At 36.8% G+C, this 72089-nt stretch overlaps 1 protein-coding gene across 2 annotated transcripts; it reads right to left on the bottom strand.

Annotated features, from left to right (window-relative positions):
- Nucleotides 1–29427: 29427 nt before the first annotated feature.
- ATP6V1G3 (ATPase H+ transporting V1 subunit G3) lies at nt 29428–47635 on the bottom strand. 2 transcript variants are annotated; one of them, XM_032422089.1, is made up of 4 exons: nt 47554–47635; nt 38108–38125; nt 36032–36132; nt 29428–29601 (listed from the first exon to the last, which is right to left on the bottom strand). In XM_032422089.1, the coding sequence occupies exons 1-4, from the start codon at nt 47633–47635 to the stop codon at nt 29428–29430; spliced, it is 375 nt and encodes a 124-aa protein (XP_032277980.1). The 2 variants fall into 2 exon arrangements, with proteins under 2 accessions (XP_032277980.1, XP_032277981.1); XM_032422090.1 differs by lacking the exon at nt 38108–38125.
- Nucleotides 47636–72089: the final 24454 nt, after the last annotated feature.

Genomic DNA, 72089 nt, shown 5'->3' with positions numbered 1-72089 from the left:
TCTACTTATCTAACAATAGTACATGATAAAATAATGGATCTAATAGCTATATAGAAGACCATTTGTAGTTATTAACAACATGCGGATATATGAAGTAAAAACAGAGGGTACAATACCGTGTAGGCAATATGATCTCAATTTTGTTAAATACAGGCACTCATATTGAAAAAGGTTAATGAAATATGTCCAAATGAAAATAGCAGTTATCTTCAGTAATATCAACTAATTTTATTTCCTTTTTATGTTATTTCCCCCCCTCGCTTCTCTACAGTGGGTGTGTAAACATTTTATAATTTTAAATAGGAATATTATAAATTTAAGACACATATCTAGTGGCTCTTTGTGCTCTGTAATAAAATTTGGATCTCCTTGGTTGTCCTTCAAGGTCTTCTACAAATCTGACCCAGTTCACCTTATGTCCTACTCTATCTCAGGCAGAGATCTCTGTGCTTGAACCATAGCTGCGTTGACCTACAGGTACCCAATGCCTATTCCTGCCCAGTGTTTTCACTTTATTCTCTCCAGTTCACCTGATTCCTTTTGTATCCAAATCCCACCCATCTCTCAAGGCCCAGACCTGCGAAGACACTCTGAGATAGCCCTTCTTGATCTCTTTTCTTTCGAGTATCTTTGTGCCTTCTTCATCATTAATTGGGATAGCTGCAAATCCTATACCATCTCAGTACCGTAAGCTACCATTTTACATGTGTAAGTCCTAGCACTTTAAAGATCAAACTTCCTGAGAGTGGAATTGTATAGCCCCTATAGTCTTCCTAGGAGAGTTCGCAGTACATCAGAGATGTCTCAGGTAAACATTTTTAGGTTGTAAATAAGAGAAACCATACTCAAACCAGTTCTTAAAAAGGGGCATTTGTTGGTTATGTAAATGGAAATCCAGAGGTAGGGTGATCCTTATGGTGACCTTGACTTTCTCTGAGGGTTTCTAGGTTTTTCTCTCCACAGTGTGTTTGCTTCATTCTTAGGCAGACTTGCCTCATAGTAGCAAAGTGCTTGCTGTGATTCTAAGCACTATGTCTGCTGCAACATGCACTGTTCAACAATCCCCAGGTTCACTCTGATGGGGCAGGATTGGGTCACGTGACCACCTGGCACCAATATCTTTGACCAAGGACTAAACGTACTGGTTGGCTGACTTGTGTCAATTTCGTCATCCTTAGAGTTGTATCTGGAGGGTCTTTCGTCAACCACATAAATCTATAGAAATCAGGGATGATGGGAAGGCAAAGATGTCAGATAAGTTCCACTCTGGTAGGAATTCTATAAACACTGGCGGTGTGAACGATAGCACGCCTGAAAAACTGGTTAATGCCATCAGTTAATCTCTGCATGTTGCCACAAAATTTAATCAAAATGTGTCATTTACTCAAGGAAAGATTTTAAAGGACTGAGATGTTTCACATATCAAAGCGCTTAATGAGATATGTTTTCAGGACATTTGCTTCAACAGGAGTTTCAGAATGAATTATTTGCTAAACCAACTGACTACTTTCAGAGAATAATCCCACTGATGTGCTGCACATGAGATTATCATGACTTGTAAACTTTTGTTAACTACAACTTGACATATTGAGAAACAATCCTGTGCTCAGGACTGTTCTAAAATAATGATTTTTCAGAATCTTATCTTAAAAATTTATAAAGCCTTTGTATTTTAAAAAAATCTGCAAAAAGCACATGTAAAATAATTGTCAAAATTATGGTTCAAATTAGCTATAGTTTAAATCTTATGCAGTTCTAATGTCTTCAGTTCCTGTTGTCGTGTTTTAGATATGCTTCATCATTGCTGCTAGATTTAAAGGGACTTATGAAATGATAGGTACTAGAAAACTTTTTATGTTCAACTTTTGCTTTCTAATATGTAGTCTCTTTAATAAATTAGTTTATTAAAAAGTACTGTATTATCACTTACAGTTGTCACAGTATAATGGTGTACTTTGGGGTCACATTTATATCTTTGCGATTCACTGCAACATCAGGAAACATTTGGGATGACGTATCAAATCCAGCTTATTAGAAAGGAAATTCTCCCTCAGAAACAATAAAGATCCTTTTTAAGTAGAAAAAATTCAACTTCTGTCCTTCAATTTCTATGCTCATATCTTCTCTCCTTTCTTCGCCCTTCTATTAGAATGGTACTAGACACTCCATATTCGATGAGTCATAATTCTTGGTTCAGATGTTCCTCAATTCTTGTGCCAGCCAGGTCCTGAGGACTATGGGCGAGCAGACAAACAGAAGAGAGGAGCCTATGGATGGTGCAACATCACCGTCTGGCAGAGTATGGAAAGAGATAGGAAGCCCCAATGGGAAAGTGGGGTCTCTCGAAGATGGCAAAGCAATTCTCAACAGTTCTCGTTCTGGATGATTTGGCTAACCAGTTCCTCTTTTAGTCTTCTAAGCCATAAGGTTGATTAAATCCATTAATATGTAGCTGATAACAGCTACAACCTAGGAATGTGGGGGAAAAAATTGCAGTAGGAGTGCAAGTCTGAGGATACAGAAAAATTTCCACAGCCTTGTGTACTTGGTTTGTTGAGGACCTGGGAGAGAAAGCATCAAAGTAGCAGGAGATCTTCAGAAAGAGAGGGATAAATAAGTATCAAGAGCTAAGGGGCAGGAATTGGTACAGGCACCAAGCAGCTAATTGCAAGTAACTTTTCAGTTAAGTCAAGGGAAGTGTTCTGCCTTAAATAGGGTGAGTGAGGTTATTATCATTGGGTCGCTATGTTGTCAAGAAGTGATTTGGGTGTGGGGAGCAAGGACAGTGTAGAGTTCCTTGTTACAGTGATACTGTTTGTAACCTTCGTGGTGAAGAAGGACAAATCTCCCCATAACATGTTATAATAAAATAGATTCAGAAGCAGCTGTGCCCTCTTCAGGCTCTGGGATGAAAGGGTCTGAAAGAAAACACTGGAGCAAGTCACATTAACTCACCTGAATGGGGGGAGTTAGAGGGAAGGGGCAGTCAGAGGCAGTTAATGTGACTGGAGCAAGTCACATTAACTCACCTGAATGGGGGCAGTCAGAGGGAAGAGCCCATGGGAAGAGGCTTCTTGAAGTGAGAGAGAAAAATAAAGAACATAGGATTCTGGCTGTGGTGGGAAAACAAAGGAGATGGACACAATAGCTGAGGGTAAATAAGAGGTTGTTCTAGGAGAGCAGCAGAGAGAAGATGGTTCATGAAGATAGAGAGCACTTCATGAGAGAGGGCTTTGTCTGAGTCCTGGGATGAAAAGCAAAGAGGAGGGAAAGCATCACAGAATTGAATGCTGGGAAAAGCAAAGGAAACGAGAATAATAGGTCTTCTGTAGATGGGACCAGGCCCAAAACAGAGAGGGGGAGGGCTATCTAGCCTGAGCCGAAGGCAAAGCTTCATGCTCAAGGAGTGGAAAGAAAATGAGCCTTCAAACAACTGAACCTAAAATCCTACAAATATGGAGCTAGTGGAGCTTAGGGTAAAAATATATTCTCATACTTAAGAATATGGCAACTAGCCACGTATACACAACAATGAATCATGGAACAGTACATCAGAAACTAATGATGTAATGAATGGTGACTAACATAACATAATAAAATAAAATTAAAAAAAAAAAAGAATATGGCAACTAGCAATACAGTCTCCAAAATTCTGAAAGCAGAAAAACATGGTCTTCATATAATATGATTCAAAAGACTGGATACAAGGAATAAAATTTATTTTAGCCCTAGGTTCTGGATTTAATATTTCTAAGTGGCCCAAAATATAAGGCCCCTTCTGGGCAAGTTACCACCAGAATAAGGTGCATACATAAGGTGTTTAAAGAATAGTAGAATGGATATCTTAGCTCCTAGCATATTCAAGCACTGAATCTTCTCAACCGTAGGGTGGAGGAGGGAAGCTCCTTTAGTGGTGCCACTTTTCCAAGTGAGAAAAGTGAAATTGCAAGGTCACATAGCTAATGAAGCAATTTCAGTGATATTCTTTGGAATTACATGCACTCGGGTTCAAGTCCCTGTTTTACCGGGTTACTGGCTCTGTGACTTTGCACACATTATTTAACCTCTCTGGGCTTTACTTTTGTCATCTCTAAAATGGGGAGAAAGGCGATACAACAGATCTGGTCTGTAACGTGAAGGCTGTAGGCCAGTTACCAGCACCTTCTTTTGATTGTTCAGCAGATGACAGTGGAGAGGACTCATACTAAACTCCAGAGCCAAGGCCAACTGAGGACTTCTCTCCATCCACTCACAGAGCACATGAGGAAGAGTGGTGGCAGCTGGCTGAACACTGAAGGACCAACGTCTGTGTCTATGACCTCTATCTGGAAACAGTAAACTTTGACATCAACTACCTAGGTTGATATGAAGATTGAAAAAAGTAGTGCATTGGAAGAACTTTGTTCTGTGACTGGCAGATGGTAAGTGGTGGACATGAGGATGATGTTATTGTTGCTTTATGAGTATTGTTGAAACTGTGAGTCAGACCAGGACTGGAACAGACATCTACTCCAGGGTTCTTTCTACCAAATTGGGCAGCAAAGTAGGAGACCTGGATTGAAAATACATATATAGATGTGACTTAAAAGTGAGAGAATGTTAGACTCTGGAATGTAAGGAGTCATTTTTTGAAAGATATGGGGAGGTAGTTCAACTGGGCACAGGAAAAGTGATAGAAATAATAATAGTGATGAAAGTGGTCACAATGTCATCTGTGGATTTAACTGTTTAACTGTTTCCAGGGTTGATCACTACTTATTTACATGTGCATGTTAAAAGTTGGGAGCTATAATTATTCCAAACTGCTCAACTTATTTAATATTTGTGTTTATTAAAACAAGCCAAATGTTTGGGAGCTGTAGTGTGTGTGCGTATGTGTGCATGCGCTAGTGGGTACATTGCAAAATACAACATAAACTGTATGTTGTACATACAATTTACATTGTAAATTACATTGTAATTTGGATAAATTACATTGTAAATTTGGGCAAAATTACATTGTGTATACACAATGCCAAATTTTTAAGGACAAAGCAGAAGACAAACAATTACTATTTATAATATGAGCAGTTAGTTCACCTGGCTGGCTCAGTTGGTAGAGCATGCAACTCTTGGTCTCGGGGTTGTGAGTTCAAGCCCCAACTTGCGTAGAGAGATAACTTTAAAATCTTTAAGGGGCACCTGGGTGGCTCAGTCGGGTGGGTATTCCACTCTTGATTTCTGCTCAGATCATGATCTGGTCCTGGGATCTGGGCCCCACGTCAAGCTCTGTGGTCAGCGGGGAGTCTGCTTGAGATTCTCTCTCTCCCTGCTCATGCTCTCTCTCTCAAATAAATAAATAAATCTTTTTTTAAAAAATAAAATCTCTAAAAAAATTTAAAACAAAATGTGAGCAGTTATTACAGGATTAATGTAGATTCTTAACAGCTAAATACCTCCACTTATCAGAGTTAATAACATTCATTTCATTTTAACACTTGGAGCCTCCACCAAATTCATCTCAACGTTTTTCCTGATAAGCTTCACATTTTCAAAATGTGCTTTTTTAAAAAATTTTTTATTGTTATATTAATCCCCATACATTACATCATTAGTTTTAGATATAGTGTTCCATGATTCATTGTTTGTGCATAACACCCAGTGCTCCATGCAGAACGTGCCTTCCTCAATACCCATCACCAGGCTAACCCATCCTCCCACCTCCCTCCCCTCTAGAACCCTCAGTTTGTTTTTCAGAGTCCATCGTCTCTCATGGTTCGTCTACCCCTCTGATTTCCCCCCCTTCATTCTTCCCCTCCTGCTACATTCTTCTTCTTTTTTTTTCTTTCTTAACATATATTGCATTATTTGTTTCAGAGGTACAGATCTGAGATTCAACAGTCTTGCACAATTCACAGCGATTACCAGAGCACATACCCTCCCCAGTGTCCATCACCCAGTCACCCCATCCCTCCCACCCCACCCCCCACTCCAGCAACCCTCAGTTTGTTTCCTGAGATTAAGAATTCCTCATATCAGTGAGGTCATATGATACATGTCTTTCTCTGTTTGACTTATTTCGCTCAGCATAATACCCTCCAGTTCCATCCACATCGTTGCAAATGGCAAGATCTCATTCCTTTTGATGGCTGCATAATATTCCATTGTATATCTCTTCAACAAATGGTATTGGGAAAATTGGACAGCCACATGCAGAAGAATGAAACTGGACCATTTCCTTACACCACACACAAAAATAGACTCCAAATGGTTGAAAGACCTCAATGTGAGACAGGAGTCCATCAAAATCCTAAAGGAGAACACAGGCAGCAACCTATTCGACCTCAGCCGCAGCAACTTCTTCCTAGAAACATCGCCAAAGGCAAGGGAAGCAAGGGCAAAAATGAACTATTGGGACTTCATCAAGATAAAAAGCTTTTGCAAAGCAAAGGAAACAGTCAACAAAACCAAAAGACAACTGACAGAATGGGAGAAGATATTTGCAAATGACAAAATGTGCTTTTTAATCCTGAATCTAATCATCCCTAATTCATCTTTTTTAGTTATGTCTGTAGAAAGACATATAAAAGATAAGATAAGCACTGACAGTCCAGGTATCCCAGACCAGAGAAATCACAGTTGAACACCAGGAGCCAAATCTGTGATTCATTAGATATGCACAGTGCTGTCCATGTTACTAGTTTCACGATAATCTGCTAGAGACAGTAAGGGAATGTTTAGGTTGAGCTCTTGCACAAAAATGAAACTCAGTATTTTCAGAACATTTTGAATAAAACATTGCATTAAGGTGAAATGCACTGAATAAAGAAAAACTTGATATGACAGGAGTCCCAAAGAAAGAAATACTAACAATGAGTGTTACGATGCAAAGCTGAAACCTATTTTTCTTACCAAAAGTAAAGGAGACCGTGTAACTAATAAGAGTAGGAGTCCAGAGGTAGAGAGATAGTAAAAATAGTGGAATGTTCTTCCTTCCCTGAAGTTAATGTTTCAAAAACTTGGAAACATGGCAGAACTCTGTGGAAGGTGAGCACATTACTGTTAAAAGGGGAAGGCATCAAAAATAAATAATCCAGAGATGAGAAGTCTTGCTCATATTTTCATACCAGAGAATAGAGGTAGGAAATGCTAGGCTGTAAACAATGAAGATAGAAAACATTCTAGAAAGAAGAAAAGCTAATGACTATGATGAGCAAAATGAACTTGAATAGCTGCTGGAGTGATTACTAGGATGCACTGGTTGATACACACTCAATGCATGGATTGTATCAGAAATAGCAAAATGAGATAAATACTTGTAAGACAAAGTTAAAGTGACATATGGAGGTAAAGAGTTCAAGCAAGGATAGAGGCACAGACTGCAGGCATCCTGTAGTATTTGGGGTCGTCAGTTTATGGAATTAAAATGGACAGGCTAAGAAAGAGAAACTGTGAATAATGAAATTCTTTAGAGCCTTGCTCAAAAGCAAGATAAAAGCACTCAGGAAGAAGAGAGAATGTGGATTAATGTTACATCAAAGCAGGGAGGAGTAAGTGAATTAACAGAAGGCAGGGGTCAGGATGCCAGGGTTATGATAGGACTGATGGAGATGAGACGTTCTCTGGTCCAAAGTTATCACACTGGATTCTATGCACTTTTGAGCACCAATGGGGAAGCTTTCCTGGTTCCATTTTTCAGTGGCAGATAAATGGGGAAAAGGGGAAATGATTGGCACAAGTGATAGACAATGATGCCTTTAAAGGAAGAATAAAATTTGAATGTCAGTGACATGACAAAGTATTGATTTTTCGATTTTCTATTGGATCTTGCTTATAAAGTTTGTACGAAGTAGAGTTAACAGGATCTTGCTTATAAAGTTTGTACGAAGTAGAGTTAACATGATGACAAGGCCTACTGTCCCTCTGTTTGACATACCTTTCCTACTTAGAGCAGCAAATTCCTTCTTAATCTTTGAGGGCTGCTCAAACGCGGCCTTCCCTGAAATGTCTTTCCTTTCTTGCTGGGGCATCTCTACCTGTCCTCTGCTCTAGCAGTGTGCCCACAGTTCTCCTACATTTCAGGAGGCATGAGTTTAAATTCTAGCTCCAAAAGTTGAATAGCTATGTAATCTTCTGCAAGATATTTAACTTTTTGGAACCTTTATTTTTTTTCACCTGTGAAGTAGAGAGAATAATAATCTCATGAACAAAAATAACATTTCTTCAGCAAAATAAGAAATGAGGAGCAAACATGTAAAGCTGTTCAGGGGAATAAAGAAAATCTAGTAAAAGCATAAAGCTAAAATAATGAAAATATTATTCAAGCAATACTTGGCTATTAAAGTTATGTATTACACTATTAAAGCCACAAAAATGGGAAGACATGAAAATATTATGCTATTAAAGATATCAATGGAAGCTTTTAATCAGATATTTTACTCTTTGAATTAAGGAGCAATAACATGCAAAAGGAAGTTAGTAAGTTAAAATAAAGGAAGAACATTACTTCTGTAAACAGATTTAAAAACAATGTTAAGATGACTACAGTAAAAAAAAAGAAAAAAGAAAACAAGAATTTCATTTGTCATTATAGAAAATAAAAAGACTGCTCTTCTTTAAACAAAAATTAAGCAAAATTTCCTGTCCATTTCTTTGTGGCTGGCGTCTATGATCATTCTGTATGGAAGAGGGGGTACTGGAGACATTTTGGTCGTCCCACATAGCGATAAGAACATCTTAGCCAGAGGACACATCTGGCAGGAATGCTAAGCATAATTTACAATTGCTTTATAATATAATGCGAGTCACCTTTAAGAAAAGAGAGGATTCTAACAACCCAGGGTCAAATTTTGCATTCCATTTCCTAGGCAATATGACCAGTGGAAATAGAGCACTCTGTTGAAAAAGATATTTTGAAAAGAAAGGGGCATTTGGTGACCCAAGAAAAGGACACAGAGAAGAGGGACACAGAGTGGAGGATAAAAGTCAACAACTTGAAAAGGAAAACCTGGATAGCTACAAAGAACGATCAAAGAACTTCGTACTTTAAAATAAATGTACATAGAACTTGATAAGGACATTTAGAGGGTATTTGAAAGACTTATGGAAATAGAAATCAGAGAAAGCAAAGATGTCTTGGGGAATGTCTGAGCTCTGAGGTAGGAGAGATGCTGTCTTCTCAGCAGAAGGTGAAATCAGGAAAAGGAATACATCTTTTGAGCTGGTAGTATGCGCCAGGCTCTGTACTGGGCTCTTTATGTACTTTGTACTTTACCTAATGTTTACAGCAAATTTGTGAGTTAAGCGTTATGTGTTCTGCTTTTTTAAAATGGACAAACTGATTCTTGGAGAGGCGCTCTAACTTGCTGAGCGTGAACCTGTGCAGTTTGATGAGCCAGCATTTCAACTAAGAGATGTCCACCTCAAACATAGCTTTGCCTCCCACTTCTCTTCCATGACCCTTTAATGGTCTACGGCAAAGGCTTTTGGAACCACTGAGGGTGAAAAGAAAAATAGCTGGCAAATGTATCACAAAGAAAGAATGTAAAGGATATGTGAGGGGGAGAAAAACAACAAAGACAGAATATTAAGAATAAAGAAATAGTTACACACACACACACACACACACACACACACACACACACACACACACACAGAAATGGATAACAGACCAAAGGATAAAAACTTTATTGTGGAAGAAGAAGAGGAATTAAATAGTAGGCCAGTCTTGTGAAAATTTTATTGGTTTTGTTGGATGGTTTTATTTGTACCAATTGCTTTTATTCATACAAATCAGTATAAATCCTGGTAGGATTTTTTTAAAGCAAAAGTTCAAGCTCTAAAATATAAAACATGTGCTATTTATTTTATAATTAATAATTCAGCAGAATATAAATATACAGTGCCTTCTCAATTTCTTTCTTATTCAATTTTCTCTTCTCAGTGTCCCACATTTAACACGTTCACACTTGGCTTGCATCTCATGCACTTTTTTTTTTCTGTCTCTAAATTTATAAAAATATTATTCTTCACAAAAGTGTCTCATTGTGGTAAACATACACATAAGATGAAACCTACCCTCAATAAATTTTAAGTGTACAGTACAGTATTGTTACTTATATGTATATTGTTGTACACCAGATCTCTAGAACTTTTTCATCTTACAGACTAAAACCCCGCACCCATTGAATAGCAACTCTGCATTCTCCTGTCTCTGACCCCTGGCAAATGCTTTCTACTCTCTGCTTCTATAAATTTGACTATTTTAGATACCTCATATAAGTGAGATCATGTAGTATTTGTTTTTCTGTGACTGGCTTATTTCACTTAGCATAATTTCCTCAAGATTTATCTATGTGGTAGCATATGACAGAATTTCTGTCTTTTTAAAGGCTGAACAATATTTCATTGCACGTAGCTACTACACTTTCTTCATCCATTTATCTGTCAGTGGACACTGAGGTTGTTTCTACCTCTTGGCTATTTGAATAATGCTGCAATGAACATGGGAGTGCAAATATCTTTTTGAAATCCTGTTTTCAATTCTTTAGGATAAATACCCAGAAATGGGGTTGCTGATAATATGGTAATTCTATTTTTAATGTTTTGAGGAAACTCCATACTGTTTTCATATTATCGGCACCACTTTGCATTTCTACTAACAGTGCATAAAAGTTCTAATTTCTCCACATCCTTGTCAACACTTGTTTTCACCTCTTCTGTTGTTTTTTGTTTGTTTTTTGATAATGGCCTTCCTAACAGGTGTGAGGTGAAAAACTCACTGTGGTTTTAATTTGCATTTCCCTGAATGGTGATGTTGAGCATCTTTCCATATTCCTGTTGGCCATTTGTATATTTTCTTTGGAGAAATGTCTAATCAAGTTCTTTGCTCATTTTTAAATTGAGTTGTTCGGTTTTTTTGTTTTTGTTTTTTAGTTTTAGAAGTTTTCTATATATCCTGGTTATTACTCTATTATTACATATATGATTTACAAATATTTTCTCCCATTCTGTGGGTTGCCGTTTCACTTCATGGCTAGTGTCTTTTGATGCACAAGTTTCTAAAATTTTTATGAAAATCAATTTGCCTTTTTTCTTCTTCTTTTTTGGTAGGGAGAGTCCATATATTCCATTGGTGTATATGTATGTCTTTTTGCCAGTTCCACATTGTTTTGATTACTGTTTTGTTTTGAAATCAATAAGTTTTGAAATTAGGAATTGCAAGTCCACCAATATTTTTCTTTTTCAGTTTTGTTTTGGCTATTCAAGGTCCCTTGAGATTTCCTATGAATTTTAGGATGAATTTTTCTATTTTCAAAAAATGTCATTCGAATTTGGATAGGCATGTCATGAAATTTGCAGATCACCTTGGTTAGTATTGACATTTTAACAATACAAAGTCTTCCGGGACACCTGGGTGGCTCAGATGGTAAAGCATCTGCCTTCAGCTCAGGTCATGATCCCAGGGTCTTGGGATCGAGCCCCACATCGGGCTCCTGGCTTAGCATGGAGTTTGCTTCTCCTTCTCCCTCTGCCTCTCTCCCTGCTCATGCTCTCTCTCTCTCTGTATCTCTGTGTCTCAAATGAATAAATAAAATCTTAAAAAAAAAAAATATGAAGTCTTCCAATTCATAAACACAGGATGTATTTTCATTTATTTATGTCTTTTTAAATTGCTTTCATAAATTTTCCTGTTTCCATTGTACAAATATTTCACCTTATTAGTTAATTCCGAAGTATTTTATTATTTTTTAAAAATTTTTTATTGTTATGTTAATCCCCATACATTACATCATTAGTTTTTGATGTCGTGTTCCATGATTCATTGTTTGTTTATTATTTTTGATGCAACTGTACCTGGGTTTGTTTTCTTAATTTCCTTTTTGGATTGTTCATTATTAGTGGATAGAAATACAGTTGATGTGTCCTGCAACTTTACTAAATTCGTTTATTAGTTCTAAGTTATTTTGTGTGTAATCCTTGGGGTTTTTTACATATAAGATCATGTCATCTGTAAACAGAAAGTACCCACCTTTAGGATGAAACCCTCACGACAGCAGGTCAAGCAGAGGAAAATGAAGATCTTCATGTCAGGACTGGAAACCGGGTCCTTATGTCATCATTCGATCAAGCCTCATCTGAATTAAGTTCCATTGTTGGAAGTTTTAGTTATCTTAAGCCAAAAAAAATCTTCTTTATTGTTTGAACCAGTTTGAATGGAATTTACTGTAGCCAAAAGCAAAAGCATGATAACCCATAGTCTTCAACTCTATAACTATAATCAGGACCATATTATACTGCATAATTATAACCAAACCCAAACCCTGTGAGGTTCTTGTCCTCACAGAATTTGTAGTATGTTGAAGAAAAACAGACAAGTAAATAAGAAAAAAGGAATTGTACTAAAGACTAGGATTGGGAAAAAGCAAGATATATATATATATATATATATATATATATATATATAAGCACATTTATATTTTTATTAGCACAAGAAGAATGTTAAATGTTACATATAACTAGAAAGAATACTGGAGATTTTATAAATAACCTTGATGATTGAAGGAAAACTTTATTTCTTTTTTTTTTTTTAAAGATTTTATTTATTTATTTGACAGAGAGGGACACAGTGAGAGAGGGAACACAAGCAGGGGGAGTGGGAGAGGGAGAAGCAGGCTTCCCGCCGAGCAGGGAGCCCGATGTGGGGCTCGATCCCAGGACCCTGGGATCATGACCTGAGCCGAAGGCAGATGCTTAACGACTGAGCCACCCAGGCGCCCTGAAGGAAAACTTTATTTCAAGAAAAGGAAAACTATTAAATAAGTTTGGATTAGTGTACTTCAACTCTTTAGAATTTAAAATATCAAGAAAAAAACTTTAAAGCTTTATCTAAAATCCCTCTTCAGATTGGTATGTACATAATTTCATATTTAAGATTTCACACGCTGTCAAGAATGGGTTGCAGAGAAACTGGATAGCATGATTATCAGAATATTTGGAAACAGTCTTTTTTAATGAATAGAGTCTTTAAGCTTTAAATTTAGAAGTTGAATTCAAAAGGTTGCAAGGTTGGCTTTGTTGACTTTATGACTTTACTGTTAAGTAATTTTGTTGTAGAATGAAGGAAATTTTTTTCAGCTAAGCATTCTTTAACATTAACTATAACTTGAAATTTTTTTTCTGTCTAATGGCTAGTCATAATTTTTTTGAGACAAATTATGATCACAAATAAAATGCACCAAATGATTTTCTTACAAATATATAAGGAATCTCATCCTTTTTATTCTATTACATAAGTTTTAGTACTACATTTTATAATTAACAAAGAATCAAGTTAGTGTTGAGAAATATGTGTTGGTTTATTTTCAGTCAACTTTTGTAAAAAATACTAAATTTTTAAAGGTGAAATTCATTGAAGATGTCTATAGACATAAAATAAAGCTTCTCATTTTGATTAGGATTTTGGCTAAAATTAATACATTAAATGTGGTTATTCAGGGGCTTCTGGGTGGCTCAGTCCATTAAGCATATGCCTTCAGCTCAGGTCATGATCCCAGGGTCCTGGGATCCAACCCCACAACAGGATCCCTGCTCAGCAGGGAGTCTGCTTCTCCTTTTCCCTCTGCCCCTCTCCTGCTTGTTCTCTCTCTCTCTCAAATAAATAAATAAATAAATAAATAAAATCTTTAAAAAATAACAATATCTTTCACTTATTGTATTAAAGTGCATTTTTGTGTTCTAGGCACTATCTAAGCATTTTACATTAACTCATCACAACAGTCTTATAAGATGCATTATTATCAGCCTCATTTTATAAAGAAAGAAATGCAAAGCATTACATTTTCACAGATTTTAAGTATCGGATCTGGGAGTTGAACTCAGACTCCAGGTCAAGTCTACATGCTCAGCACTGTGTCATACTGCCTTTATACAGATATCATGTATTTAGATACTATGGAGAATTTTTCTTCTCCAGCTTAAACAAACTCAACAAACTTGATGTCTTTTCCAGTGCATTTTCATTAGATTTTGCATCTGATTTATGATATCCTTTTATTACTTACTCTGCCATCATGTGCCCTCTGTATTTACTTGAATTCTATTCATCTTCTTAAAATGACAACTTCTAGTGTGGTGAAGTAGAAAAATTAATCCCAGTAAACGTATTCTCTGAACTAAGAATGCTTGGTATATGGAAATCCTATGCATGGAAACCACCTCCCCTCCGCCTTCAGATTGAAGCTGTTTACTCCCTTTCTGTTGGTCCTTTCTAATGCCCATGCTTTCTTTTTTTTTTTCTTTTCTTTTTCTTTTTTTTCTCTGTTTTTTTTTTTTTAATTTTATTATGTTATGTTAGTCACCATACAATACATCATTGGTTTTTGATGTGGTGATCCACGATCCATTGTTTTCGTACAACACCCCCATGCTTTTAAATCTGAACCTTCCCCACTGAAATTAGAAATGTTTCTCGCTTTTTCCTTTCTTCCCCTCCTCCTTCTGATGCTCAGAAGTCCTACTGTTACCATAAGAAAAGGGAAGAAGTCATTGCTACACCTGGGGGCTGAATTTCCTCAGACTGCTCCTAGCATCTGGAGTTGAACTCAAATTTTTCACTTAAATGGTAATTAAACTATTGAATCTTACAACATTTCTCAAAGCAAAGAGTCCTGCATCAGAATCACCAACAGTATCTGTTAAGCAGATTCATGGACTTCACCTCAGACCTACTGACTCAAAATCTCTATGGTCCCAAATCCACATTTTTAAAAAGACAAATTTAAAACTCAGTCTTACCATTCCTTCCTGGAATTTAAAATTTGTTGCATCCTGCAAAAGGAGTGTTTTATGGATTATTCTGGAAACTTGTATAGTGTAACTAATTTAAGGTTAGGGGTTTTGTCATTTAAAATGCCCCCACTGCCTTAGTGGAGATTGGTTCCTGGTAGCTGGATGATTATTTGCTGAGGAAAGTGATGGGTGTGGGAATATTACCTTTGGAGATAGAAGCTGATGCTGTATTTAATTATGCTTGTTGTACAGGGAATATACAAGGGTGAGGGATGAGCAGGAAGCAGGGAAAGGAAGGCAATTTAAGAAAGGAAATTCCAGAAGGAAAGCTAGGTGGCTGGTCTCTGTGCTATTGAGGATGGCAGAGCATGACTTCTTGAAGGAATGGCCAGAGAGAATCAAGGGGAGAGGCAGGTAAAAAAGGAATTTTTCAAAGGAAATGTTGCATTTAAGGGCATGAAGGATCTCTTTGACTCCATCAATATTCAGGAAAAATATAAAACCCATAAGACGCTTAGAGCTGTGAGCTCTCTTGAGAAAGTGGATGATGGTGTGAGTTGCCTCCAGGTTATCACAGGTCAGAGCAGAGTCCACCCACATATATGAGAAGGCAGCTGGACATCCTTTGGAATGATGCATGTATAATACTTGCAAAGGTATTTCACATCTCCCAGGTCTCCAGACTACCTGTGCTGTTTTATATTGTTTGGGGGCTGGGAAAAGAGGCACTGACCTGGCCTGGGAGGTGTAAGGGGACTGAGATGGGGAAAGCTAGAGAAAAACTGGGAGTCAAGATTCTGGTGGGGAGATGGGGTGAGAGTCTAGAGTTGCTGCGGCTGAGGTTGAAGAGATTGCTGTCTGTTTCTCCTCTAGGATTTTGATGGATTCCTGTCTCACATTTAGGTCTTTCATCTATTTTGAGTCTCTTTTTGTGTATGGTATAAGAGAATGGTCCAGTTTCATTCTTCTGCATGTGGCTGTCCAATTTTCCCAACACCATTTGTTGAAGAGACTGTCTTTCTTCCATTGGATATTCTTTCCTGCTTTGACGAAGATGAGTTGACCATAGAGTTGAGGGTCCATTTCTGGGTTCTCTATTCTGTTTTGTGCCAGTAACATACTGTCTTGATGATTACAGATTTGTAATATAGCTTGAAGTCTGGAATTGTGATGCCACCAGCTTTTGTTTTCTTTCTCATCAGTCCTTTGGCTATTTGGGGTCTTTTCTTATTCCATACAAATTTTAGGATTATTTGTTCCAGCTCTGTGGAAAATGTTGATAGTGTTTTGATAGGGATTGCATTGAATGTATAGATTGCTCTAGGTGGCATAGACGTTTTAGGGCTAGTATCCCAAATCTATAAAGAACTTATCAAACTCAATACCCAAAGAACAAATAATCCAATCAAGAAATGGGCAGAAGACATGAACAGACATTTCTCCAAAGAAGACATCCAAATGGTCAACAGACACATGAAAAAGTTCTCCATATCCCTCGGCATCAGGGAAATTTAAATCAAAACCACAATGAGATACCATCTCACACCAGTCAGAATGGCTAAAATTAAGAAGTCAGGAAATGACAGATGTTGGCAAAGATGCAGAGAAAGGGGAACCCTCTCACATCATTGGTAGGAATGTAAATTGGTACAGCCAGTCTGGAAAACAGTATGGAGTTTCCTCAAAAAGTTGAAAATAGAGCTACCCTATGACTCAGCAATGCAGTACTAGGTATTTACCCCAACAATATAAAGGTAGTGATCTGAAGGGGCACTTGCACCCCGATGTTTATAGCAGCAATGTCCACAATAGCCAAACTATGGAAAGAGCACAGATGTCCATCAACAGATGAATGGATAAAGAAGATGTGGTATATATATACAATGGAATACTCCTCAGCCATCAAAATAAATGAAATCTTACCATTTGCAATGACATGGATGGAACTAGAGGGTATTATGTTAAGAGGGTATTATTCCACTCATATGTGGAATTTAAGAAACAAAACAGAGGAGCATAGGGAAAAGGAGGGAAAAATAAAACAAAACAAAATCCAAGAGGGAGACAAAGAGACTCTTAATCATAGGAAACAAATTGAGGGTTACTGGGGGAAGTGTGGGGAGGGAATGGAGTAATTGGGTGATGGGCACTAAGGAGGGCACAGGATGTAATGAGCACTGGGTGTTATATGCAACTGATGAATCACTAAACTCTACCTCTGAAACTTATAATACACTATATGTTAATTATTTAAATTTAAAGAAATTTTATGGTCCTTAGCATTCTGTCTGTTCTCTCTCCCTCTTTCTCTCTTTTTTTTTTTCATATCCAGCCAGTTCTTAGTCAGGTCAATCCTACCTCTTTATCCTCTTATGTCCATTCTACTATAGATAAGGACCTACTCATCAACCACTTGGATTCCTACAATAGCCTCTGAACAGATGCCTTGGTCTCCAGTCTTGTCCCTGTTTCCAATCCACTGGATGCACTCTGCTCAATAAATGTACAATTCTCATTATGTTACTCTGCTGTTCACAGCTGCTCGAAGGCTCCCCATCCATTTCAGGTAAAGAAACAAACTTTGCATAGCCTAAAAGACCCTTCAAAAGCCACTGCTCTAACCTCTTCAAATGCAATTTAAGTCTTCTTCTCCTTAAATGCTAGCTTTCTACATCTGCATCATATTCTCTCCACCTCTGGGCCTTGGCTCATGTTCTTCTCTCTAGTTGTAGTGCCCCCGCCCCCTGCACCACCCCACATTCACCAGGCTAGCTCATAATCAACCTCATGTTTTTGGCAGATCAATAGGAGATTCTGAAAACTGTTCTAATTCTGTGAGATTCCTGTCAGTGTTCATGAGAAGCTATTCTCACATCATAACAATACTGATTATATGAAAATTAAATGTGTTAGTTAAGACAATGTGCCAAGCATTGAGTCAGGCCTTAGGAGATAAAGGTGAGTAAGACATAGCTTCTGTACTTGAGGAATACACAGTCCAGGGAGGACAAATGTGACTAAATATCTTACAATATGGAAAAGTGTTCTAGTAGAACTATAAAATCACCAAGAAGGTCATGGCCCCCTTTCCTAGGGAAGTTGGGTAAGACTTCACAAGTTACACAAACCTTAAACCCTACTTAAGAAACAAAACAAAACAAGCAGGATTGGCCAGGTAGAGAAGGAAAGAAGAGAAACTCTAGGCAAAGGGAATACCATATTATTATAGTAACCAGCCTTAACATTATTATTTCATTTGCTAACACTTCTGCTAACACTGTTGCTTTGACTTTCTCACCATTTGCAAGGCCTTAAGTTGAGTTACAGAGAGTGGCACTGGGTAATTTTTACTAGACACATTTACTCATTTCACAGCTAGGGTAGGGAGTGGTATTGTGTTGATGTATATTTATTGTCTGAGAGTTCCTTGTTTCTTTCTGTGTGGTCACAGACAATTTTGGAAGTTCTTTCATAGATGGTGGCCTATGCAAGTTTCAATCACAGCTCTCTCAAAGCTTGCTGACTCCTGTATTTTCACCGTGGGAAAATTTTTGCCTCTTGTGTAGACTGAAATGTGTATTACATTCAGTGTTGGTGGTTTATTTGGGGTGTTTAGACATATTTACATTTTTGCTTAGGAAAGCATCTTTCCGAACTGTGACTAGAAACTGTGAATACCACTAGGAAACAGATCTTTATAATATTGGCAAGGTTCTCATGTTCACTGTAAGCTCTATTTAAATATCTTTGGGGTTTGTCTGTGGAACACATATGTTCTAATTAATTGATTACACATTAATAAAGATGATAACAAATTAACAGTTGTAGATAATTTTTCAATGGTAGTGCTAGCATGATAAAACAGGCTTTGTTAAACTTCTGTTCCATGAATTCTACTTACCCAAATAGAAATGGTTTAGACTTGCTCTACTTTAAAAATGAGGTAATGGTCTATTAAAACTGGCTGCAAAAGTAAGTTACGGTGATTTTCTGCCATTCCTCATCTCATCACCCCCTTCTACACTCATTCGATCCTTAAATAAGCTTATTTGCTGCAGTTCTTTTTTCAACTGCAGTAATAATAATTGACATTATTATTATAAACACGTATATCACTCATTGTGTGCCAGGTAACATTTGGAGCATTTTATGGATATCTAATTATTTAATACTTACAGTAACTCTGTGGTTACACTATTAGGATTCCATTTTACAGACAAGGAAATTAAAATGAGAGGTCAGTAATGTGCTCAAGTTCACAGAGTTAGTAACTGATGGTGCTGGAATATGAATCCAGACAGTCTAGTCCCAGGGATTGTGCCCTTAAATAAACTACCTCTTTTTATAGCAGTCATAGTAAATATGCTTTTATTCACATAGAAGGGGTTTAGTTGATTTAAACAATTAAACACAGGGAACCTTGAATACTCAAAGTTTACCTAGTCTTAAACTGGAAGTGAGAACTTGAGTCAAAGGAGATGGTAGGATCAAGTAGGAGTAAGAATATGGACTTGTCGATTATGGTAATACCCATGGTTGTGATATAGATTCAAAGTGTGATACATAATAGGATTCAACAATCTTAGTTGAATAAATGAAAGAGTGAATGAATGATTAATATTGTGCAGGATGTAAAATCTCCCAGTTATGTCATTGGTAAGTAGCTCCTTCAGGCTACTCTTTGGAGTGAGAAAAGAAACTCAATACACTAGCAACTCCCTGCAGGGCCAACATCCAGCAATCCCAAGAGAATGGAGGTAGGAGAATGGGATATGGGAGAACCATATAGAAATAGTAGCAGTTACATTTCTTCCCATTGATAAAACGGAATCGTTACATTTTTAATGACCCCTGTGCTTAGATTCTTATCTTTCTTTTTTCATGCTTTCTTTCCATTAATCTTGTTCTCTTTAAAGTTTGGAATACAGTATTCATTTTGAGGAGAAGGATTTATCCCAGTTCAGCTTTAGAGCTGAAAGAAGCAGGACAAGGGAGCTGATGTCAGGTCTCCATTACTGAGTTTAGAGGTGGAACCAGACTATCTTCCTGCCCCATGCCTGCACCTGAGCAGCTCACCAACATCGGAGAAAAGCACACAACTGACTTTATTTCATTTTACAATGGTGACAATATATCTCATTTGGACACTCAACATTGCCTGACAGTCTTATTACAGTTCCCTAGCATAGTCATCTTCTCACTTTATAAAACGACCATTCACTCCTTCTCTTGTCTTGATAAGTCTCCTAAAATTTCTGTTCATTCCCAGCCAAATCATTTCCCTCATTCCATTTATTTTCCATTTCTCTCATTCCACTTATTTTGAGAACACCAGTATATCATACAGGAAATTTCTCATCTTCCTACTGCTAAGTCTACCTACCCATTTGTCTGTCAACCCCACTGCCATCTTCCTGTTAATGTAAGTGTCCCTACTTTTATCTAAGCCTCTCTTTTACTCGGGATGGGAATCCTATGCTTCTTGCCCTTTCAAGGACTTTGCTTCTGCAATAGTTTTCTTCTATTCTTCATAGAAATATTTTCTTCTCTGATCGAACTTCAGTTGGCCTATGAATATGCTCTAACATTTCCTATTCCAAGCAAAAAAAAAAAAAAAAAAAAAAAGCGTTGGACACATATCTCCCTCACGTGGCAGCCTCATCTCTCTGACCATTTTCATAGTTTTATAGTTAACCTGTAGCTGCTATCTCTCATTTGCTCTCCATGCATTTCCTCCTCAAAGTCCTTCTTCACAGATCTGAGTTGAACATTCACATATCTGTCTGATTTCACTTGAACTCTCAGCAGCCTTCAAGACAGTTGTCACCCTCTCTTTTTTAAAGCAATAGCTAATGGGTGTATCAGTTAGCTATTGCTTCATAACACATCATCCTAAAACTCCGTGGCTTAGAATAATTTATGATTTGGGGTCTTTTCTGGTTCCATACAAACTCAAAATGGATAAAAGACCTCAATGTGAGACAGGAATCCATCAAATCCTAGAGAAGAACATAGGCAGTAACCTCTTCGACTTCGGCCACAGCAACTTCTTTCAAGACACGTCTCCAAAGGCAAGGGAAACAAAAGTGAAAATGAACTTTTGGGACTTCATCAAGATGAAAACTTTTGCATAGGAAAGGAAACAGTCAACAAAACAAAGAGGCAACCTACGGAATGGGAGAAGATGTTTGCAAATGACACTACAAAGGGCTGATTTCCAAGATCTATAAAGAACTTCTCAATCTCAACACCCAAAAAACAAATAATCAAGTCAAAAAATGGGCAGAAGACATGAACAGACACTTCTCAAAAGAAGACATACAAATGGCTAACAGACACATGAAAAAAATGTTCATCATCATTAGCCATCAGGGAAATTCAAATCAAAACCACACTGAGATACCACCTTACACCAGTTAGAATGGCAAAAATTGACAAGGCAAGAAACAACAAATGTTGGAGAGGTTGTGGAGAAAGGGGAAACCTCTTACACTGTTGGTGGGAATGCAAGTTGGTTTAGCCACTTTGGAAAACAGTGTGGAGGTTCCTCAAAAAATTAAAAATAGAGCTACCCTATGACCCAGCAATTGCATTACTGGGTATTTAAGCCAAAGATAGAGATGTAGTGAAAAGAAGGGTCATATGCATCTCAGTGTTCACAGCAGTAATGTCCACAATAGCCATACTGTGGAAAGAACTGAGATGTCCTTCAACAGACAGATGGATAAGGAAGATGTGGTCCATATATACAATGGAACATTACTCAGCCATCAGAAAGGATGAATAGCCAACTTTTGCATCAGCACGGATGGGAGGAGATTATGCTAAATGAAATAAGTCAAGCAGAGAAAGTCAATTATCATATGGTTTCACTTATTTGTGGAACATAAGGAATATGTTCCTAGTGTCCTCCTAATGGAGGACATTAGGAGAAGGAAGGGAAAACGAAGGGGGGGAAATCAAGAAGGGGAGATGAACCATGAGAGACTACGGACTCCGGGAAACAAACTGAGGATTTCAGAAGGGAGTGGGGGTGGGGAGATGGGTTAGCCCGGTGATGGGTATTAAGGAGGGAACGTACTGCATGGAGAACTGGGTGTTATATGCAAACAATGAATCATGGAACACTACATCAAAAACTAATGATGTACTGTATGGTGACTAACGTAACATAATAAAAAAATAATAATTTATGATTGCTCTGGAGTCTATGGGTCTTCTGGGTGGTTTATATGGTCTTCACTTTTCTCACTCACATGTTTATGGGCCGCTGCAGACAATGGATTCTTAACATGTTGAGGATTGACGGATTCTAAGGTGGCCTCATCTGGATATTTCAAAATTGGCAGGTTTTCATACTCTGGCCAACTCTCTTCTACTAGTTCTACTCATCTAGAAAGTAATAGTGCTGAATTATTGGTGGCAGTTCTCGACCTTATCTGTGTTTGTGTGCTAATATAGAGAAAAAAAATCAGAAACCTTTTTATTCCACTACATTTCTGTAAATTGCATGGCTTTGCTTTCAGGTACAATGGAAATGAGTAAGAAATTAATGGAGTCATTTTTCATTTTGCACTTTCTGATTGTGCCAAGGATAAAAACAAGGACACAGGAGGAGTAAACACATCCTTACTTTATTGCATTTCTGTGTGAAGACCTGTATGAACAGGAAAATTATTTTAGGATAAGTACATGTGCAAAAAAAGTCAACATTTTTTTGTGACTGACAAAGCTGTCATAGATAAGTGAGTTGTCTCTGAAATATGTAAAACCTTTTTCATATGTAAATAAAGTAAAACCTGGCAGCTCAGCCATCTGTGAGAGTGTGAGAGCTCTTGAAAAATGACTCATTCAGTTAGGCAAAGATATGAAACCATATCTGAATGCAAAACTATGTGAGCTACAGAGAATCTAGAATGCTGAAGATCAGCACATACTCTTGCCAATATAGTGTGTTGAGTTTTTCCATCCTTTTTGGTTCTAGGGCTGGTCTAATAATCGAATTAACATAGGACAGATTAATTACACACATATAGGAGACCTGTAAGAATATGAGACCCAGGGACAGTGGGACAATTGAAGCTTAAAGGCCATTTTTTTTTTTTCAAGTGGGCTCCACACTTTGTGGAGCCCAGCGCAGGGCTTGAACTGTTCATGACCCTGAGATGAAGACCTGAGGTGAGATCAAGAGGTGGACACTTACCTAACTGAGCCACCCAGGGGCCCCTTAAATGCCTTCTTGAACTAAGGAATGAGATAAGGACCTGGGGCGCAAAAGGAAGGACAGTGAGTCACAGGATATTAAAAAGAGCAGATGTTTGGTAATTAGATGTTTGTCCTGCCATACAGATAGGTTATTCAGATACAGAAGTTATCTCTTAGTAAAATTCTCTTCCTGGGCTAGGTCCCCTACCCAAATTCTTTTAGGTAGCTTAAAGGAGAGGTGAAAGTTTTTCTTGAGTCTGCTGGGTCTTGATTGCTCTCAGCTTAAAATAGTCCACATGCCGAAGTGGCATACTTTGGGGAGATGTTCTGACATTCTTCAAGAGTTTAGAACAGATGTGGGGTCATTAAGAAAAATTAACAAATACTACAGAAGTGCATGAAAAAAATACAAATCATGAGTACTGATATTTATAAATGGTCTGATGTAGTATGTAGAATTGAATATTAAAGGGCCCGTAGAGATCATTTACTTGAATGCCATCTTGTTTATTAAAACATTAAAGGGAATCTGAGGCTCAGAGAGATTGAAGAAGTTGCCAATGGGACATAGAGAGTGTGGGGCACAGCCGGGACCAGACACACAGGATATTGACCCCCAGTCTTCATCACTGACTTCTGGCCTTGGTAGCCACTTTACGCTGAGAAAAATCCCATACTGATTTTAGTGTATTTCTATTGCATTTAAGCCTAAAAAATCATCCTATCTCCTGTGTAGACTCAGGAATGTGTTCCAGATATATATTCAAGCTTTTCCTATCCAGAAATTGACATCTTGATGGTTTTCATGAGGTAAGATATTCAAGACATTTTTTACAAGATAAGATATCTAAGGCAAATCACAAGGCTGTTTTTTAGAATTACCTTTTCACAGGATAATTTTTCAAATGTGCAGTTTGCTCATTGTTTTACATATCTCACCTTTGTAGGAGTAATCAAATTCTCCAAATCCATGTTGAAGTGGATATCCTTCTTGGCTGTCCTTATTTTATTTTATTACTTTATTTTACTTTATTTCATTATTTCATTATTTTTTTTTCACTCTGTGCACCAGAAAACATTTATTTTCCCCCGATATTGTCACAAACTTAATTTAATGAGTTATTTCTTTGTTAAATTCCAAATAACCAAGATAGTCATTCTTTTAGTGTAAGTTGGTTGGCAACAAATTCTTTTAGTTTTCCTTCATTTTAGGCTGTCTTGATTTCCCCTTTATATTTTTCTTTTTCAAGTTTTTATTTAAATTCTAGTTAGTTAACATATAGTGTGATACTGGTTTCAGGAGTAGATTTTATTGATTCATCACTTACATATAATATCCAGTGCTCAACACAAGTGGATCCTTAATACCCATCACGCATTTAGCACGTCCCTCACTCATCTCCCCTCCATCAACCCTCAGTTTGTTCTCTATAGTAAAGAGTCTCTTATGGTTTGCATCCCTCTCTCTCTTTTTTTTCCCTTCCTCTATGTTCGTCTGTTTTGTTTCTTAAATTCCACATGTGAGTGAAATCATATGGTATTTGTCTTTCTCTTATTGACTTATTTCACTTAGCATAATACACTCTAGCTCTGTCCATGTCATTGTAAATGGCAAGATTTAATTCTTTTGGATGGCTGAGCAATATTCCACTGTATGGGTATATATCACCTCTTCTTAACCATTCATCAGTAGATGGACATTTGGGCTCATTCCATAATATGACTATTGTTGATAATGCTGCTATAAACATCAGGGTGCATGTATCCTTCAAATCAGTATTTTTGTCCTTATTTTAGGGAGGCAATTTTACTTGATGCCTTACCTCCCCCCATCCCCCAGGAAAAATTAAAGGACATTGTTCTAAAGAAAGGTTGATGGCTGCATAATATTCCATTGTATATATATATACCACATCTTCTTTATCCATTCATCTGTGGATGGACATCTTGGCTCTTTCCACAGTTTGGCTATTGTGGACATTGCTGCTATAAACATCAGGGTGCACATACCCCTTCGGGTCCCTACATTTGTATCTTTGGGGTATATACCCAGTAGTGCCTTTGCTGGATCGTATGGTATCTCTATTTTCAGCTTTTTGAGGAATCTCCATACTGTTTTCCAGAGTGGCTGCACCAGCTTGCATTCCAACCAATAATGTAGGAGGGTTCCCCTTTCTCCGCATCCCCGCCAACATCTGTCGTTTCCTGACTTGTTAATCTTAGCCATTCTGACTGGTGTGAGGTGATATCTCATTGAGGTTTTGATTTGGATTTCCCTGATGCCGAGCGATGTTGAGCACTTTTTCATGTGTCTGTTGGCCATATGACCTCACTGATATGAGGAATTCTTAATCTCAGGAAACAAACTGAGGTTGCTGGAGTGGTGGGGGGTGGGAGGGATGGGGTGGCTGGGTGATAGACATTGGGGAGGGTATGTGCTGTGGTGAGTGCTGTGAATTGTGCAAGACTGTTGAATCACAGATCTGTACCTCTGAAACAAATAATACATTATATGTTAAAAAAAAAAAAGAAGAAGATAACAGGAGGGGAAGAATGAAGGGGGGGAAATCGGAGGGGGAGACGAACCATGAGAGACGATGGACTCTGAAAAACAAACTGAGGGTTCTAGAGGGGAGGGGGTGGGAAGATGGGTTAGCCTGGTGATGGGTATTAAAGAGGGCACGTTCTGCATGGAGCACTGGGTGTTATACGCAAACAATGGATCATGGAACACTACATCAAAAACTAATGATGTAATGTATGGTGATTAACATAACATAATAATAATAATAAAAAAAGAAAGGTTGATACCCTTCTGGTCATTAACTGGGGAATCAGTTGTCTTTCTGGCAAATAGAAAAATCTATCACAAGAAATTAAAAAAACTAACCTGTTTGGTTTTCCTTGCTCAAAAAGTTGGGAAAAACAAATGAAATTAAATTTTTCTTCGGTTTGCCAAATGTCAATATAAAATTGAATATTTCTCAGATTTAAAACTATGTGGTAAAGTTTTAATTTTGTCTGGAGAGGGAAACCTAAATCTAATTTGGGGTAATCTAAAACAATGACCAATTAGAATAATTTCAGTTTATATTTGGAATTGAATATATGAATAGTTTGGTAACAATTAAAATTCACCAATTAAATTTTGTTTAGACTGGAATTAAAATTTGTCTGCATATACTATTGGAAAATCAGAGTACTCAGGATTCTTAATGATGTAAATATAGAAACTTTTCAGGGAGGTAGTATGGTAAGTAATGAAGGGTGGGAACATTGGAGTCATTGGCCAGACAGGAAGTCCCCTGTCACTGTTACACAAACAACTCCAAGCAAGTTCCTTAATTTTTATTTCCCATTTTGTAAAACAGGGATGCTGACACTACCCACCACAATGGGATCAGGATAATCATACATGTTACCTAAAGTGCCTGGTACTTAACAAGAATTTAGCTATTGCTGTTTAGATGGCTGGGCTAACAGCATAATGTCTGTATCACTTTGGGGGGCTGATATAACCAAGTGCCATACAGACTGGATGGCTTATAAATAACAGAAAATTTATTTTTTCTTAGTTCTAGAGGCTGGAAGTCTGAGATCAGGGTGCCAGAATGGTCAGGTTCTGGTGAGAACCCTCTTCCAGGTTGCAGACTGCCAACTTCTATCCTCACATGATAGAGTGAGTGAACTAGCTCTCTGGCCTCTTCTTATAGGGGCAGTAATTCCAATCATGAGGGCTCCACTCTCATGACTTAATTACCCACCAAAAGGCCCACCTCCAAATACCATGACCCTAGGGATTAGATTTCAACATATAAACTTTGGGGGGATACAAACATTCAATTCATAACATATAACACATAACATCTCCTGGGACAATTTTTTATTTGTTTTTAAACCTAAACATCTATGTGAGCACCTCATTTAATTATCATTTACTTTTTTCTTTTAAAGAATAATAGTTGAAAGAGAAGAATATCTGGTTAGTTGAAGTTAGGCAGAAAGGATGATTATATAACCAACCCATTTCTCTTTCTCTATCATCCCTATCATCTATCTATCTATTTATCTATCTATCTATCATCTATTTATCTATCTATCTATCTTTCTATCATCGAGAATCTCTCATTTCTCTATCTTTGACATTCTTAGTATTCTTATTTGAACTAGTGGTAGCATCTTACTGGTTTCCTCATTGATTAATGACAAATAAAATCTTTGACATCTGTTCATTTTATACCTGTATGAGGTACAAATCTTCCTTTAAAAATGATCTTTTAGAAATTAGAGAAACAATTCCATTTACAATAGCACCAAAAACCATAAGATACCTCGGAATAAACCTAACCAAAGAGGTAAAGGATCTATACTCTAGGAACTACAAAACACTCATGAAAGAAATTGAAGAAGACACAAAAAGATGGAAAAATATTCCATGCAATCTATACCTTCAATGCCATCCCGATCAAAATTCCAATGACATTTTTCAAAGTGCTGGAACAAACAATCCTAAAATTTGTATGGAATCAGAAAAGACCCCGAATCGCCAAGGAAATGTTGAAAAAGAAAAATAAAGCTGGGAGCATCACGTTGCCCGATTTCAAGCTATATTACAAAGCTGTGATCACCAAGACAGCATGGTACTGGCACAAAAACAGACATATAGACCAATGGAACAGAATAGAGAACCCAGATATGGACCTTCAACTCTATGGTCAAATAATCTTTGACAAAGCAGGAAAAAACATGCAATGGATAAAAGACAGTCTCTTCAATAAATGGTGCTGGGAAAATTGGACAGCCACATGCAGAAGAATGAAACTCGACCATTCTCTAACACCATTCACAAAGATAAACTCAAAGTGGATGAAAGACCTCAATGTGAGACAGGAATCCATCAAAATCCTAGAGGATAACATAGGCAGTAACCTCTTTGACATCGGCCACAGCAACTTCTTTCAAGATACATCTCCAAAAGCTAGTGAAACAAAAGCAAAAATGAACTTTTGGGACTTCATCAAGATAAAAAGCTTCTGCACAGCAAAGGAAACAGTCAACAAAACAAAGAGGCAACCCACAGAATGGGAGAAGATATTTGCAAATGACACTACAGATAAAGGGCTGGTATCCAAGATCTATAAAGAACTTCTCAAACTCAACACCCAAAAAACAAATAATCAAGTCAAAAAGTGGGCAGAAGAGATGAACAGACACTTCTCTGAAGAAGACACACAAATGGCTAATAGACACATGAAAAAATGTTCATCATCATTAGCCATCAGGGAAATCCAAATCAAAACCACACTGAGATACCACCTTATACCAGTTAGAATGGCAAAAATGGACAGGGAAAGAAACAACAAATGTTGGAGAGGTTGTGGAGAAAGGGGAACCCTCTTAACACTGTTGGTGAGAATGCAAGTTGGTACAGCCACTTTGGAAAACAGTGTGGAGGTTCCTCAAAAATTTAAAAATAGAGCTACCCTATGGACCCAGCAATTGCACTACTGGGTATTTACCCCAAAGACACAGATGTAGTGAAAAGAAGGGCCATATGCACCCCAATGTTCATAGCAGCAATGTCCGCAATAGCCAAAGTGTGGAAAGAGCCGAGATGCCCTTCAACAGATGAATGGATAAAGAAGATGTGGTCCATATATACAATGGAATATTACTCAGCCATCAGAAAGGATGAATACCCAGCTTTTACATCAACATGGATGGGACTGGAGGAGATTATGCTAAGTGAAAAAAGTCAAGCAGAGAAAGTCAATTATCATATGGTTTCACTTATTTGTGGAACATAAGGAATAACATGGAGGACATTAGGAGAAGGAAAGGAAAAATGCAGGGGGGATTGGAAGGAGAGATGAACCATGAGACACTATGGACCTGAGAAACAAACAGGGTTTTAGAGGGGAGGGGGGAGGGGGGATTGGTTAGCCCGGTGATGGGTATTAAGGAGGGCATGTACTGCATGGAGCACTGGGTGTTATACGAAAACAATGGATCGTGGATCACTACATCAAAAACTAACGATGTATTGTATGGTGACTAACATAACATAATAAAATTAAAAAAAAATGATCTTTTAACAGCTACAACAAAGAAAAATTTTCTAAATTGCTAAAAAGAAGCATTTTTTTAAAACCACATATTCACTAAAAAGTGGCCAGGTTCATATTTTTCTGCCAAGTGTCAAAAAATATGTTACTCCGCATGTTTGATTTACTTCACATTAAATGACAAGTCATGCCTGTTACCCAGAAAGATGCAACAACTTTTTGTTTGTTTGCTTTCAAATTCAGTGCTCTTGTGTGAATTATGTCACATTGAAATCTGTAGATGTCTAGTAAATTTAAGATTTACATTTCAAGTTTCTTAATATAAACTTGAAACCATAAGCAACCAGGTGGCGTGCATATACCATTGATTGAACAGGAGGGTGCACATTTAGTTGGTGGCTCTGTAGTTTACATGGATTTCTGGCTTCACATCACAAACAATGTTCAAAAGCTGTTTCAACACACTTTCCATGTACTTGTTGTAGCTTCCGCTCAGTTCTTTTATCTTCCCTTGTGTTTGCTCTTCTATTTCTTCTGAGAGATTACTTTGAGAGCCCATTACCTAACAAAATAAAACAGACAGAATTCACCACACTATACATCATTTTAAAGTGTAATTGTTTTACTAGTTAAACTTGTTTTGGCTTATTTATTAATGATTGTTCTATGGTGTACACCTTACATATTATTTTTCCAGAACTTTCTCAGAGAATGGATACAATCGCCAATACTGTAAGTAAGATGGATAAACATTCCTAAAGAATGAAAAGTAGCCATGGTCAGTTACTTCTGCTTTGAGGCAGTATAAACTGAAGGCACATTCACAATCATGATACCATACTCAGAAGTTTTTTCATGTATTACATTTTTCATATATTTATAATAGTTTCAATTCTGTTCCTGTATCTTCCCCATGGCTTACTTTTCTGAATTAAAAGTCTGGAAAATAAAGTTGAAAGACATCATTAAACCAGTTTTGCTGGTTTTTAAAGAGCAAATAACTGGTTTGCCAATTTTTAAAATATATTATCTGAACTGATTGTTGTTTTTCAGGAAGATAAGCAACAACATGCCTGGTAAGATAATTTGACATGCATAGGTATCTCTTTTTGGGTAATAGATATAATTTTGAAAATTTTAATATAAATTGAATTTCTTTCAACTTAAGATATACTTGTCCATTTAGTTACATTATATTTTTAGATGCAGTTTAATATATCTTTCTGGTTGCTCTCTCATAGGCAGGGTTTCCCAGTATTTCCCATTATCTCCAAGAGATTTGACCAAAATATAATTTCACCAGGGGATTGCCAATTTAAAGGGATTCTGCAGTGAAACCCTTTGTAAAGTTATCCTTTGCTAAGCAAACAATTAGCTCCTAATTTATCTCCTTTGTAAACTCAGCCTTTCTTAAACAGTATTGTTAAGGCTACACAGCTGGTTTTTGTTTTTGTTTTTCTCTTCTGTGAGTGTGCATTTAGTTCAATCCAAGAGACTCCCCTAATGATTGACTTCTACTTCAGGGTCTTTAGACTATTCTAAATTCTAGAATTCACATTATCTTTCTGGGTCCTAAACTTGAAATCAAATGTGATTGAGGCCATCAGGTTCAAGTTCTTTTTTGTTTATACTCCATGCAATAAGGGCTTCCCAGTTTAGAGAAAATCACTTAAGGAAATCTAGCTTCTAAGACATCAAATAACTTTTATAAAATAACATTTTGATAAGTGAGAATACAAGGAGCAGAGACATATGGATTGAATTTCCCTTGCTAGGAAGAAGTTTAAAAATGGAAGAGAACTACTTACCAAAATAATTTTACCAAAATCTATTTTTCCTCTAAATCTACTATCTTAAGTGAGATTCTACCAAACTCAAAAAAAGTCTTAAATCCAATGTCTTTAGTGATGAAAAATTTATAAAACAAACTATTTTAAAATTATTATCTATTTTTCTTTGGAGCAGTGTTAAAAATAGCAATTATTAGGTTAGATTGCTGCAACTATCCTGTAGGACCTTGGAAAAATTCATTTCAACCTTAGGTTCTTTATTTCAGCATTGTCCAATAGAAATGTAACATGACCCACAAAGCAAGCCGTATAAGTAATCTTTTAAAAAGATTTTATTTCTTTATTTGAGAGAGAGAAGCTCAAGCAGACTACTTGCTGAGCAGGGAGCCCACCACGGGGCTCCATCTCACGACCCTGAGATCATGACCTGAACCGAAATCAAGTCAGTCACTTAACCAACTGAGCCACCCAGGTGCCCCAACAAGCCATATAAGTAATTTTAAATTTTATAGAGTCACATTAAAAAGGTAAGAAGAAAGAGGCAAAATTGATTTTAATAATATATTTTATTTAACCTAATGTATTCTTAATACTATTATCTTGTACAATCAGTATAAAAATTATTGCATTGTTGTTTTTCATACTAAGTTTTTGTAATCTGGTATATATTTTACACTTACAGAACATCTTAATAGGGACTAGCTACATTTCTTTTTTTAATTTAATTTAATTTAATTTAAATTCAATTAATTAACATATAGTGTATTATTAGTTTCAGAGGTAGAGTTCAGTGATTCATCAGTCGTATATAACACCCAGTGCTCATTACATCCTGTGCCCTCCTTAATGCCCATCACCCAGTTACACCCACCCCCCCCACCCATGGACGAGCTACATTTTGAGTGTTCCTTAGCTATATATGTGAAGTGGCCACCATTTTTGACTGTGCAGGTCTAATGCACAGACGACAGCTACTACTATTAGTTGTATTCTTCATGTGCTTTTCTAAGACAATATGATGATTTTCTGAAAGGATTATAGTAGAGACGGTACGTCACAAGGAGTTTAGCCCTGAGCAACTAATCAGTAAATACTAGTGATTATTATTATGAGTTTTTACTGATTGTGTTGCTTGTGCTTTTTAATTTTTTAATCCATTTTACAGTTCCAGAAACATTGGAATACCGTTAAAAAGTAGCCCATAGTCCATGTCTCGTCCTGAATAATTAAACATAATATTATTTTTGAGTTTATTTGATGTGCAGTAATTTGAATTTCTACAGTGTTTCTTAGACATTGTTATACCAGTGACCAAGCATATACTGTTTTATTATTTTTTTACTTTATTTTTTATTTTAATTCCAGCATACTTAACATACAGTGTTATATTAGTTTCAGGTGTACAATACAGCGATTCAACAATTCTATTACTCGACGCTCATTAAGATAAATGTACTCTTAACACCCTTCACCCACCCACCTCTTCTCTGGTACCATATACTATTTTAAATGGCCTTCCTCAGGAAGAATTCCATACCTTTATATAGGCAGACAGTGTTGATTTAAGCCATACAGGAGAGTAAAGGAATGAACATAAGCTCCACAAAGGATCAATCATCTTGTCCACTGATGTATTATAAGTGTCTCAACCACTGCTTGAAGCGTAGTAGATGCTCAATGCATATTTGCTGAACTGAATAGAATGATCAGAACTCTAGGCATTACAGAGAACTTATTACCTACATTCTGTTGCTCTTGTTGGCAGAAGCCTGCTATCTGAATGTTTGGGACACTATATAAATTAGAAGTTAATAATTGTGTGACATGGGGTGGTACATTTCATCAAAGGGTGCGCCTTAAGGACTTCTTCTTGTTAATTTTCAAAGCTTCAGTATTGAGATTGATGCATATAGATTTACAGCTAAATGACTGATGGTGTTGGTGAAATCTTTCAACATTCAATACGTTTCTTTATAAATTGTTCAAATGTTCCAATTGTTCAAATGTTCCTGTTTAAGAGAAAGCAGAGCGGGGGCACCTGGGTGGCTCAATTGGTTAAGCATCTTACTCTTGGTTTCAGCTTAGGTCATGATCTCATGAATTGTGGGATTGAGCCTCTGTGTCGGATTCCGCTCAGCGGGCAGTCTGCTTGGAGATTCTCTCCCTCTTCCTTCTCCTCCCCCCACCCCACACACACTCACTCTCTCTCTCAAATAAAATAAATAAAACTTTTTTTTTTTTTTTTAAGAGAAAGCAGAGGTTCAGTTTCAGGCCCCACTATCATAAGGAAAACACAGTTTTACATTCTCAATCTATGGTTGTTTCAGGAAAACAGAATATTTTCATGATATGAATTCAGGAAGAAAGACTAAAGATACAAAAGTCTTCAAGATGCCCCAGGCAACCATTTTCATGTCTTCTGTTTAGACTCATGGTCCATCTAACTTCTACATGCATTAACAATAGATTTCATGTTTCTACTGTCGTCCAGATTTCCTTTTAGCAATGTAATATCTTCTTTTGTAGAAGAAATTATATCTGGTAGCAATGACAAGCAATGGATAAATAAATCTTTAATAAAACAATATTTGTTGATAAACAACTCACATTGGGATACCTGCTTCTGTTGATACATCAGGGGAATTGAAACAACACATACATCAACAAGAGCTAAGACGCAACTAGAAAAAGTAACATGGAGGTGTCTCCCCCACAGCAGGCAGAAAACTGGCTTCTTGGGTCTCCTCCCAGACCTCCTACTTGCTCTGGGTTAATGATGATGAGATTTAACTGGAATAGCAATATGTCTGACATATGGAGGTCATGCCAAGGAAAGAATATCTTGTGCTAATGGTTTTACAATATGCTTGAAGTAGCGGAGGCCTAAGCACGTTGACCTTTCTCTGTGAGCTTTTGATCAACTAGCTGGAAAATTGGCTTAGAGCTCTAATTATGAGAGCAATGAGGAGTTTTAATTATTTTCCAAAGCAGAGAACAAATATCCTGAACCAGATTTACATCTTATGAGATCCTTCTGGAGAAACAATATTTCAAGAGATTTAACCCAACTACTTTCTAAAATTACAGTCAGTCTTGTTACTACTTAAAAATAGAAATAAATACATCAGAAATATTCTGCCTGGAATAATAAATGTTGGTTGGTATTAAGGATGACTATTTTCTCAGGTCCCAATATGTCATGGGTCATGACAGGACTCAATGGGAAAGATAAAGGCACAGAAGAAATGTTAGTTACCCATTCTCTCAGTGAATATTTATTGCATGCTTACTATGGAGCAGACACTATTCCATCGCTGGGGAAAGTGACAGAACAAAACATAGAACCTGCCATTTTGGTGTTATAGTTCAGAAGGAAAGATAGGCAAAAGTAAAAAAATGTAAATATATAATGTATCTAGTAATGATACATGATATGACTATAGTGGGGAATTACTTTCTTTTTTTAATGAAAGACACAGTTTTAAATAAAGTGATCAGAAAGAAGAGTTAACAAATGAACAGAGATCAAAGAAGGATGAAAATGTCTATAAGAAGATGATTCCAGGGAGCAAATATAACATGTGCAAAGGTGCTGTTGGCAATCGTGTGTTCAGTCTGTTTGAGGAAGAACTGGAAGGCAGATGTGGCTAGAATAGAACAAGTAGAGACAAAAGTAATAGAAAATGTTCCAAATGACCAAAGTAGATATTGTTTCACATTGCTGAACACTGTTCTATTTCCTTATGATTTCCTTTTCAATTGGCTGGCTTCTTTCAATAAATCTTTCATAGAATATAAAGAAATGCTTTTCCTTACACTAGCATTTAAAAAATATCTGCGTTTCACAGTAAAAAGTAAGCGCATGACATTTTCAGAACTGACAGATTAGCAAGATAGCCTAGGGCCAATCATGGAGGGCTGTATATAGACTTTGGATTTTATGATGCCTTTGTTGAAATACTAATAAGAAGAATTTATTTTAGCTGAGTGGTCCATTTTTATTCTAGGAAGGACTTTTTCTGTTAAGAAAGAGCCCACTGGGGGTGCCTGGGTGGCTCAGGCAGTTAAGCGTCTGCATTCGGCTCAGGTCATGATCCGGGGGTCCTGGGATGGAGCCCCACATCCGGCTCCCTGCTCAGCGGGGAGTCTGCTTCTCCCTCTCCCTCTGCCCCTCCCCTAGCTCATGCTCTGTGTGTGTGTGTGTGTGTGTGTGTCAAATAAATAAATAAAATCTTTTTTAAAAAAGAAAATTAAGAAAAAAGAAAAAAGAAAGAGCCCACTGGAAAAGTTTTTCTTACCATGGGATTCAATTTACCTGATCCTCCACAAGCCCCACATCCACTCCCACTAAAATAAAAGTTGTAAATAAGGGGATTTCCAAAGTGCTTGTAATTTATCTTGCAGTGTCAGCCTTTATTTATGTTTCTACTGAGGAAAAACCATACCATATCATATAAACTTTAGTTTGTAACACATGGAATTTAATAATTTTTTTTTAGTCCATGTTGCAACATAGAAGGGAGGATGTTGGTTCTGAAAGTTTCATGTACTTATTTTTTTTTTTACTGTAAATTGTAGATATTTTGAAAATGCTAGTGGAGGAAAAACCCTTTTAAAAATATTTTCATGAAAGATTTGTTGAATGAAGCCAGACAGTTGAAAAGGAAATTAAAAAAAACCCAAAAAACCAGAAGCCTTTTCAGCAATATGCAGCACTATCTACTTTGGTCATTTGTAAATCTTGAATTCACCAAAGAAGATGTGGCTTAACAAATTCATTCTGTAACGGTGTGCAACACTTCTTTATTGATTGTAGTAGTAAACGTTGATAGAAAAAATACGTTTTCTGAAGTGTTTTTCTTAATAAAATGTGTCAGTCAGTAATCTGTGGTAGGAATAATACTTCAACCAGGCCCTTCAATTTGAATATTTTAAAATATGATTTTTAACGGGTACCACATATTAGATATTAGCTATTGATTGACACTTTCTATAGCAAATCAAAAAGTCTTGAAAGTGAAAATGTAAAATCAGTAATTCTAGAATGTGTAAGATTTAGTTTGATGTTCAGGCTTAGCTGAACTGCATCTGCTCAATCCAGTGTATTTTTCTCCCTTGATATTCTGCATTATACCTTTTGAATATTAATATATTATAATCTATGCTGCATAAAAAAAAAGCTGTGTTTACTTTCTTGCTTACCTTAGATTGTTTCAGTCTAAACTCCTTCTCTCTCTGCATTCTGTACTGGTCAATTTCTGCCATAGCTTCTTCTTTAGCTTGCTTCAATCGCTTCTCTTTTCCTGAATATTAACAGTGGCATAGAAGGAATGATTTTTTTTTAAAATAGACATGGAATTTCAAACTTGATTTCTAAAAAAAAAAAAAACAAATAGGTAAGGTCTACATTATTTTCTTGACAAATTCTCCTAAAATAGCAAACTTCATTAAAAAACGATATTGAAAAATACCTTATTTTTTCAATTGGAATTTTCAGAACATGGAAATGACAACTTTCTTTCACACTTACGTGTTTAAATAAAATATCTGCCCATTTACTCACAGCAGTAAGAGCCAGAGAACAGATTTTAGCTGTCACTTATTCGAAAAGACATTATTTGGTCAGATTTTCTGTCCTGATTTGCTGCCAGGAATCCTTCAGTCCACACCAACTGGATCCTATTTAACACTGGCAGATCTCCAAAAGCGCTACAAACATGCAACTCAGACTCTATCAAACTGACTTACAATTTTTTAAAGCATTTTATTGGGGTTTTTTTCTTAGCATTTGTTGACTCTAGAATGTCTGATTAAGCCCCACAGCACATCAAAGTAGGTATTTTTTTTGCAGTAGCTTTCTCTGAGGGGGACTTGAAAGTGGCTGTAAAACCAATTGTTTTTAATGGTTAGGAGATTTAGTTAAATAGCTTTCTTTTCTTTTATTAAGAGCAAAGGTGTAAGCCTTAAGCCAGCGGACAGCGATGTAGATGAAAGTTTCAGACAAATACAATGCTGTAGGGATCATTAACTAAACACATGACTTTTTTTGACAACCAGAGTAAATTTGGGGGCTTAGAGACTAATATTAATTGTTGCTATGCCACCATCCCCCACCACCTTCAGGGGGTTAGGTTCTAATGCTTTGTGATCATTAAAACTTTAAAGAAACTCTGAACTGTATTAAAATTTTTTTATCTGAATCTATTGTCTTCTAATTTCAGTTAAATGCCTTCATTCTTTTGCTTATTTAACATTCTCTGATAATGTCTCAAGCTTTTGTTTATAATTTTTGTCAACTGTTTGTTATATTGTGTAGACTTTGAACAAAATGTGTTCTCATTAAGTAGCACAAAGCAAAATCTTAGCATAAACTTCTGTCATCCACGTACATGTTTTTATATGCCTTTATTTTTATATATCTTTGTAGCATTTGAGTGTAAGTAGTTTCTAAATTTCTCTCCCTGCTAGGCATGAGTTGCTTTGCTAGTCGCATATATATATGTATATATATATACATATATATATGTATTCTATTTATTCTATAAAGATAGATTCACTGAGTTATAAATTGACATGTGTCTCTTTTAATGCCTATTGTCTTTGAATAGGACTGAGTAAACCTCATTCAAAACAGATAGTTAGCTTTGTCTTTACTCCCTATAAAATCCAAGATCTGGTGAAATTTAGTGCTCTTCTGATGCTTGAGGCTTAATGGAACATTAACAGCAATGCTTACCTTTTTCCTACTTAATGAATGCTCATTACCATTTTGTATATACAGATGCCTTCATTCTCCACATTTCTAACCATTTTGTGGCATCCAAACACATACTATTCACAGAACAAATACACAATATGTTGGGAAGGGAAACTGTTCCTTGATCCCCGGCTCTCTTTCTTATCACTGCTTGTCATTAACATTAGGACAAAAATATATTTAAGGTGTATTAACATTTTCTTAGTAATAATGGGTTGTAAGATATATAATCACTTTATAAAATAAATTACATGAGACATCACTACTTCGCCATGTTAATTACATAATATGTAAAAATATTGGTTTCAAAGTCACAACTCTAGGACATGAAAATAATAATAATAATAGGAAAACCTCTGCATGCCCTATCCCTGAGCAGAATCCAGTGCGCCACTTAAAAGGGTGTCTATTAGCTCCGCCACACAGTGACCGGCTCAGAGCGGGTCTGTGATTCCCCCGTCATGGCACCAGTCACCTGCTGGTTCTCATTCAGTTAAACAGGAGGGCCGCGGGGAAATCGCTGCTGGCGCAGCCGTTTTCTGGACAGACTCAGCAGCTGCCCCTGCGTGAGAGCCTGCCTAGGCTACACCTGATTTAATCCAGGGGAAGAAACTGGAGCCTCAAGCCTGCAGTTTCCCTCGAGGTGAAGCAAAATGCATGCATCAGATCAGCTCCTATTAACCTCTAGCTTGCTTCGCTGTCTTTGTATGAAGATTTCCAAATTTTAATATTATACCTCTTTCTTCTTAAGCATTAAAAATATGGCTACTGTATCCCAAGCGGCGTTTAGGTTTATGTTCTTATTTCTCAATACTTTCTGTAGCAAACAGAGGGGTGACCATATGCGAAAGCCCAGATTTTTAAATATGACAATCAAATATTTGGTCCCCAAATTCTTACAAGGTCGTATATGCTATGAGACCAAATGTTCTAATGTTTGGTTTAAAAAATGTGGTTATCTTTTGCATCATGATTTTGAATATTACTCAAGCAGGTGCTCCAGAGTGGGGCAAGAAAGGACTGTTTTGATTCGTCCATCCATTATTCATTCAACGTGTACTGAACACCTAGTATATATTCTGCTACAGAGGGTAGAGAAATGCGTATGATATGGCCCTTGCCTCCAGTTGGCATAAAGTCAGTGTAATTTGGAAATGTGTACATGATTTCCGGCTTCCAAGAGGAAACTATAAAATACATAAAATTGTGAAGAATACACATAATCAGTTATGAAAACAATGGAACGTATGTTTTAGTTCTGTTTCTTCCATGGCAGTTAAAACCACAAGTTTATGGAAATTAGCATCATGTCTAAATTCTAGACAATCTGTGCTTGCCTTTCATCCCAATAGTCATGTTATGTCTTATGTTATTAAGGTAAATCAAAAATATAAACAACGGAACCCAGATATGTAGAGTGGCGGTCAGAGGAGGCTGCCAAGGGAGGTCAGGGAAGAACTTCTGAGGAGGGAATGATTGAGCTGAATGGACTTTTTTTTTTTTAAGATTTTATTTATTTATTTGACAGAGAGAGAGACAGTGAGAGAGGGAACACAAGCAGTGGGAGTGAGAGAGGGAGAAGCAGGCCTCCCGCAGAGCATGGAGCCCGATGCGGGGCTCGATCCCAGGACCCTGGGATCATGACCTGAGCCGAAGGCAGACGCTTAACGACTGCGCCACCCAGGCGCCCCGAGCTGAATGGACTTTTTAGGCAGGACAGCAATGGGGACAAATAGTCCATTTTGGAGATTAGAACAAGGCACAGTGACCCTTTCTAAGATACTTTTGGATATTCTTTGTAAACAGCTGCACCTTAATAATGCATTTCATTTTTAGACATGTGGCTTGTCATGCAAATATGTCTTACGTTCAACATGCCCTTATTGAGATATTTTACAGGAAATTTTGTGGGAAGGAAAGAGAGGGAGAGATGTTTGATTTCCAGAGGATTTGTGGGAAAAGAATGAAAAAATCAATTTGGGCAGGTTAAAACTGAACTCCATGTGGGAGTGAGGAGGGTGGTCAATGCTCAAGGATGGACTTTTCCTGGCTTTGTGGTTAGGAGATGCCAAGTGAATTGAGTATCCCAAATGCAAATGAGCCCTTGAGACACAGGGAGCCCTATTCTGTTGACCGGATTGTTAAATTGGTTCTGGAATCTTTTTGTGATTAGTGTACAGCTAAAATGAGATATTAGAAGCCTTGTAACCTTGAGCAAGTTAGTGTGTCTGAGCCTGAGTTTTCTCAATCACAAAACAGATTTAATAATCTACTGCAATGAATCATTATATGTATTAGGAAAAAATATAAATAAAATGCATAACAAAGAACAACTATTTGATTATTTTTAATCATTACTAGGAAAATAAGCCCAATTTCTGGGGACTTTTTGTTAGGAATAAAAACAATGAATACAATGTGTGTTTGAGGAACAGTCCTCAGGCTGTCACTAGAAAAGCCTCTGTAGGCTTCCCTGAGGACATGCAAGTGGAGGTATTGAAGGCATCTGGACAGACAAGTTTGGATCCAGAAGCAAGTTTTGAAATGGAGACAAAGATCTGCATGTCGGTCATCTGGGTTTGTGTAGGTGCTTGTCATAGCAATGGGATTTGGACTGAAACCAAGGGAGTGTATACAGAATGAAGAGAAAAGAGAGCTAAGGTCTCAATCTGGGGGGATGCCAACATTCAAGAGATGAGAAAAGGAAGAGGACCCTCAGGAGGAGCCTGAGAGTTAGTGGTCAGAGAAGTAGGGGAAACCAAACGAACATTCAAGAAGGATGTGGCCAACAGTGTCAAATGCTGCAGAGAATGGAAAAAAGAGACATTTAAACAACCAATGTTATCGAATATCCTCTATGTGCCACACGCTATTTCTAGATCTATAAATACAGCAGTGAAAACCAAAAACAGACAAACTTTCTCTTCTCATGGAGCTTGTTTCTGAACACATTAAGGGGAGCTAGAAAACAGGTAGTGTATGATATGATAGACATAATAAGTACCAAGAAGAAGAAAGAAGGAGCCTAAGGGATAGAGAGACGGTGGCTGTTAATTTAGGTAAGTCATCTTTTGGATGAAGAGATATATGAGCAGAGACATGAAGGAATAAGACAATGAGCCATGCAAATATCTAAAGGGGAAGGGCATTCCAAGCAGAGGCAACAGCAGATGCAAATACCCTGGGTATGTGACATGCTCGAGAAACAGCAAAAATGCTGTCATGGCTGGAACAAAGCGAATGAGATGATTGAATGTTAGGAGATGATATCAGAGAAGTAGCACTGACACCAGGTCACATAGAGCTCCTGGGGCATGATACAGTGTTTGTTTCTTGAGATGCTAAATTCATGAAGGGTTTTTAGCAAAGGTGTGGCATAATACTATATATGATTTAAAAGGATTTCTTTGACTGGGTGTGGTGAGAACAGATTGTAGGGGCAGGGGAGACATAGGAAGACCAGTTTGAAATCCACTGCAATAGCTCAGATAAATGTTAATGATTGCTGGAAATAGTAAAGTAACAGAGGAGTTGGTAAGAAGTTATATATACTTTGAAGGCAGAGTCAATGAATAAACATGAGAAACAGAGATAAGGCAATGGTGACTCTAACGTTTAATTTTGGGAGTAGAGTCAAGAATGTAGTTTAACTGAGATGCTTATTAAACATCTAGTGGCAATGGTGAGAAGGCTGATGTTTACATGAATTTGGAGATTGAGGAAGCAATGAGGGCTGGAAATACTAAGTTTAGGAATCATCATTCATGCAGCTGGTGTTTAGAGCCATGGGATTAGATGGGATCACATAGGAAGTATCTCCAGATATAGAAGAAAATAGGTCCAAATTTGGAGCCCAACTTTAGAGACTGGAAAGATGACAGAAAGCCAACCATGAAAGTGGTGTCCCAAAGTCAAATAAAGGAAGAGTTTCAAAGATAAAAGAGGGATCCAGTTGTGACTGAGATATTTAATTAATAAAAGGTTTAGCAATGTTTGTGGTCTTGGCAAAGGGAGCTTTGGTGGAGTTGTAGGGACAAAAGTCTGATTAAAGAGGGTATTATGCTAAGTGAAATCAGTCAGACTGAGAAAAACAAATACCATATGATTTCACTCATATGCAGAATCTAAAAAAACACAAATGAATAAATAAACGAAAAGCAGAATTAGACCTACAAGTACAGAGAACAAAATGATGGTTGCCAGAGGGGAGGGGGGTGGGTGGATGAGCAAAATGGGTGAAGAGGAATGGGAGATACAGGCTTCCAGTTATGGGATGAATACATCATAAGAATAAAAGGCACAGCATAAAGAATATAGTCAATGATATTGTCATAACGTTCTGTGGTGACAGATGGCAGCTCTACTTGTGGTGAGCGCAGGATAACGTATAGAGAAGTGGAATCACTCTATTGTATGTTAACTACACTCAAATAAAAAAAATTAATGAAAAAAGTGGGTTCAGGAGAAAATGGAATAAAAAATGTAAACACAAGGAATATAGGTAACTTCTGTGAGAAGTTTTCACTTACAACGGGGAACAAAGAAGATAAGGCTCAAGACAGTCAAGTGGATTTGACAATTAGAAGATGTTGTGAGTTGAACTGTGTTCTTCAAAAGGATTTGTTTAAATCCTTACCCCTGGTACTGTGAATGTGACCTTATTTGGAAATAAAGTGTTTGCAGATGTAATCAAGTTAAGATGAGGTCACACTGATTTAAGATGGGGCCTATAGCTGGTGTCCTTATAGGAGAGGGAGATTTGGACGTAGAGACATAGAGGCACACGGAAGACACATAAGGAAGGAGGTCTGTAATTACAGAGGCAAAGATTAGAATGATGCAGCTGCAAACCAAGGCATGCCAAGACTTGCTGGCAGTCACCAGAAGCTAGGACAGATTCCCCTTTAGTGCCTCCACGAGGGACCAACCCTGCCGGCACCTTATGTTTGGACATTTGGCCTCCAGAACTGAGATAATACACTTCTGTTGTTTTAAGCCATCCTGTATGTGGTAATTGTTACAGAAGCCCTAGGAAAACAATACAGAGGCTCAGTGAGGAACAGACAACAATGTCAGTTGAGCATTGGAAACAAAGCCAGATACCGGAGTGTGGTTGGAAGAGTAGGTATCCGAATGAATGAGACACCTGACAAAAATATGCATAAACAGGACAGAAGCTACCTTGACTTGGTAGGAAAACAAAGAGCACTTTGGGAATGTTTGGAGATTTCTATATGTGACTAATAATCATTTTGATTCTGTTATACCATGCAGAAGAGAAACAACAACAGCTTTTCTGGGCTTTTGGGGATTGTTAATATTATGAGAAAACCAATGTGGTTCACAGAATGTTATTATTTTGCTCACCTGCTACAAACATTGGAAAAAGTAATGTCACCAGAAAAACAATGAAGCAACCTCTCTTTTGGTGCCTGTGATTGTTAAAGAGCTTCTCTGCTGACCCTAATCTCTCATTTCATATCTTTGCTTTCTTGGTGTTTCCTTTGCTATTCTTTGTACTTGTATTTTCCTTATTTAAAAAAATCGTACGTAGTTTTGTGTAGATCTTGATTGCATATAATCAAATGCTATTACTAGATGAAAATGTTCTATGGCTATTATTTTAATATGACCCACTTGAAGAAATGAAAGTCCAGTATACTTACAAATACCCCATTAGTCTGTGGACTGTAAAGAAAGAAAAAATTTACAGGCCTACAAAACACACAAGACAGGGCCATGAAATTCGAATACAGCAACTTTTATTTTATTAGTTTATTAAAAGTCATGTCTTCATGAACCAAAGCATTCACATGCATAGAGAAGAATTTATTAAATCAAATCAAGGTGGTTGTTTAAATAATTTGGAATATCTGCATATTTGGAAACAAATAGGCAATTACCTGATTTAAAAAAATATTGATGGCTGGCATCCTATAAGCCCACAAAAATGAAATCTGCTTTACTGTATTAGCTGACATATTATCAAAGTAGATAGTTAAAATATTGTCTTAAGAATATATTTTGGGGGCACCTGGGTGGCTCAGTCGTTAAGCGTCTGCCTTCGGCTCAGGTCATGATCCCAGGGTCCTGGGATCGAGCCCCGCATCGGGCTCCCTGCTCGGCGGGGAGCCTGCTTCTCCCTCTCCCACTCCCCCTGCTTGTGTTCCCTCTCTCGTTGTGTCTCTTTCTGTCAAATAAATAAATAAAATCTTTTAAAAAAAAGAATATATTTTGCACTTGTGTATAATTCAATGAGGTCCTCCTAGAAGACTGTGCCTAAGAGATCAATGGGACTCTGTTATTTTGCTGTATTTTTCAACAGAATTCTTTTTATTAAGTAGTGGAAGAATATCCATAGCTAACATTTATTGAGCACTTGCTATGTGCCAAGAGGTGTTTTAAGTCCTTTATAGGTATTAACTCTGGGAATTATGACAACTCCATGAGGTAGATACTGTTACCTCCATTTTGAGGCTGAGGAAATCACAGTGAGGTTAGAAGAGAACCTGGCCAATTCACCCCCCTAGTAGGAGGCAAAAGCTGGATTTGTAACCAGGCACAGCAGCTCCAGGGAGTGAGCGGTGACCATTTTCTATCTTGGTAGAAAATTCTGGATGTCCTTCACTTTTATTAAGATTATCTATTGCTTTTAGAACATTTTAAATATACCGGCTTGTTCAGTTTTTCTCATATTCAGATTTGAACATTTACATTGTTTATCACATCTTTTGATCTATATCCCGTCATGCAAGTTGTAATTTTGAGTTAAACAAAAACACTATTTTTGGCAGCTGCCAAAGTAGACAGATTGAGTGTTTATTTGTGAGAAAGCTATGGTTCACCTTTGAAAATAATTCGTTCTTTATGTGATGTGGAGTCACGTGCATTTGAGCATTTCAAAAGAGCTGTAGAGTTTTTCAAGTTTGTAAAGGGTGTAAATGGAATAAATACTGATCTCATAAAAAGTCATAACTACAAGTAAAAACGCCTTATATTTCAGAGAAATATAAGTCTCTGCTCCTCCTACTGATGATGGTGTCTTGAATTTCTAATCTAATTCTGATGGGAGTTGTTCAGTTCCCCACACCTGGAGCTCCAGGGCAGGTCTGATGTTCTTCTGTAAAAATGTAACTTGTCTTGGACCAACATACTCACTTTTATGTTTTGATTAATGAACAATTTTTAAGGCGAAAAGTGTTAACTTCAAATAAGGTAATTTAAAGTAGTGCCAACCTACTGCAATTCCATCTAAATTTAACCAAACAGCAAGGTTATTTTGCACATAAAAATTTTTTTTGTCTTAACTAATTAATATAATTGGGGTGCCTGAGTGGCTCAGTCAGTTAAGCGTCTGCCTTTGGCTCAGGTCATGATCTCCAGGTCCTGGATTGAGCCCCTACTTGGACTCCCTGCACATCAAGGAGTCTGCTTCTCTCTCTCTCTCTCTTTCTCCCTCTGCCCCTCCTCCCTGCTTGGTCTCTCTCTCTCTCTCTCAAATAAATAAACAAAATCTTAAAAAAAAAAAACTAACAAATATAATTTAATCTGTAATCAATGAACAGAGGCAGATATCTGCGCTTTACCAGCCATCTACTAGAAGCAGTCCAAGTCTCCCCCATTACAGGAAAAGCTGACCCAGAAGTGGAGGCAGTTGTAAAAAGAAATGAAACTGGTTTGTCCTGTTCTTTTATTCCATTCCTTTACTTTTATAACTTATACTAATATTCAAGTATACATATTATGTAAGTTAAAAATAATTTTTTCGATTGCACTCTTAGGTAGTTTTCTGATCCTTAAAACATCATGGCCATATGTATAACCCTGATATTTATGTATATCATATATATCTTATATTTCTATTAAAAAAGAAGAGTGGAACTCAGAGATTCTAAATGACTTATACACAGAAACATAAGAAAAAGCCAATGCTTTTTCTACTCTGTTGCCTCACATCCCAGCTTTTCGAGTCTATTCACAATCTCCCCCCACCCCACCCCCGCCACAACGTTCTCTCATAGCTGGTGAGTGTCGAGAGTAGGGACCTATATATTTCATTTCCACAGACCTAACAGCCTTCAGGAGAATTCCTGATATATCAGGTCTATAAACCCCTATCTATATCCCTTAAGGCAAAACATTTATACCCTATATTGTATTATGTAACAACTTCGCTGAGATCTGAAGCAGCCCCCTTTAATGGAATATATTAATATTTTTGCAGCATAATATATAAATGCCATACCATTTTGCAGTCATTTGCATAGTTTGTTATAGAAAAAGAAATGGAGAAGTAGGTAAAGTTTGTCTTAATTTCTTCTCCTTCCTTTTCTTTTCTAGGTCTTTCCACATGGAGTCTTCCTTTTGCTGTTGTTTGGTGCCTACATTGCTGACAGCTCAGGAAATCAACTTAGGAAAGAAAAATGATTTTACCTGTGGTCAAAAACCCAGCAGATTGAGTACTGCCTCACTCCTGGCTTCCTCTCTTACATTATAATATATTGTTCCCACATCTCATTCGATCCATTTTAACAAGCTTTTGTCACTACCTACTCTATTCCAGTCACTATATTCATCCCAAGAGTCACATAAGCAACACTTTTAAGACATGGCCCTATCTTGCTGAACTTTGAATCAGATTGCAGATGCAAGACATATAATTAGGAAGAAGGTAAATGGCACAAATCATTAAAGATTAAGTAATGATGTGATATGAAATGAGATAGTGGAGAAAACATAGGTCTTGGCCCAGAGAACCTGAATATGAGTTGTTGAGCTACAACATGTTAGTTTATTCATAATGAAAATTATATAAATTTTGTGTAGTACAGTTACAATCCTTGCTTGGGGATCAGACTCTGTCCAAATCTTGTCTATACCCTTTACCCTCTGTGGGACCTTGGGCAAGCTGCATAATTTATCTAAGCATCACATTTTGTCTTTGCAGTAAGAGTTGGTGTGAGGAGTAAATAAGGTAAGAATTAAATGTGGTGCCTGGGGCGCCTGGGTGGCTCAGTCGTTAAGCGTCTGCCTTCGGCTCAGGTCATGATCCCAGGGTCCTGGGATCGAGTCCCGCATCGGGCTCCCTGCTCACCGGGAAGCCTGCTTCTCCCTTTCCCACTCCCCCTGCTTGTGTTCCTGCTCTTGCTGTGTCTCTCTCTGTCAAATAAATAAATAAAATCTTTAAAAAAAAAAAAATAAAAATAAAAATAAAAAATAAATAAATGTGGTGCCTGCATGGTGTTTTCTATTTTTAAAATATGACCTTTGGCAAATAATGAACTTCAGTTTCTAAATACATAAAATTGAAATAATAGTAACATCTCATTCATATCTTTGTGGTGAATATCAAAGGGAGTAGGAAGGGGGTTGACCTTTATTGAGAACATTCTGTGCTAATATACAGATGTCTGACCAAATAAAAAGGAAGTTAGAAAGTGAGAATGAAGTGGAAATATTATTAAAATATTGGAAATTAAAAGCCATTAAAAGAGGGATGAGAATGAGCTGTTAAATGTTAATTATCACAATTTTACAGAAACAGAAACTGGTGTGTATGGAGGGTAAGTAACTTGCTCAAGTTCTCTTGCTAGTAAGTAGATTCATTCTGGAAGTTGTCTCCTAATCATTTCACAATACTGAGAAACTGAGGCGTGGCAACATTATGGAAGTTGCAGAGACAAGACTCAAGGCCATGTCTCCCCGTAACTTCAATGCCCATTATCATTTCACTTAGCACATAACCTCTCCAAAGGCTCTGAGTTAGAGGATTTCATCCCCACTATGGCCATAGGGACATATGACTGGGTAGTTTCAGTGAATTGGCCCAAGGTTTCTGAGGGAGTATGGTGGAGCCAGAGTTTTAGCCAGAGTCTGCCTGCCCCTGGAGGTCTATGCTCATTTCGCTGCATCCCCCTCACCCATTTTGTGACAAATCCCTCATAGGTCAGACAGAATGGAGACTTACTCTTCTTGGCTTCCTCTAGCTTGTCCTTGGCCCTTTTTTCTGCCTGAAGGAGCTGGTGGATCCCCTGAGACTGGCTGGTCATGGCAGCCTGCTTTGAGTTAGGTGGCTTCTGTGAAATCTGGAAAGTGGTGGATCTATTTATCCTTTTAGAAATCACCACATAACTCAGGTTGTTGTGTCAACGGTGAGTTCTAAACATGGGTGTTTGTTTCAAAATGGTCTGACTGGGCCAGATTGCTGGGCCCCAAGGAGAGCCCAAGGGTGGAATCCAGAAAAACAAGTTAAATCAAAATGAGGAAGCTGAAAACTTGTCCTTTCAGCCAACTTCAGTATTTGCTACGAACTAAGAGAAATAAATAAAAAATGAGTAAGATGCCTTTTGGAAGATTAGCTTCCTTCTTCTTCCAGGAAATATTGACTTGTTTACTAAATTTTTCTTTCAAGTTGCAAGACCTTTTTTTTAATTTGTCCATGCAGTTCTGGTTTTAGGGTTTTTTCCTCTATTTGTTTCTAGAGATTCAATTATCTGCTTAGGGCAAATTTTATTAACCTTTCGCTAGGAAGGAGACTTTCTGACTTTGTGCATAGAAGATAGGCTAGGAATCTATTCTTTTCTTTCTGTAGGCCTCAGGTGATAGGAATGAAAAGATTTCTTTGGGGCATTGTGTTACTTTTTTCGTAATGCTATATGCTGGAGTTCCAGGGAGATCTTAGTGTGGTGACAAAATCAACATGAAGAGAAATTATAACTGTAGGTTTTGAGGTTAAATTAAAATAATCTAAACATGTATTTTATATTACTCAGCGTTTATACTGGGTGTTGTCCTAAGATAGTACAGTGAAATCCATCTTGCTTGATTTGATTCAATCCAGTAGTGACTGGGACAATGAGAATGTTGATCACAGTGCAGAATCATAAAATACCATTTTATATGTATCTAAAATTTTTTTTTTTTTTTTTTAAATTTTTGTTTGTTTTATTTATTTATTCATGAGAGTCAGAGAGAGAGATAGAGAGAGGCGGCGGCAGAGGGAGAAGCAGGCTCCCCTCCTAGCAGGGAGCCCGATGCGGGACTCGATCCCAGGACGCTGGGATCGTGACCTGAGCCGGAGGCAGATGCTTAACCATCTGAGCCACCCAGGCGCCCCTATGTATCTAAAATTTTTATGTGAAATGAAAAGCTAATCTTTTGACTTGTGGTCAAGGCTTTTTATTTTTCCTGAAATGGTTTGCAAATTGGGATTTCACATATTATTTCTTCCGTTTACTACACATCAATTGCCTCACTATAAACACCAGGTTGAATTTCTTTCAATAGGGTGCATGGATTTCAAAATAATTGTAAAACAATCTGAGAGCTAATTCTGTTAAGGTTTTAATGTTAATTTTCCCCTAAGTTTAGAGTTATCCCATCATCCATGCCTGTAGCACAATGTTATGTGTACGTCATCTTTAGCAAATCTTTCTCAAAGGATCAGCTCTTTTTCACAGGAATACCTTTCTTTCTTTTTGCATTCATATTTAATCAGTTTATAAAATTTAATTTTTATTGCATGATTACAATAATTAGTGTAATTGGAATAAACAGATATGTGAACAAATACAGCTCTGGTAATAGATTCTTCAAATGCATAGGAGCAAAAGTGAAGGCAAACTGGAGTGTAGTTCATTAGTGTCAAATTAGGCTTGTTTTAGGCATCAGTTAGTATTAGAACAGAAAATATATATTATGTGAAATGCATAAAATGCTTAACATCACTTCCTGCCACTACCATCAGGTAATATACATCAATGATTCACACTGGGACTAACTATACTATTAGCAAATTCAAACACTTGGAACTCAGCAATGTATTGATTAAATTTTAGTTGACAAATTCTCATACTCCTATCAGAATCCTGTACGTAATGTTGGATAGCTGTCATGACAAATTTTCAATAACCTAGATATTGAATGGAACAAAAGAATTACCCATTGTTAGTTGCTACTAATACAGTCATATTGTTAGACCTTTTATATATTTGTTTGTTTAATTAATTTTTAATTTTCATTTAAATTCAATTAATTAACATATAGTGTATTATTAGTTTCAGAGGTAGAGGTTAGTGATTCATCAGTTGCATATAACACCCAGTGCTTATTACATCAAGTGTCCTCCTTAATGCTCATCACCCAGTTACCCCCTCCCCCCCCCACACCTCTCCCCCAGCAACCCTCAGTTTGTTTCCTATAGTTAAGAGTCTCTTATGGTTTGTCTCCTTCTCTCATTTCATACTATTTTATTTTTCCCTCCCTTCCTCTATGCTGCTTTGTTTTGTTTCCTAAATTCCACATGTGAGTGAAATCATATGATAATTGTCTTTCTTTGACTTATTTTGCTTAGCATAATACCTTCTAGTTCCATCCACAGTCGTTGCAAATGGTAAGATTTCATTTATTTTGATGGCTGGGTAATATTCCATTGTATATATATATATATACTATATCTTCTTTACCCACTCATTTGTTGATGGACATCCGTGTTCTTTCCATAGTTTGGCTATTGTAGACATTGCTGCTATAACATTGGGGTGCAGGTGCCCTTTCGGATCACTATGTTTGTGTCCTTTGGGTAAATACCTAATAGTGCAATTACTGGGTTGTAGGGTAGCTCTATTTTCAACTTTTTGAGGAACCTCCATACTGTTTTCCAGGGTGGCTGCACCAGCTTGCATTCCCACCAGTAGTATAAGAGGGTTCCCCTTTCTCTGCATCCTCGCCAACATCTGTCATTTCCTGATGTTAATCTTAGCCATTCTGACTGGTGTGAGGTGGTATCTAACTGTGGTTTTGATTTGTATTTCTCTGATGCTGAGTGATGTTGAACATTTTTTCATGTGTTGTTAGACCCTTTCTAAATACCTGTAACATTCAGTGAACATATCAATGGCAGAAAATTTTAATCATATTTTCTTTAAGATCAAAATACATAATTTTTAATTTTATGGCAGAAAGGTTTTTTTCCTTTTATTTAATGGAAAGGCCTTCTCAGCACAAAAATATAGACAGGACATTGTATAGTGTCTCTTGACAAAAAGATGCAAAGTGGAATATCTGGAAGAAGTGTCTTCTTAGGAGATAGACTTTGGACATAACTCAAAGTAGGGAGTTAGAATGGATTCTGTTTTCTCCTGACCCACAAAGGATTACCCTCCCAGTGGAAAGGAGAGATGAAAAAGACCATTCATAACAGAAAAATGGCAAGGAAGCTACTCATCTTATTCTGGGCTCTGGGTGGGAAAAAAAAAAAGTAAAAATAAGTCTATACTTGTATTGGTTTGCAATTATATTACCATGTCTTCCATAGAGATAAAACCATGCTGAACAGAATAAAGTGCAAAACAAATGAGAAGGTAAAGTCAAGGAGAAGTGGACAGTATAGGTAGATAGAGCCAGATGCCTAGCAGTGGAATTTGAACTTTATCATACATGCAATGGATTATTTTTATATTTATTTACTATATTATTATATTATGACTATATCATATTAACTTCCTGTAACTGAGTTATTCCTTTTTTAAAAATCAAAGCTAATGCCTGATGTGACTTTTTATTTATAAAATTTACACTTTAAGGATAATCATATTTTGAAAAAATTTATCTGCTAATAACCTAGATTTTGAGTTGTGCTTTTAATATTTTGTAACATTGAGGTATCAGTAGACAAGCATTTCTTTTTCTAGTCACTAATAAAATACCAACTGTGTTTCAAAACTGGGTCTAATTGTAAACAATTTATACTGCGTATGTCTATACATTAACTCACTCAATTCTCACTGTAGCACTGGACATGGGTATCATTATCACATATCACATCTTTATTTATCAATAAAGAGACAGGGCTTCTATCAAATAAACAAGACTAATGGTCAAGAAACCATGGCTCAGAAAATATGAGTGAGAGGCCCAAGGTCACGACCTGACCTCAGGGTCAGTCATCTTCCTGCTGCACAATGCTTTTTCTTCCTAGGAAAAATGTCCTTCCATATTCCTTTTTTCTTGATGAAAAAGATAAATGGAAAACAGGGAATATCTATTGGCCTTTCCCTCTGTATAAAAAAAAACTGAAAATGTGGGTCAATGAAAATGCCAGATGCTGAAACAATTGATAATAAAAATATCAAAACGAAGTGAGATTTGGCTTAACTGAGATCTTGTTTGTTGAAGATTCCCCCTAGGAGTGCTCATGTTAAGCAACTAGAGCTCTTCCTATCCTATTTATTTGGGACCACTTGCTCTGGTCTTATGGTTTATTATATTCTACTTTTTTTTTTATACTTAGAAATTAAACCAAATAATAGAGTTTCCTTTAATTTGATTGATATAAATCATTTTTGGTTTTTATGTTAATGGAATATTAACATTGATGATTTCAATGTATAACACAATTTACTGATACTTATTCTTTATATTTTTTATTACATTATATATAGTGTTATTTTATTATTATTGACTACTATTTTCATGATAAATTGAATACTTAGCTATATATTTTTATAAAAATTCCAAGAAGTAGATAGGATTTGGCTTTTCAAATGAAGTAGAGAAATGGGTGTATCACTCATAGTAATTTGTAAAGAGGAAGTGTAAAAATCAATATAGTGTATATTTAGGTCTCTGTTCTTTGATTATCTTTTCTAAATGCTTTCATATATTTTTATTAGTGAAAAATGCAAAAAAGTTGTTAAAAATGACAAAATCTTGGGGCGCCTGGGTGGCTTAGTCGGTTAAGCCTCTGCCTTCGGCTCAGGTCATGTTCCCAGGGTTCTGGGATTGAGCCTCGCATAGGGCTCCCTGCTCAGCAGTGAGTCTGTTTCTCCCTCTTCCTCTCCCCCTCTGCCTGCTTGTTCTCTCTCTCTCTCAAATAAAGAAATAAAATCTTTAAGAAAAAATGACAAAATCTTAAAATCTGTTCTTTTTGGAAAAGTTTTAATTGTTGAATGTTAAGGATTACAATGAAATGCCTCTTATTTTTACTTGTATTTAACTTGAAAAAAGTTTAACATCGAATGTTTGAATAGCTGTAATTATAAATTTAGCAAGGGTTCAGTATATATATATATACACACACACACATATATATTGGGTTTCTCTTGTTTGAAGTTTCATTTCTACTCAGACTTCCTCTTGCTATCCATTCCATCATCACCTCTGCATATTTCAGCTAATCATATGATCCTTCCTTCTTTTGCCCATGTTGGTTTAGCCCCTGAATCTGATTAATAGTGAAAAGTAGATTAATCCCTGGTTTCCTGAAGGCCTGAAGCTTCTAAGCTGTCAACTTCAATCATTAAGCAAAACTCTAAGACTTGGTCTGGGTGCTTCTACAGAGCACAATATTATTATTCACTTCACATATTCATTAGAGCTGAGCAGTAATATATAAAGCAAATACAAGTGAACTATTGATCATCTTCTGTTTTCTTATCTCCACCACTAGATAGGGAAATGAGCCTCCTTATTCCTGTCTCTCATCCTCTGGCTCTTCTCCCATATCTCCCTCCAGCTTACTCACCATGCTACCTATTGTCTCTTCAACACCAGAAACATTTCTCTACACTTTCATTCAGACTCTTTCTTCTTCCTGGAATAACTTTTTCATATTTCCCTAGAACAAAAATCATTCAAAGCCCAATTTTAATGTCTACTTTAAAGGATGAAACTTTCTAGGTCCTCTCAGACCTAACTGATCCCTTCTTCATCTAGAACTTTATAGGACTTTATGCGTTAATTTCAGAAGACATTCCCCAAGCTTCATTTGCTTTTTTTCACTCACAAACTATAAGCTTTGGGGGAATAAAGGTGGCATTTTACTTGTGATTGTTTCTGGAGCAGCACTTTGCACATAGTGGGCACAAACTTTTTTTTTTTTTGGAAATTGTGGTAACATTTTCTTTCAGATGAAGTACAACAATGAACTCTATTTACTGTGAGAAATTTAAGCGGGGATTCTGCCATATTTCAAACTGTCGTTTTGTGAAGCAGGGCACTTCTTATATCAAAGGAACAAACTTGTAGTAAGCAATTATTATAGCACAAAAAGTAATAAAGGTGAAAACATTTTAATTAAATATGGTAGTTGCTTAGAGCTGAAATAAAATATTCCTAGTTATGGTGAGATTGTGCAAATTGATTCCTACGTAGATTCTACCATTGTGTGCTCTCAGGATTAGGTTATATAGACCTTTCATCTCCCTTTCTGGTTTTCTTAAAGAGTGCATTACATCTCCCTCTGTCTATTTTTTGCTCAATGCCTGCAAAACCTGACCTTCATTTATACATTCAAGAAAATGTTTTAAATACCTATGCCATGCTAGATTACCTGAGTAAGACTTCCACTCCTTGCCTTCCACTTGAAGTCTAATAGAAATAACTGTAATGGAAGGTAGACTATAGGGACTATGAGAATAGTTCCAAATGTAGAAGAAATACTAGACTATGTGGGTGGTAGAGAGATGCAATTTTAACTGACAGCATTTCTTCATTATTTCTATAATGTGAGAAAATGCTGTCACTTTAGGTCTCAGTTTTGTGTTTCTTTTGTGGTATTAAATGGCTTCCCATTTCTAGTGAAGCTCATGTTGCTTTTTGAGATGGATTCTGTGGGAAATCTGAGTCTGAGGAAGTTGTTTTGAGATTGTTGTGTAAGTGTCTCCCCTCCCCTCCTACTCTCTAGTCTACCATATACTGCTACAATAAGTTTCACTACAGGATCTGGGTGTTTATTCAAACAGATGAAAGATAGAGTCCGAAGTACCCATGTTGTTCTGAAAGGTAGGCATGGGCCTTTCTGGAGTTTCTTTTACTCTATTCCATTACTCCTAGTTGGATCTCTTGAAATGCTTCTTTCACGTACCTTGAAGGACACCAACATTTTTTATTTTCTTTCTACTTCTAGCTGCTCCCTTTTAGTCTCTTTTTCTTTATCTAGTTTCTTCCCATTTTCTTTTTCTTTCTTTACTTTTCTCTGCTTTTTCCTTTTCTTTCTTCTTTTTTTTTTCTTTCAAATGTTGGAGTTACCCAGGATTCAATTTTGGACCACTTCTCTTTTTTATCTATATTCACTCCCGGGGTGATCTCATCCTGGCTCATGAGTTTAAATGTCATCTTTATGCTGATGACTCCTAAATTAAATTCCTACTTTACACCTACCCTATGAATGCCAGCCCCATTTTCACTTGCATGTTTAAAAGGTATCTTGGACTTAACATGCCCTAATCAGAGATCTTGAACCCCAACAAGTCTGCTCCTCTTATACTTTTCCCTCATTTAAAAAAAGTAGTAGGTCCAGGGGCGTCTGGGTGGCTCAGTCCATTGAGTGTCCGACTCTTGATATCAGCTCAGGTCTTGATCTCAGGGTCATAAGTTCAAACCCTGAGTTGGGCTCCACACTGGGCATGGAGTCTACTTAAAAAAAAAAAAGGTACTTCCATTCACATATTTGCTCAAAATCAAGTCTTCTTTTCTCTCATTCCCCATATCCAATCCTTCAACAAATATGTTGACTCTTCCTTCAAAATAAATTTAGAATCTGACTTCTCTTCATCTCTCCATTAATACTCTGGTCAAAGCCACATCATCTCTTGAATAGATGATTTGTCATAGTCTATGAACTGCTCTTCTATTTCTATTCTTGCCCTATTTAAATCTGTTTTCAATATAACAGTGAGAATAATCCTATTAAAACAGTGAGAACAATCTCATTCCTCTGTTCAAGGTCTTATAATGATTGCCCAGACCAGTTGGGTAAAGATGAGATCCTTACCAAGGCATCTAAAAGCTTCCACCATTCATTCCACTCAAGTTCCTCTGACCTCCCTGCTCCTGCATGCTGCTGCCTTAGAACCCATATACTTGCTCTTCTTTCTGTCTATAATGCTAATCCGTAAGTATCTGCGTGGCTTGCTTCCTCCCCACACTCATGTTCTGATTCAATGAGGACTTCTTTGACCAACCAATCTAAATTTGCCAGACTCTACCTCCCTCTCCTACTCAGATACTCACTACCTTATTTTTCTATTTATTTTACTCCATAGCCATTAGCACCATATTACATTTTATTTTACTATTTCCTTTGTTTATTATCCACCTCTTCCCACTAGGGTACTATATTCCATCAAGGCATAGATTTTTCCTGTTTAATTCATTCCCTTATGCTCAGCATCTGGAACAATCCCTGCTACATGGTAGGTGTTCAAATATTGTTGCATGAGCAAATGCATATGAAGTTACCAGGGAGAGTATGATCATTGCAATTAATCTATCTGGTAATAAATGGGAATGTCTCTGTGTAAGAGGTCTGTGGAGACCTGTTTCTTACAGTATATTCATCACCATGTTACCTCTTTTCTTCTCTTCCTGTACATTTTAATCAAATGTATACCTAAGGTTTAATGAAGCAGAAAAGAGGGAAGGAAAGAAAGAAGGAATTGAAGAAAAGAAGATAGAGAAAGAGCAATAATGTTAAATAGACTAGTTGCTTTCTACTACCAGGGGAAAAAGCATCTCTTAAAATTTTTCTGTTTAATTTATTCTTTGAGAGGACATTCAACTAGGTTTAAACAATACTACAATATATTCCAAAATTATTGGGCAAATCATTAAGTGAGTATAACTTCATTTCCATGCCCTCACTTCCCACTTAGGATTATGTATTGTCAATAATAAACTCAATGTAAAACTAGTTAATAGCATAGACTCAGGACTCAGCCTTTCTTCTAGCTGAGCCCATTTCTTCATCTGTAAAATGGGAGATAAAACCAGTACCTATCTTGCTGGTTTGCTCTGAATATTAAATTAGTTAATATTTATAAAGCTCTTAAAATAGTGCCTGGCACTACTGTCCAGGGAAGGTCTGAAAGAAAAATGAGGAATTTTTATTAAGGATATTTTCTAGTCCTCAATGTTTAAATGCATCCCAATTAAAAGTGAAGATATCAGTGGGGTTCCCTTATTCAAAGACATGGTTTATGCTTTTTGCTTCAGAATTCCTTTAATAAATTTGCAACTGGAAGTCATTACCCTTAAAGCAGATAAACTGAAGGGTCACTAGACATTTGTATTTCATTTGCCATTGCTCCCAAGAGGCTGAATCCTTCAGCTCATCCCTGGCATGTGGGAGTATAGAGTGACTCAGTACTGGGGCCCAAAGACCAAGAGTTGGGGCTCAAACCCCCATCACTTATAAGTTGGGTAATTTGGAGAAGTTATTTAACCTCATTTATAAAATGCTATAGATGAAACAGTACCAATGTCATAGAATTCATAAAGGTTAAATTGGATCAAGTATGAAAAATGTCATATAGTAAGTGCTCAATAAATGCTGGCTATTATTGTTAGCCATTGGATAAAGCAGAGATCTTACCAACAAGTATTACTTAACGTTCTTGCCCTTCACACAGCCTCAGGTATCAGAGTGACTTTGTATAGTATCCTTCTGAAGTGTGCAGGCTTCCTTCTTCTGCGTCAATGGCATATAGTCTAATTGCTTGCTTGACGTTATGTTCTGCAAAGCAGAAGAAAAATCTTACTGAGCCAGTGAAGACTGCTCCTATTAAACACTCCATTTGTTCATGCTGACCATGTGACTGACTAGTCAGTTCTTGTTAGCAACTTGTGAAGAGTACCACTAAAAGCTTTAACCTCTTCCTTAATCAATGTTAGTATAATTATAAGTACAGTCCTGTCAAGCTTTCAGGTCCAGTCACCTCTTTCACCAGGCAAACAAGCAAACAGAAACACCATATAGACCATTTAACCTATCGGGGCTGCTTACCACAGAAGAGATGTTTTCTTGAAGATTTTACTCAGGTAATCATTATTGTGGTGTTTCACGGTGGAAAGAGCCATACACATGGAACCCATATTGGGCTTAGGTTTTGACTATACCATCTTCAAGGCATGTAAACTTCAAAGTGTTGCTTACCTTGACTGAGACTCTGTTTCTTTTTACTGTAAACTACTGTAATTGCATCCACTTTTTCTGTCATTGTAAGCATCAGAGATAATAAATAAAGGATGCCTATGGTAATGACTGGTATATAGAAGGATCCTTACAAATAGTAGGTACTAGTGCCAGTTGTTGGCATGACCATGTGAAGGAAAGGACAGTGACAGCAGTAAAGAGTCCTACCTCTGGGGTTGACTTGTGTCTGATAAAGTCCACGGTTTGCCCACGTCAAGATATGAATGAAAACCCTTAGAAGCCCCGTAAAATTTGGTTAACTTGGATTTGCTTATTTAAAAAACAAAAAACAAAAAAACTTCGTATAATAATTCCATGCATCCTAAAGTTTGAGTACCACTGATATAGAAGAAAAGAACAAAAGGAAAAAATATCTGGGTATTCCAGTTTTCTGGCTTTCAGACAATTCTCAGATGCTTCATGGTAAATGGGAGGTTGGACAATTGGGAAGAGTTCCTGATGGCCTGGAATGTTTACTTTACTCTGTTTTACTATTAATCTGTAACCATAATATATGCCTTTTACATTTTTTTTGTTTTATGAAGATTAAACAAGATAATGGAAAAGCAAGTCATTTAGAGTTTGATTTTTTTTTTTTAATGTCAACGTAATAGACTTATGTAGAGCCTTCACCCTCGGTCTCTCAGATGTAGCTCTACATCAAAGGAAAATAAATGGTATAAAAATGCATTTTTTATTTGGGATATTTTAGATCAGCCTAGAAGTTATAGGTTATGGAAAATCGATATATCCTCCACAGAACTTTTTGTGATACGAATTAATTGACTTTTAACTCCACCAATTTCACAGTGCTTCTAGCACTTGACACTTTGCTAAGCACTTTCATATATATAACCTCATTTGAGTCTCACAATAATACCATGAGGCAGGCTCAACCAGCATAATTTTGCCCATTTTACATATGAAGAACCTGAGATGTGGGGAACTCAGGTACTATTTGTCCAACTCATTTGGCTCTTAAAAGGTCAAGTTAGGACCAGGATTTGACATTTACTCTGACTCTTACTATTCTTTCTACTTAACATTACATCTTACTTTTAAGAGATTTAGGAATAAAAAAAAAAAAAATCATGGATTTGCATGGAAAAGACTGAGTATTCTGCAGATAATTTGGGTTGTTTACATGTGGCAGGAAGTGATTGGAGGAGGGAAGTGTATCCAAACATTTTGTAGGCATCCACCATCAATGGCCACTGTAGTTGTCTTCTTCCTGACCTTTTGCCATGCTTATGAAAATAAAGAAAGCTGCAGGTAAAAGCTTGAGATGGAGGCTGAAAATGTGTAGCCTCCAAGGCAGTACTTTGAGGTCAAATGGGATTGGGACACCCTGTGCCTAACCATTGTTAAGGTATTGATGAGGCTGTCCTTGGCAGCCCCATGTTCTTGGCTGGAGTAAAAATTGCTTCTGGGAGACCTAGGACATCATAAGATTGGAGAGAAGAGGGTGTTTCCCAGCTTGTCTTATAGAGAACTGAGACTGATTTGCACGCCATCTGCCCATAACCTCCCTCACTGAAAACTCTTGTCAGAGAGGCATGGAGGGGCAGGTGTTCCTCTTTCCTTTCACCTCCCCTGGGGCTGCACTTTCATGACCTTATATTTTAATCTTCTAGGACTGCTCCAAATGGCTCCTTTAACCTAGTTTCCCCTCTATAGGTATATGGGAGAGGGAAAGAAGAAACAACCATTGTGCTACTCACCAGTAATCCTGGAGAATGTTCAGAAACCTCAACAAAAGAGAAGTAAGGTATTAAAAAGAAAGTGCCGAGAACCAGACCTAGAGAAAAGGTTGCCTAGTGCAGACCCTGTCCCCATGCACTCTTCTGTGTTCTGGGACACTCTCAGCTCTGAGACTCAGGCTCCAAAGATGTTATCTCCCCTTGGCCAAAGAAGCATCTAACTGCAATGGATGTAGAAGACCATTAGTACAGGAGAGTGTTCACAGATATTAGGGAGCCAGCAAGAACCAATGGAAGCTCAAAAAGATTTGTGTTAGGAACTCAGAGAAAGAAGGGTTGGTTGGAAGAAGAGTCTGGGGCAGGAGAAGCTTCACACCCAAGCAGAAGGAAATGGCTTGTGGTAGGGAAAGGAAAAAGAAGGAGCCTGCTGGTGCAGAGTGGAACTGAGGCATGTGATGAAATGTGAGTGGCTGAGCTCATCTGCATGAAATAAGTTCCCATTCTCTTCAAATACAGGCAACATATAAGTCTCAGTTTGTGTCTATTACATACCTTCCAAGTCAAAATAGAAATAAAATACTTGCATTATTATTTAGAACTGATGTATATTGATGTAAGTTGAATATACTTAGCCAATTTGAAAAGTTCATTATTTTAAAGTCTGAGGTTGACCAATATCACACATTAAAAAAAATGCCCAGACCAAAGAGCTGCCTTGTGCAAAATGGTAGCTACTTGCCATACTTGCCTATTAAGATCTTAAAGTGTGACTCTCTACTCCAAAATGAGATGTGCTACAAATGTAATTGCATACTGGATTTGAAGAATGTAAATATCTCATTTTTTAATTAATTGCATGTTGAAATAATATTTTGAATGTACTGGGTAAAATAAAATGCGTAAGAATTAATTTAATCCAATTCTTCTTTGAATGTGACTGCTAGAGAGTTTAAATTTACATATGTGGCTCATAATATATTTGTAGTGGACAGTGCTGCTCTTGAGCCTGATTCTGCCATTTATTTGCTGTGCATGCTTGGGGAAGTTAGCTTCTCTGTACCTCCAATTCCTCAACTGTAAAGTAATTGAGTTATGAAGATGAAATGATTTGATATGTGAAAAGTCTTTGGAGGAATATCTGGGATATAGAAAATTTAGCTGTTATCATCTATCATCTCTTGGCTATAACTTTGTTACATCAAATACATGTGTATTTGTATGTGCAGCACAGAATGTGACAGAAGCATTAAATAATACCAAGTTCTTTTTTTTTTTTTAAAGATTTTATTTATTTATTTGACAGGGAGAGACAGCCAGAGAGAGAACACAAGCAGGGTAAGTGGGAGAGAGAGAAGCAGGCTTCCCGCCGAGCAGGGAGCCCGATGCGGGGCTCGATCCCAGGACCCTGGGATCATGACCTGAGCCGAAGGCAGACGCTTAACGACTGAGCCACCCAGGCGCCCCCCAAGTTCTTTTATCATAGTTTTATTTCTGTTCTTCCCTCCCTCCGTCTCTCTCTTTCTTTTCTTTCTTTCTTTTTTCTTTCTTTCTTTCTTTCTTTTTTCTTTCTTTCTTTCTTCTTTCTTTCTTTCTTTCTTTCTTTCTTTCTTTCTTTCTTTCTTTCTTTCTTCTTTCTTTCTTTCCTTCTTTCTCTTTCTTTCTTTCTTTCTTTCTTTCTTTTTCTTTCTTTCCTTTCTCTTCTTTCTCTTCATCTTCATCTTCTTTTTTTGTTAGAGTTTCAGTGAACTACAATTACAAATCAGGGATGAATCTTACTTAAGGGAAGGATTGAATGGGGTATTTCTAGCTAACTGTTACAGCTATGAAAAGCATCTCAAGTGTTTTGCTGATAGTTGGAACAATGATAATTTAATTCCTTTTCAAAATAGTTTCACAATCTTTTAAAAAATGTGAGCTCCCATAAAGCATCCTTGTTTTGTGACTGCCATGACAGGAAACATAAAATGCAGGGTCCAGAAGGTAGAGCGGGTATTTTAGTATAAACAGACAAATGTTTTTGGTTGTTTACTGTAAATAAGAAGAAATTACACTGGAATTAGTGACTTGTTTAATTAGAATCTACAGCTTATTTGTGTGTGTTTGCTTTGGCTAGTTTCTTCCCTTAAACTACTTTTCATTTGCTTAGAAGTGAACCTAAAACCCACAACATGTGGACACTTCTAAAGACAGGGAAAATCCAAAAGCTGTGGTGGAATTGGAGGAGTGTGATTAAAAAGAAAAAGAGGAAATAGAAAAATTGCATTTGGTGTATTTTAAGGGACTCGATACGCTATCAAGAATATGATATGTTATTCAAAAAGTGCTTGCACAAATAGAAATCTATCCACATAACCCTGGGATGTATATAAACAGGAGTAGAATAATAGGAGAGTTCCTCTTTTATGTGACATGTATCATTGTTCCAGTGCTTTTTAAGGGAATGATTTTAATTTTTAGCTCCATAATTTAAAATGAATGTGATGGATATAGAGAGAACAGTAAAAATGATCGAAAGATTAGAAAATGAAATATCTGAGACCAGAGAATTTTAACACAGAGTTTTTAACCCCTAAAAGAAAACAATAGAGGGGAGCCTGGGTGGCTCATTTGGTTAAGCAACCGACTCTTGACTCTTGATTTTGGCTCAGGTCATAATCTCAATGTCCTGAGATGGAGCCCCGTGTTGTCTCTGAGCCAGGCGTGGAGCCGGCTTAAGATTCTCTCTGTCCCTCTCCATCTGCCCCTTCCCCCTTCTTGTTCTCTCTCTCTCTCTCTAAAAACAAACAAATAAACAAAAACGCAGATTTTTTTAAGCTGGAAGAAGGATGAGTGACAATTTACCAAAATTGGAAATGACAAATGAGCCTGAGGCAGTGAGGGTAATTATCATGTGAGAATCTCAGTTGAATCTCTGCCTGAGAATGCACTTTTCAGCCTTGGGCTGTCTTAATTGACATCATTTTTTTTTTATTTTTTTACATTTTTCAGGAAGGGGGATATAGATCTCCTTCTTCTGCATACCCACTATACCCTATGCATCTCTTGAAAGTGCCCTGCCCTCTGGATCATGATTTTCAACTTATGTGTGCATCTCTTCAGATCTCCAAGGACAGGGACTCAAGGCTTCTTTTTCAATACCATCCCAGAACTTGGCAATGTCTTTGGCATATAGCAATAAGTACTTAATAAATATTTGTTGCCTGAATGCACGAATAAACAGAAAAATTGGGGGTGCTTGGCTGGCTCAGTCAGTTAAGCGTTGGACTCTTGATTTCAGCCCATGTCATGATCTTAGGTTCCCGAGATCGAGCTCTGCCTTGGGCTCTGCACTGAGCCTTCTTGAGATTCTCTCTCTCCTTCTCCCTCTGCCCCTCCCCCACCATGCATGCTGTCTCTAAAAAAAAAAGAAAAAAAGGAAAATTTGACTTTCTTGAAAAGATATTTTAGAATAATTTAAGGTAATTATTTTGTTGCCATTAGGGCCAGTACCAAATGGTTCATCAGTTGTTTTTGATTTCAAGACTGAAGATGAGATGGGATGATGGTGCATTGCTATAGGAACTTTAGAATCAGACAGCTCTGTTTCTAGCTTGGGCAAATTGCTTAACCTTTCTGAAGCTCATCTTGTTTGTAAAATAGGGACAGTAATACCTAATGCCCTATAGAATGATTGTCAACTTGTAAATTAAATGCAGTGATGTACAAAAAGTAGTTAAGCTAAGAGTCTATCACAATGCAAGCACTACATTCATTCATTCATTCATTCGACAACTATCTATTACTACAGGATAGGCACTGTTCTAGGTGTTAAGAATATAACAGTAAACAGGGCTATTATCAATATTATAAGATATAAAAGCTTTAGGTAAAATTACTAGCCTATCAGTGATGCTTTCTGTCTCGCATTACCAGGAGGCCAATTCCCAGAGCTGCTTCTATGGACCAGTAAATACCTAGAATAACATAGAATGTTGGGAACATAGGTGATTCCTGTCCACCAATCTGCAGTCTGAAGGATTCATGAGGACAATGTGGTCTCAAGACTGATTTGGGGATTTGGGTCGATGTTTTAGAATTCTCCCTGTTGGCCCTGAGCTTTCAGTGTTCAAAAACCCAGCTGACTCCAAAGAGCTTCCAGACTATTCTGCCTTGATAGCATTAGATTTGGCAGAAAAATACTCAGAAAAATGTACTTTAGCCCTTTCTACAATCTGCTATTGCTTTTTGTAATTCAGATTTAATAAGGACAGGTAAATATTTAATAGGAGGAAAGTAGATTTCTTGATTGTGTTTTCTGCGTCGATGGTTTTACTTTCACACACCTAAGTCCTTTGCAACTTCTGGGTGTTGCCAGAATGGACTTTAATTTCTTTTTACCTTCTTTGTGTTTCTCCTCTCTTTACTGTGATCTCAGTAGGAACCAGGAGACAAACTGAAGCACATGATGCTCCTCATCACTTAATCTGGAAAATTCAGTATGCGCAAATACAGAAACTAAGTCCTGAAATAAACTGAGGAGTCCTCTAAACCAGCAAGTCAGAAATAGTAGCATATCCGAAGGCAAGATCATCATATTCTTTATTTCTTTTATATCCTTCCTTGATTTCTTATTCATTTAAGTCTTTCTGGTGGGCTATTTCTGAGAGTGTTTTCTCTTAATTTAGGAAAAAGAAAAGCTGGAGGAAAAAATGGTCATGGAGGAGAGAGAGAGGTTACACTAAAAAAAATATAACAAAACACATTCTAATTCTTACCTCAATTAGAAAATTTTCTTTGCTAATTTTGAAAGATTATTGAAGTCTAAATTGAGTAGAAAAATTAATTTTGTTAGAGAGATTTGTGTCTCTACAATTTAATGGTTTCATTGCACGTGTAATACAGAATTACAGGGTGCCAGAAGGTGAATATTAACAGATTTTTTTTTTTTTTTGGTCTCTCCTCCAAGAATTCAACTACTCTTTTCTTTTTCTTCCCTCCCTCTTCCTTCCTTCTTCCCTTCCTTCCTTCCTTCCTCCCTCCCTCCCTCTCTTTCTTCCTTCCTTCCTTCCTTTCTTCCTTCCTTCCTTTCTTCCTTCCTTCCTTCCTTTCTTTCTTTCTTTCTTTCTTTCTTTCTTTCTTTCTTTCTTTCTTTCTTTCTTCTTTCTTTCTTCTTTCTTTCTTTCTTTCTTTCTTTCTTTCTTTCTTTCTTTCTTTCTTTCTTTCTTCTTTCTTTCCCCCTCCCACTCTCCTTCCCCTCCCCCCTCCTCTTCCTCCCCCTCCTTCTTCTTCTTCAGATTTAGATTCAGATTCAAATTCGGATTCAGTTCCAGGCTGAGAGAGTGATCCAGGAGTGTTGGCTAGGCTGGGTTTGCAAATGACCTTGAGGAGTTTCCTTCTTATCCAAGAAAATCAGGTTGATTTTAGGATCAATTGGGTATTTGAAGTGGATCTTCCCTCAAGTTGGCCTTAGATTATTCCCAAGTAATTTTGGTGTAATTGGAATGTTGGACCATCCTTTGACAATTCTCACCTGAATTTTTAGGCAGGATAATGTTTCTCTCTCAAAAATTTTTGGTCTTAAAAAAAAAAAAGGTTTTATTCTTGGGGTTAACCTTAGGTTAAAGATATGCTAATATTACAGCTGACCTCTGACAGATGAAAAGATACTCCCAAATGCAAGGCACAGAGGGAAAGAAGTCAACTACTGCATGTTACTGTCAGTCACTATACTGGAAATGGTGTGTACATCAGCTCCAAAACTTCAAAACAACTGTCTTAGGCTATTATAACCCCATTTTTAATTAAGGAAATTAGTGTTCAAATAACTTAAGTAATTTTTAAAATACCATTTAGCTAAAAAATGGCACTAGAGGAATTTAAACACAGTTCTGTCTGAGTCAAGGTCAAGATTATTCCTGTTTATACTGATGCCTCCTCAGCTAATAGGACTCCCTGTTCACAATATCTTGGTTTCCCTGAAGGTCTCAAGTACTTTTTAAACTCATATCTATTGCATATTCCAGAATAATTAATGCAAGTCTCCACAGAATTAAAGTTGAAGAGTTTAGGAAAGCAAATCCAACGTTGTGTTAGAAAATACTTTGTGCAGCAAATCTAGGAGATTCCCTCCAGTTGAGTGTAAGATATATCTTGCCCAAACTGAAACAGAAGTTGAGATCTACAGCTCAAACAAAACAATTTTGCCTTTCCAATGACCAACATGGGATTAAAGAAAAAGACTTAACCCTTGGAGGAGTGGAATATACTAGCCTAAAAGCAATGGAAATCCAAGAGCTAGGATTAAGGGATGGAAAAGATACTGAAAGAAAAAGTTTCATAAAAAAGATTGAGTAATCTATACCTAGTTTGTACCTATTCTTAGTTCTTTGAACTGAATTTAAAATAAACAATTTTAAATAGCTAGTCTCAGGTGCTGTATTGCAGTGGACATGGAACTAGAATCCTAACAGGGATTGTTAGAGGAGTGTAAAGGGAAAAGTCTATGGATTTCTCTTTTGGAGAGAATTTCCAGTCGCCTGGATAGTGGCAGTGATAACATCACTATAATCTGGTTGAGGGTCATCTGTCATCCTTTTGTCACACTGCATTTTCAGGACTGGACCTGGAATACATTTATCTCTGGTAATTTTTTTTACTTTAAGTGGAGATGAGAGTGGACAGATGGAGGCAGAAGAGGGAAACTGAATAATTCAACAGGGAATTGTCTTGACTTAAATTAGTCTTCCCTGTGCCAAGGCCTACTGTGTGATGCCAAAGGAAACAGTCAAAACTATCCATAGACAGGGGTGCCTGGGTGGTTCAGTCTGTTAAGCGTCTGCCTTCGGCTCAGGTCATGATCCCAGGGTCCTGGGATCGAGCCCTGCATCAGGCTCCCTGCTTGGCGGGAAGCCTGCCTTTCCCTCTCCCTCTGCCACTCCCCCTGCTTGTCCTCCCTCTTTCGCTCGGAGTCTCTCTATCAAATAAATAAATAAAATCTTAAAAAAAAAAAACAACTATCCATAGACAGAAATGTGCAGAGATGCATTGGGTATAGTTGCCTACGTAAACGGTACTTAGGGCTTTCTGTCATCTTAAGAAGAAGGAAGTGCAGAAGTATGTGTGTGCTAGTGTGTGAGTTTCTCACTGTGTATGTGAGTTTCGATATCTGTTTCTGGGTGAGGAAGGGGAGGATGGGTGCAGGGCAGAAATGTGAAGGAAGTACAGTAAATGTAGCATGCCTGTCCAACTCAGAATCAGCTTGCAATGCTTCTATGGTGCCCAACGTCACTCTCCATTTCTTCAGGTCTGGGAATGATTGTCCTTAATTACCTGTGTGGTTTTACGTCCATATTTCTGGGCTGCCACATCTGTTTTAAATTTTCTCTCAATTGCAAAAGCAATATATATTCAATGAAGGAAATTTGGAAAATATAGAAGACAAAGAAAATAAAATAAAACTGGCTCATAATTCTATCATCCTGCAATAACCACTATTAACATTTTGTTGTGCATTTTTCCAAGTATTTAGTTTTACAAAACTGGGATGATACTCTATATGTTGCTCTGTAACCTACTTTTCCCCTTGACTTTTATATGTTTTTATGTGACATATCCTTTTTTCAGTATGCTTTAGTATATGACTTGGACAATTCTCCATCTTCATGCAGACCCACCCATGCATTGACCTTACCACAATTTTTTCTCTCAGTAATTTCTCAGTGATTTCTACCATGTCTCCTTTGGATTTCCTGATCCCTCCATAAAATCACTTCCTTGCTTATACATTCGAATTCCTTTCTTTGTGATCACATGGTAGAGCCTTAAACTTCAAAAAATTGAACTACCTTTCAATTCCACATGAAACACTGCTGGAGAAAAACATACATCTGAGTTGATTCCTCAAAATGCTATTTCAGAAACATGAAACATAGTGTCCTTCTAACAAATGAAATGTGCTCCTAATTCTGGGTCTGTGTGTGTCTCCTCTGCCCAGAAATCCATTTCCTGACTTGTCTTCTGTGACTTACCATCAGGTTTCCCTTCAAATGTCACTAAACTCAAAGGAAACCTCTATCGCTGGCCTCTACACACTGTGCTGAAGTGACTGAGTTGTCTCTTTTCTCTTAGCCTGTAGGCTTCTTGAGGAGAAGAACAATACCTAGTGGAGTTTTGTCAGATGGGAAATCTTCAATAAATGTCTGCTAAGTAAAAGAACAGATTGATAAAAAAAAATTATGTTTCTCTTCTTTTCTAATTCATAAAGATCTTTAACTACAATATCATATTTGATTCTTTTTTTAAAGATTTTATTTTTAAGTAATCTCTACACCAAACATGGGGCTCAAATTTATAATCCCGAGATTAAGAGTCACATTCTCTACTAACTGAGCAAGCCATATTTAATTCCTTTAATCAAATCTTTGTAATATTGATTTGATTTAGTAATAATATTTTGGTCAATATATATATTTTTTGAGCAGGCTTTGACTAGGTTCACACCAGCAGCAGGGGGAAAACCAGAAGCTCAGTGTTACTCTTGCTTTACCATACTTCTCACACTTCCTCACCAACGTAGTCCTAAGAGCAGAATATAGAGAAGTTCTAAAAGAAATCAACCCTGGATGATATGGGATGCTGTAGCTGAATACGTCTTGCTGAAATATTACATTTCTGTTAAGTATCCAAAATTTGCTTATCTTAAAAGATGTGTGCAAATTTAGTATATTAGTCTATTGCATGTTTGCCTCAATATTATTTTTTTTAATAACTTACCAATTTACTTTACATTACTTGACTCTTTCTGTCCTCCTCCCTCAAGTAAAACTGCTACTCCAGAAAGTGCCCATATCGTCCCATGACTTCCCAGGCCTTTTTGCATCCCATCAGTTTCTACAAAGGTATGTGAAAACCCAAATGGAGAAATAAAATGTTGTACCACACAGCCTTTCCCAGTGGTCAGCTGAAGGCAGAACCTGATAGTGTTGCTATTTATGTAAGTATTTGTAAATGAAATGAGAAACACCAACTCAATTAAGCAACATACATTTTAATTGTAAAATTGCTGAACAATATCCTAGCTCCAAGAGTATCAGAGATCTGTAACATCTGAATATGCTTTTAAGACATTTTACAACTTAGATTGAAAGAAACTTTTCCTGATTCTCCCAGATATGTAACCATACTCCACACCCCCTTCATCTGAACAACTAATGTACCTCCTGTGGATAGCTATGACATTTATTGCACCTATTTGGAGGATATAATGTTCCCTAGAGAGAAAAAAATAGTAAGTGCTTATATGTCCAGAATGAGAAAAAGTAACTAGAGAAGACAAAGTTCCATGTTACTTGACTCCTAGATACACCTGCTCAACCTTTCAGAGGCCTGAGTCATAATAAAAGGATAAAAAATGTAATATGAGAAACATCAATGCAAATTTTGATTGAATTACCAAGGGATTTCCATTTTATATAGCAGAAAAAGACAGGAAATCTTCTATTATTTATGGCAGATTATTTACGGGGGAGAGAATTCTCAAAAATCTGGCTTTCTGCTTTAGAAAATTATCTCCAAATGCAATAATCATACATAAATACTTCCTATCACTACTCATAATGACATTTTGATAAATATTTTCTTCTATCACTAAACAAATTTAAATAACCTTTGATTTATTTGCTGAAAAATCACTGTAAAATAGCAGGAATACTGTATTCTTGTGAGGACATAAAATGCATATATATGGCAAGAAAGTGAGCTCTAAAGGCAGATTTCAGAAACTACATACTTAAATTCCTTTTGCTATTTATCTTACTTTTAATTATCTTTTGTTCCCTTGCATATCTAAAAACTGGATCCCTCTCTGCTAGAGACATTGAATACTGCAAAGGTGCAAGGCCATACAGAATTCCAAAATTACAGAATACAATAAAAATTAAAATTAGTAAACCAAATGTTTAAAAATTAATAAATTGCTACTTGGGTCTCTGACCTGTTAGGTTTAGGATGGACACGTGGGGAGATTCAAGATTTCAAGCAAGAGTTGCATATCAGAATTGTCCTCTCTAGATTAAAACCATATTCCAAGAGTTCTGACTTGAGGGATCTAAATTTATAGCTTTCTTTTAAAATACTGATTGTATAGCAAAATATACAAGTAAACAGACTCTAGGGAGGCAAAAAACATTTGTTCCCTTCCTCCATAATATCAGCTTCCTCTACACCACCCTGCTACAGTGGATATGAGCCAATTCCTGTGGCAAAACATTTAAAAACAACCGTGTGGCTCCGTATTGATTGGCAACACGAAATTTGGCTCCATAAAGTCTGGAGAATGAATCGGGAGCTAATGCTGTTACCTGCCTGACTTCAATGTATCTTTGTGTGCTTAGCACAGGAAAAACAATTTAATAACAGGCAGTTTACAGTCTTGAGTATAGTGGACTGGTGAGGTTCAGCTCTAGATGCGCTGGCAAAACTCAGCCAACAGATTGGTAGTTTTATTTATTTATTTATTTATTTATTTATTTATTTATAAAGTTAACTTTTAATGGCCCATTTGTGATTGAATCCAGAATTTCATAGTCTATGTTACCAACCCCTGTTATAGCTAAGAACCCTAGATTTTACCAACAATTTCTGGCTATGTCTATAACATGCCAATATGGTCAGATTCAAAATACAGTAAAAGTGGCTACTTAGTCTAACAATTCTGATGTTACTTTTTAAAGATACCCAACCACTTTAACACAAATAGAAAGCGAACATAGTCACAAACGTCCATACGGAAATATGCACTGTGGAGTGTGCTTGTGTGAGTGATTTTTTAAAATACAGGTTTAGTAGGGGAAAATTACTTGTTTGTGTTAACCTATAAGGTCTACAACAGAGAGTAATATTCATCTTACTTGAAATCTAAGTGTTAAATTTAGTTGGAATGAGCAGGTTTATAATGATTCTTGTAATATGGTTCATGATAAATGAAAATATCAATTTATAAATTGTCATTGAGTATTAGGCTTTTTCCACTGCCTTAGGTTATTGTAGTTTGTCTTCATATATTTCTATTAAATTCAGGGTGTGGCTGACTGTCTTTCTGTTAGGGTGATAATAGAGACAGGTGGTTTTATTTTGGGGCGGGGGCTTTGAAAGGAATCAGGATCACCTTAAGCCATTTTACTTCTTTGTTTTGATCATTTTTCCTCCTCCTAGTCAAAAGAGATGATGACTATTTCAGACTCAGTGCAAAGTAAATAATCTAATTTGTATCAGGATTTAAGAGCACTTATTACACCATGATAAAAAAAATGAAATAGAAGCAAAACATAAAACACAGAGCATTCAAAACCTACTCCTTCAGTGTCCCAAGTGTTTCATTTCCCAAGCCCTTGCCCGCCTTTCTCTCATGCCTCTGTAAATCACCGAACAATCTGGCTTTCTGCCATGTTCTCCTTTCCTTTACACCAACAACATCTACATTTTAACACCAGCCTCTGGTACTACTTACATTAATCTGTCTTTTATGTGCCTTTTCATATTAAAAAAAAAAGAACAAGAACAAGAAGAAAGAAGAAAGAAAGAAAGAAAGAAAGAAAGAAAGAAAGAAAGAAAGAAAGAGAAAGAAAGAAAGAAAGAAAAAGAAAGAAAGAAAGAAAGAAAGAAAGAAAGAAAGAAAAGGCTGAGAGATCTAATTGTCTTCTGCCTTTTTTATCCTGCTCCCCTCAGCCTCCTCTAGACTTCTGGGGAGAAAACAGTTCAGATACGTAGGATTTGCATGTATTTTTAACATAAATGTGATTCGGATTTTTCTACTCTGCTTTGGGAAAGTGATATAAACATCCTTGTCTCATTTGAGATCCACAGAAGATAGCTCTCCATGAATTATATGTTTGCTGTGGGTTTTATTTTTAATTTCAGATTAGTGAAATTCCTTTTATTCCTCATTTAGTAAAAGTATTTTGAATAGATGTTGAATTTTATCGCTGCCTTTTCTCTATCGGTTGAAAAGACCACATCATGTTTTCCCTTTATTACATTAATGTGGTAAATTACTTTGGTCTTTGAATATAAATGTAGTAGTGATGATCTCTTTTTTATTTCTGGTATTAGATATCTCTACCTTTTAAAAAAGTTGTCAGTAAACATGGATTCATCACCTTTATAAGTCTTTTTAAAGACACAACATTTGGATTTGTTAATTTGTTCTAAAAAAAATCTCTTCTTCTATTTCTTTCTGTCTTTATGTTTTCTTTTTCTACTTTCTTTAGTCCAATTGGAGCTTTCTTTTCAAGTGTCTTAAATTAATACTTAGATCAATGAAAATTATTCATTACTTTTCAGCCTTTCTTCTTTTCTAATGTATTTGTCAATGCTATAAATTTTCCTCTAAGCATGGCTTTAGCTACTTCCCCATGTTTTGATGTGCCATATTTTAATTAATGATTTAATTTAATTAATAGATATCACTACATTTTATTTAATGGTTTGATCAATGGGTAATTTAGAAACACATTGTTTAATTTCTAAACAGGTATTTTCTAGTTATCTTTTTGCTATTGTTTTCTCGTTTGGCAATGTAATCAAAGAACAGACTCTGTCTAATTTAAATCCTTTGCAATTTGCTCAGCTTCTCTTGGTCCATGTGGGAGGTTTGCTCTGCAGCTATCTCTGTGTTATAGAAGCCAAGTCATCGTATTTTATCTGCATTTTTTTGATTACCAGGGCAATTTTTCATTTTGTCTCTTGTTGAGAAATTTAAAATTTTGACACAGTCTGATTTGACTGATTTATAATTTGTATCTTTTATTTCGTGTTTCAGAAAATTATTCCCTATCTTGATATCCTAAAGATATT

The sequence above is a fragment of the Phoca vitulina genome, unplaced genomic scaffold (assembly GCF_004348235.1).
Source record: "Phoca vitulina isolate PV1807 unplaced genomic scaffold, GSC_HSeal_1.0 scaffold26, whole genome shotgun sequence".
Classification (NCBI taxonomy): Eukaryota; Metazoa; Chordata; class Mammalia; order Carnivora; family Phocidae; genus Phoca; species Phoca vitulina.
This window is presented reverse-complemented; position numbering and strand designations above follow the sequence as displayed.

Excerpts from the sequence above, each read along its gene's own strand:
- ATP6V1G3 (XM_032422089.1), bottom strand. The coding sequence starts at position 47,635 with ATGACCAGCCAGTCTCAGGGGATCCACCAGCTCCTTCAGGCAGAAAAA. Across the intron at positions 29,602-36,031 it reads TTAGACTGAAACAATCTAAG|GTAATGGGCTCTCAAAGTAA; the intron begins GTAAGCAAGAAA and ends TTATTTTGTTAG.